The sequence below is a fragment of the Dendrobates tinctorius genome, unplaced genomic scaffold (assembly GCF_039654945.1).
Source record: "Dendrobates tinctorius isolate UK_male_01 unplaced genomic scaffold, ASM3965494v1 ptg000039l, whole genome shotgun sequence".
Classification (NCBI taxonomy): Eukaryota; Metazoa; Chordata; class Amphibia; order Anura; family Dendrobatidae; genus Dendrobates; species Dendrobates tinctorius.
In genome coordinates, this window is record NW_027361707.1 from 25,499,738 (window position 1) to 25,571,826 (window position 72,089).

At 42.3% G+C, this 72,089-nt stretch overlaps 1 protein-coding gene across 1 annotated transcript; it reads right to left on the reverse strand.

Moving 5' to 3' along the window:
* Positions 1-46,312: 46,312 nt before the first annotated feature.
* On the reverse strand, positions 46,313-48,726 carry ADRA2C (adrenoceptor alpha 2C). The gene has a single exon (XM_073574561.1). It carries the CDS (start codon positions 48,188-48,190, stop codon positions 46,802-46,804), a length of 1,389 nt encoding a protein of 462 aa, XP_073430662.1. The 5' UTR covers positions 48,191-48,726; the 3' UTR covers positions 46,313-46,801.
* Positions 48,727-72,089: the final 23,363 nt, after the last annotated feature.

Genomic DNA, 72,089 nt, shown 5'->3' on the forward strand with positions numbered 1-72,089 from the left:
CTGAGCTACAGACCCTGATGCCCTGGTTGATCGTGGACTGTTGTCCAGAGTCCGATGTCCGCGTACCATCTGCACGTTCCATGCCTGGACCTCGGCGTGCCATTGCACGCACCCTGTTTCACGAACTCTGTGTGTTCACGTTTGCTCCTGTTGCACCCTGAAGAGTTCCACAAGTCTTGGACCTCGGCGTGCTCTTGCACGCACCTTGTCTTATGTTCTGTGTGTTCACGTTTTGCACCTGTTGTACCTGAAGTCTTCCTTAATGAAGTTTCTTTGAATTAATGACTCGTCTTGCCTTGTCTTGTTTCCCTGAGCCGGCCGTCTGGGCCAGCTGCCGTGGTGGCTCACCCCCTTGGTCTTGCCCCTGACACTCCCTGTATAGGGGGTGGTTCTCACTAGGTCAGCTCGCCCTAGGTGGGTGGGTGCCACGGCCCAGAGGGTCCACTCTTTCTAAGAAGAACGACTCAGCGTAAGCTGACACTTCGTCACACTATTGTTCCATTACCACAGCTGCTAGCGTCCGACATCGCGCTTGCGCCATAGCAGTGTCATCCAGCGGCAGTATCCACGCCGTGCTGCTTTAGCAGCTCTTTGAGCGTTCGCGGCTGCGACGCTACATTCTCTGATAACAACGGTAGGTCTAGAAGGATTTAGTACCGCCATCTTGGACTACTCCTGTGACCTTTTACCGTCCTGTGTGTATTTTACCTGAAGCCTGTGTCACAAACAGGTTCAGTGTTTTGTGCTTTTTGTTACGGTACCTCTGGGTGTGAACAGAGCCCGTCCTGCACACTCTGGGTGAAGTTTAACCCGTGTGCATAATCGCCATATTGTCTCTGCCACCATCTAGCAGCAGTTATATCACCTACTGCACGGTGGACCCCGAGCGGCGAACGCACTTTATTTATATTTTTATTTAGTGCGCTCCGCCGTTCCTAACATATAGTGAGATTCAAAATCTCATCAATCCTATAGACACCCTACACCTTGTCATACACCATCCAATTTCAGTCTGTTACATTGAGGTGTAATATCTACTGGGCCTGAGACAATAGTTCTGCGTCCTCAAATCTATAGTGAGATTCAAAATCTCACCAATCCTATAGAGACCCTCCACCTTGTCATTCACCATCCAATTTCAGCCTGTTACATTGAGGTTTTATTTCTATTGGGCTAGAGATAATAGTTCTGTGTCCTCAAATCTATAGTGTTACATTGAGGTGTAATCTCTACTGGGCCTGAGACAATAGTTCTGCGTCCTCAAGTCTATAGTGAGATTCAAATTCACACCAATCCTATAGACACCCTCATCCGTCGCTCAAAAGCCCCTGACACTCCCTGTAGGGTGGGTGGGTGCCACTGCCCAGAGGGTCCACTCTTTCTAAGAAGAACGACTCAGCGTAAGCTGACACTTCGTCACACTATTGTTCCATTACCACAGCTGCTAGTGTCCGACATCGCGCTTGCGCCATAGCAGTGTCATCCAGCGGTAGTATCCACGCCGTGCTGCTTTAGCTCCACTCCACTCCAACCATTTTGGGCAGGAGGATGTTTCTCAGGGGGCAAGAGAAAATGTTGGCGTTCCAAGGTCAGGTATAGTGTTTGTGCGTGACTGTAGGGATGTGGATTTGCCAGAAACTGCTCCTCCACCCACCACGGGCAGTGCATCATTGACACCTGGAACATTGGTCCACATGTGTGATTATGCCTTGCGGATCCTAAAAAGGGACCCCCGTATTGCCAAAATGATGAGGGATGACGACTACTGGCTGGCCAGTATACTCAATCCACGCTACAAAGGCAAATTACACAACATCATGCCACAGGAGAACCTAGAGATAATATTGGCAAACAAACAAGCAACTCTGGTAAACTGTTTGCTTGAGGCTTTCCCAGCACACAGCAGCAGTGCTGGTTCTCCCACGAGCCGTAGTGGGCACAATGGAAGAGGTGTTCATGGTGCACACAGCAGAAGTGGCGTTGGAGACAGGGGTTTAATGACCATGTTTTGGAATGATTTCTCAAGTACCGCTCACATGACTGCTAATACTGCATCAATTAAAATTGACAGGAGGCAGCAGTTGTCAACTATGGTTACTTTTCCTCCAATATCGATGTTCTCCCTCACAGGTCATTCCCCTTTGACTATTGGGCCTCTAAACTGGACGCCTGGCCTGAATTGGCACAATTGGCTCGCTTGCCCTGCTGCTAGTGTGTTATCTGAAAGAGTCTTCAGTGCTGCTGGATCAATCCTGACTGAAAAAAGACCCATCTGTCGCCCCAAAATGTTGATGATCTAACCTTCATTAAAATGAACCATGCGTGGGTTTCAAAGGATTTTGTCCCACCTTCCCGTGATGACACATAGGTTACCAGGAAAGTGCCTCAGTTTTTTCCTCCTTTTCCTCGGACTTGCCCAATTACGCCCTTTGCAGCAGCTGAATGTCCAGCCAACACATCAACATATGCCAATTTTTAAACCTCCGTAACTGGGGTGTCCAACCCTCCCCCAATGGCTGAGTTAAAGACCTGGCGCACCCGGGCAAGTGCCGTTGCTCTGAACAGGTAGATGGGCCCACTGATGGCCGACGGCAATGGCACAAGGCCCCTCATAGTACAATACAGTGTCTCAGACGGTGGGAGGGCCCACTCGCTGTCAGACACACCAGCGTACTATGAGGGGCCCTGTGCCAGTACCATCAACCATGATTGTCCCCCCCCGGCTTGGTCATGGCCTCATCACTTGCAAGTTGCAATAGTTACCTCTCCCTGCTCCACCGCTGTGCAGTCTGGGCAGTTAAATCCTTCACAGGGACGGCCACTAGAAATTTGGTGTATTGATCAATGATGGTTAAGATGTAGCTATGGCCTGTCCTGCTGGCCTCTACCTTCAGATGATCAATGGCTACCTTTTGAATGGGACGTCAACTTACAAGCGGATGCAGTTGTGGTTTATGATCACCTTTCACAGTTGTGATAGTCACAGACGTGTGGCATTCCTGCCACCATTTTTCAATGTCTCCTCTCATGCCAATCCAATAGAATCTCCTACGGCATGTGGCTTCTGTCTTTTGCACTTCAAAATGACCAGACACATCATGATAGGCAGTGAGGACCATGGGTACATGTCTCCCTGTGATCACAATTTGATAGAGACGAGGAACGGTGATGTGATCCACGCTATTGCGATAAAGCAATCCTTTCTTCACAAAGAACCTTTTTCGCTTTCTCCACAGACACAGTAATTGAGGGTCTGCATCGCCTCTGCAACATCTACCGGGAGGTTTTCCCGCGATGAGTAATTCCAAAATTTCTGCTAACACTCGACTTTGCGTCTATTCTTGTATCCATGTAGTTTCCAGTAGCGGAGATTCTGGACTGTCTTACTGAGATTGAAATATATACAAAGATTTAAAAGTACCACAACACTGTATACTGGTGTACACTATGAATACATTTCCCTTTTTCTACTTTTTTAATTCTGGTGTAATACATAGTGAGCCTGTGAGTGTCTGTGTCTGACTCCAGAAGTATAGACGGAAGTTTAACCCTAGACTGGACACACCTAGTATGTGCTGATACAGTACCTTGTTTCAAAAATTTGTATTACGGTATCATCTGTAGGATAGCCAACTGTGGTGGGGGGACCCTCTTCTTGCCGCAGACAAACACGAGACTGAGACAGAGTTTGTATTGAACAGGTCCGTTTTTAGTGCCCATCCTTCTGTCGACAACAGCAATTCACCACAGCCGTTTCACATTTCTCTGTACACAGGCCCTGGTACCCTCACTTCCTTTGTAACTATAATCGTGGTGACCTCTGTGGCTCTTCCACTGTGGCTGGCCTAGGCCCAACCACCACAGTGCTGCACCAGTCTGAGCACGCAGTCCGTATGATAGCCCCAGGCTGTCTTCATCTGCGGCTACCGTCCTCTGGGCCACCCCCCCCGTGACCGCCTCAACTGTCAGTCTTCTCTGGAGCCTTTCCACTGTCTCTATTTCCTCAGCAGAACTTCTTCTTTTCTGTGCTCCCTTCGCTGACTGACTCTTCCAGAACCTTCCCTCAACCTTCTAAACTTCCACTTCTGGTAACTCCGCCCACCATCACCTAACAGTTTCTCTGACCAATGGCAGTTATTCAGTCTCACTCCTACACTCCCCACTGCCCTCCAATGGGCAAGCTAAAACACTGCACCCTTTCTCTTTATCTTAGCGGTTTCACACCTACACTGAGCTACACCTCTGCTTCTCACTACAGGCTGGTTTGTCTGTCAGTCTGGGTCGCCCTCACACCCAGGGCTGTGGGGTACTCGGTACCGGGCCGGTATCTCACAGGGAAGTGTCACAGTAGCGGTGACCCAGTCTGTGGCCCTGGGTGCCCATTGTAAATGTTCAGTGTGAATGTGTAAGTTGTGACGCCACCTGTGGTGTTCGGCAATGTAGATGTTAAGCCAACGCTGCAGGGAGTTCCTCTGGGACAGATGGTGTGGTGCAGCAGTGATGGTATAGCTCTCCACAAGCAGGGCTGTAGTCGTAGGGCAGAGTGGATGTAGCGACACTTAGATGGTGTAGTGTCGTGCGCAAGGGATGTAGCAGTGTTGGGCAGGTTGACGCAGGAATAAGTGGAGTACACCAGGGCATGTAGTTCCAAAGCTCTATTATGATCAGAACCCTGCACTGATGACTCCGTGCTTGCAGGTTTCGACCGTTCAGAAGAGGAGGCAATAGAGCTGGTAGCTGTTTCAGCAATGTACGCCAAAACCTGTTCCTGATGCTCTGGCTTTAAAAGTGGTTTTCCTACTCCAAGAAAAGGCAACCTTACAGGCCTTCTTGGGCCAGAGGATGATGCAGGCTCAACACCTCCTGCCTTAGGCTAGTTTCACACTAGCGTTTTGGAGCGCAGCGACGGCCTGCGCACGGCCGCCGTTAAGCCCCGCCCCTGCCGCGCCCCGCCGGTAGCTCCGCCCACCGGCACATGACGCTGCATGCGCCCTGCGTCCCCTATCTTTATCACAGGGGGCGCAGGCCGTGCGCAGTATGCGTTTGGCGGCGCATGCGCCTTTTTGACGGTGCGCCGACGCAACCAAACTGCAGCAGGTTGCGTTTGGCGCAGGTCGGCGCACCGTCAAAAGGACGCATGTGCCACCAAATGCATACTGTGCACGGCCTGCGCCCCCTGTGATAAAGATAGGGGACGCAGGGCGCATGCAGCGTCATGCGCCGGTGGGCGGAGCTACCGGCGGGGGGGGCTTAGCGGCGGCCGTGCGCAGGCCGTCGCTGCGCTCCAAAACGCTAGTGTGAAACTAGCCTTAGCTGCTTTTGTGCTTTTGCCAGAACCAGCCGATGCACCACTACCACCATCAGTACCAGCTGCGCCCCCCTGCCCACGTCCGTGGCCTCTTCCACCATAATTCCTCATGTTTGGGAAAATGTACCAAAAATACCAGCAGAGAGATGGTACTGTATGAGGAGCGTCCAGCTGTGTAAGGTGTATTAAACAAATTAAATCAATGTATATATTATGTTAGTCACAGACGTTCTCACAGTATGTATTGGACCGTAATCCAACAAGCAGATATACGGAACGGTATCAGAAGTGTACAGCTGTATACAATTCTTGTGCAACTAACAATCTCCGTATATGTATTTACGGAGTGTCTCACACACACACGCTGACTAGGTATAAAAGTGACTGTAATGCGAACGGCAGATATACAATACTGTTGGAGAATCGGACAGCTCTCCACAATGTGTGTATGTAAAATTGTCAAGCTCTGTGTATTTGTATACGGACTGACACACGCTGTCTCTGTCTAGTTTTGACCATGATCAAACAGCAGATATACAAAACTGTTTAAAAAATGGACAGGACTCAAAGGTGTAGGTCTGGAAAAACAGACAAACTCCTCGGCTTTTTTTTCCAGAGTCACACACAGGTAGCTTCTATTTGTCCGTGCTAGAAGACGGTACACGGTAATGTGTGAGGAGCGTACAACGCTGTACGGTGTGTGTATGTAAAATTTTCAAGCTCCGTATATTTGTATACGGACTGACACACGCAGTCTCTGTCTAGTTTTGACCTTCATCAAACAGCAGATATACGAAACTGTTTGAAAAACGGACACGACTCTATGGTGTAGGTCTGGAAAAATGGACAAACTCCTTGGATTTTTCTTCCAGAGTCACACCCAGATACCTTCTATTTGTCCGTGATACCAGCCGATACACGGTAGTGTGTGAGGAGCATACACCGCTAGACGGTGTGTGAAAAAATGAACACTCAGTAACTTACCAGGACAAAATAATAAAATTTGGAATGCTTTGAAAAAAGCAGTTTGAACAGCAGTGTGCACACAGCAATGCAGCTATCAGGTAGCCTTAAAAGGCAGCCTAATCACCAACAGAGCTGCTGCACACAACAAAAATCCTCCCCTTTCACTGCACACTAACTTTACAGTGAAAAGTGCTATCAGCAGAAGCAATTTTTTTGTTCTTCTTCCCTGCCTAACGCTCTCCCTGTTCAGAATCAGCAGCGGCACCTCTCCCTATTCTAAGATCGGCAGAAGTAAGATGGCGGTCGGCGGGCACAGCCTTTTATACCCACTGTGACGCCACACAATGTCAGCCAATCACTTCAATGCTCTTCTCTAAGATAGTGGTGGCCGCTGCGCATGTCATCGCGTTGCCCACAGTGTGCGTCCTCCATCATTGGGTGAGAAAAGGCACTGAAAGCATCATTTGAAACGCGACTTTGGCGCGCTGATCGGCGACCTCATGGCCGACCTCACGCTAGGGACGGGTTTCGATCGGCGAAACCCCACTTTGGCAAAAGTCGGCGATTTTTGAATCTGACCGACCTGTTTCGCTCAACTCTAGTGCAGAGTGCACATTAATGAGAAAAATATGAACTTTTTTGAATTTACCAAATGGCGGCAATGAAACAAAAAGTGAAAAATTTAAAGGGGTCTGAATGCTGTCCATACCCACTGTATATATCTTACCGTTACAATAATAGGAATTCATATTGAAAGCACAGTTGCCATGTTAGTGGACGCAGGCTATGTAATTAATCACCAGAGTACAATTTGTTATTAGATGACCAGCAAATATACTGGATAAAGTCTTTGATACGAAAAAATACGATTTTTCTGAAACGTAAGACTCAATCTGAGCAAATAAAATTACGAGTACTCTAGTGCCTAATCTATAATTCTGTTTTGCGTCCCAGCAGTCATGTCTGCGGTGTGTTACTCTGGTTTCTATAGCAACTATGAAATCTTTATGAAGAAATACAGCAGACATATTGAGCAGATTTCCTGCACGGGGAAAGTATTGACAAGAATGATGTCCTATCTCAGGGTTAAGTTCTCTGCTATGCCGATGTCTGTATGATTAGATATTTAGAGAAACAGGATTATCTTGTGTTTATTGCTAATCATTAGAAAGACTTCTCCCTGTCATGTCACTTAAATAGTCTTCAAATCCATGTACGTTATCCACTACTAGACTGTTCTGGAGTAGAACAAAACAGTAAAAATCGTCTAGTAAGGAATTAATTTCATACGTTGTAATTTACAGCAAACAAGGAAAAATAAAAAGTCATTGTGGCAGACTTATCAAAACTGTAAAATAGGCCTTGTTGCCCATAGCAACCAATTACAGTGCAGCTTTCATTTTTCCAGAGCAATTTACAAAATGTAAACTGAGCTCTCATTGGTTGTTATGGGCAACATGGACAGGGTTTTTTTTTTTTTTTATAAATATGAAGCTTTGTGTTTTTTTGAGAGGAGTAGGTGTTACTATTCATGGGGGTGTATCCAGAAAGATGCATTAATCCCTTCCCAACATTTTGTTGCCTGAACCCGATCCTTAAGCGGTGGATGGCGGCTAGCTTCCATCGCTGCAGTTCAGCCTCTTAAATGACAACATATTGGTGTCTGATACCCCTTTCATGCTAATTCGGTGCCCAGTGGTACCCCACCTTCCATAACACTTTTGCAGAATGCAGATGGGCTGCTATGTCAGACAGGGGCATGCTGAAGTTGCTGCCATCTTTGTGCACCTGCAAAGCCCAGCCATATAGGGGATCATTGATGGGAACCTATTAATAGGAAAAAAACGCTATTATCCTACAGATATGAGGGTTAAAAGCGTCGATAACCTGGTGCCCACACTTAGCCGAATGCTGCAAGGATAAAATGAACTTTATTCCCCCGGCAGTGTTCCAGTTTCAGTCACGCTATGAGAATACAGAGCGGCAGCTGTAACTGCGCCACCGGCCCTGACTGACACTGGCTTTGCATTGGGGCCGGCTGTCAGTCAGGGCCGGGGCGCGGTAACAGCCGCTGCTCTCTATACTCAGAGCAAAGACTGAACCCGCGCCGGCGCTTCCCCGTGACTGATACCGGAACCCTGCAGGGGGAAAATAAAGTTAATTCGGCTAAGTGCTGGCACCGTGCAGATTAGTAGCACTATTAACCTGCAGAATTAAGGCAATATCTGCAAGTTAGTAGTGTTTTTTCTGGTGACAGATGGCTTTTCAATTCACTTTATACAGTAAAACTTACGGATTGCAGTATATAGTGCAAGCAATCAACTGTTGATTCAGGTCCCCTAAAAATATTTGATTCAACTCCTCAAATGTCCGATCTATCAAAACATAAAATTATTTTACCGAGTAAATTCTGCAAAGACAGAAAGAAAAGGAGGGGGAATGAAATGCCAGAATTGCTGTGTTTTTGGTCTTTGCTGCTTCGGTAAGAAATGCAATAAAAAGCGATCAAAGCCTTGTATGTTCCCAAAAATGGTAACGATAAAAACGTCAGTTCATCATCATGCAAAAGGACCTCTCACACAGCTCTGTTGCTGTTAAAGTAAAACACTTGAAGGTCTCAGAAAATGGTGGCTCAAACCAAATTATTTCTTTTCACAAATCTCTCATTTTTGCTCACTAGTAAAATAAAAAAGAAGCTATAAGGCTACGTTCCCACCATGAGCTTTTGGTGAGTTTTTGACACTGCAAAATTTCTGCACCATACGGTATCTGCACCTATTATTTAAACTAGGTTGCTTACATTTTACTATGCGTTTTTTAAGTTGCATTTTTTGTCTTTTTGGTGTGTCATGCTTTAAATAAAGCTGCTTTGTTTTTGATACTTCTTGTTGTTTGGCTTTAACAAAACTTTATGTTTAAGTGCAGACTACAGGCATTTTTTAACCCCTTTCTGTCATGTGACGTACTATCCCGTCCATGTGCCCTGGGACTTAATACCCAGGGACGGGATAGTACGTCACAGCGATCAGCAGCGCCCACGTGGTGAGCGCCGCTGATCTCGGCCGGGTGTCAGCTGATTATCACAGCTGACACCCGACACAATGTGTCATGGGCGGTCACGGACCACCGTGACACGTTAACTCCTTGCACATTGCGATCAAACACGATCGCGGTGTACTGGGGGTTAAAGGGAAGCATCGACAGGGAGGGGGCTCTGTTATGAATGGGTCACCGAGGAGAAAAAAACAAAACAAGCTAAGTCACAGAAAACCAGAGAGGTTGCTAACTATGCAGATTGCAGATCCCTGATCCTACCATACATCTAGCAGCAGCCATGGAGCGTACCTACGATGTTCCTAGACGCTTCGTCACAGCCGGAGGACTAAATAAGCCTGAAGCCTGAAAAGGGGAAAAGTAACTGCCCCAGAGCAGACCCCAAAGGAATAGATAGCCCCCACACATGTATTGATGGTGAAACAAGATGAAGGCACAAACACAGGCAGGAAAATAGGCTGAGCAAACGATGGGGCCCAAACTAACTAGAGAGGAAAGGAAAGGAAAGACTGTCTGCAACCTGCAAAAAACCCTACAAAAATAATGTTCAACACTTGTGATAGCAAAATTAACCCTGAAGTCACTAGACTTCTCCCACTATATCAGCACTCTGAAATATTCTGAGACAGAGCAAAAAGAGACCAAACCAGTAAGGGACAAAAAGCAAATTGGCAAAATACTGATAAATAAGAGTGGAAATTCAGCACAACCCCCAGCCGGGGCTGGCTGACCACACCAAAAAACTGAATAGACCAACAAAATCAAGTGTGAACATTAGCAGAAAAACTTAGCTTTAGATGACAGGAACAGAGCTGAAAACCAAGAGCTGACAAGCCTGAAGGAATCACCAGCAACTGAATAGGGCGTCGGCTGTCTTAAATCCAATCTGAGACTCCCGAGGTCCAATTGTCATCCTCATTCTCAGGTGGCAGATCTCCACCGATCAAATCAGCCTAACTTCCTCCTGTTACCACCAGAGGGAGTCTGGAAGGAGAACTCACAACTGGTGAACCAGAGAATGAACTCACAACAGGTATCAGTGTACTCAGGACAAATTGGACAACAACTTTTGTGGTCCAATTTCTCCTGTTACCCTTGGGAAAATAAAAAAATTGGGGACTAAATGATCTTGTTTTTGGAAAAAATACGATTTTTTTATTTTCTTGCCCGGGCATTATAAACTTCTGTGAAGCCCTTTGGGGTTCAAAGTGCTCACCACACATCTAGATAAGTTCCATGGGGGTCTAGTTTCCAAAATCATGTCATTTGTCGTGGGTTTCCACTGTTTAGGTACATTAGGAGCTCTCCAAAGGCAATATGACACCCGCAGAGCATTCCATCAAAGTCTGCATTCCAAATCTTCACTACTTCCCTTCCGAGCCCTGACGTGTGCCTATACAGTAGTTTTCTCCCACATATGGGGTATCATTGTACTCAGGACAAATTGGACAACAACTTTTGGGGTCCATTTTCTCCTGTTACCCTTGGGAAAATAAAAAAAATGGGGACTAAAAGATCATGTTTGTTGAAAAAATACGATTTTTTATTTTCATGCCCGGTCGTTATAAACTTCTGTGAAGCACTGGGGGGTTCAAAGTGCTCACCATACATCTAGAAAAGTTCCTTGGGGGGTCTAGTTTCCAAATTAGTGTCATTTTTGGGGGGTTTTCACTGTTTTGGTACAACAGGGGCTTTCCAAACGCAACATGGTGTCCGATCTCAATTCCAGCCAAAAAAGTCAAATGGCGCTGCTTCCCTTCCGAGCTCTGCCATGCACCCAAATAGTGGTTTACCCCCACATGTGGGGGGGTATCAGCGTACTCAGGACAAAATGCACAATAACTTTTAGGGTCCTGTTACCCTTGGAAAATTAAGAATTGAGGGTGAAAAGATCATTTTTGTGGAAAAAATATGATTTTTTTAATTGTACGGCTGTACGTTATAAACTTCTGTGAAGCCCTTGTGGGTTCAAAGTTCTCACCACATATCTAGATAAGTTCCTTGGGGGGGTCTAGTTTCCAAAATGGGGTCATTTGTGGGAGGTTTCCACTGTCTAGGTACATCAGGGGCTCTCCAAACGTGACATGGCGTCCAATCTGAATTCCAGCCAATTTTGCATTGAAAAAGTCAAACGCCGCTCCTTCCCTTCTGAGCTCTGCCATGCGCCAAAACAGTGGTTCCCCCCCCACATATCAGGTATCAGCGTACTCAGGACAAACCGCACAATAACTTTTGCAGTCCAATTTCTCCTGTTACCCTTGGTAAAATAAAAAAATTGAACCTGAAGTTTTTTTTTGTGAAAAAAAGTTAAATGTTCAGTTTTTTTAAATATTCAAAAAATTCCTGTGAAGCACCTGAAGGCTTAATAAACTTCTTGAGTGTGGTTTTGAGCACCTTAAGGGGTGCAGTTTTTAGTATGGTGTCACTTTTGGGTATTTTCATATAGACCCCTCAAAGTGGCTTCAAATGTGATGTGGTCCGTAAAAATAATATGGTGTTGCAAAAATGAGAAATCGCTGGTCAACTTTTAACCCTTATAACTTCCTAATAAAAACAAATTTTGGTTCCAAAATTGTGCTGATGTAAAGTAAACATGTGGGAAATGTTACTTATTAAGTTTTTTGTGTGCCGTATCTCTGTGATTTAAGGGCATAAAAATTCAAAGTTGGAAAATTGCAAAATTTTCAAAATTTTTGCCAAATTTCTGTTTTTTTCACAAATAAACGCAAGTTATATGAATGAAATTTTACCACTAACATGAAGTACAATATGTCACAAGAAAACAGTGTCAGAATCACCAGGATCCATGGAAGCGTTTCAGAGTTATTACCTCATAAAGGGACAGTGGTCAGAATTGTAAAAATTGGCCCGGTCATGAACCTGCAAACCACCCTTGGGGGTTAAGGTGTTAAGCATTTCCACCTAAGAAACATAGTAAAACAGCACATGTGCGTTTTTTACCTGTGGATTCTCCATATCTAATGCACGTCTATAGGAAACTCTGCACATAAAACTCAGCATACCGACAAGAGAGAGGTCTAAGGGGTAAGGTTTCTCCTTTACCCCTTAGACCTCAGTCCAGAGCCTCTCACCTAGCCGAATCAGTTCTCATACTTTGCACTGACGAGAGCCAATAGCTCGAAACACTGTGTCTGCATATTGAGATTCTGATTTGGCTTTTATCCTAAGTCATATTACAAGACTCGTTAAAGGGTTGATTGTGACTTGGAGGATCGCTACTACCAACAGGTGGTGCTATAGAGTTCAAGCCCTCATTTTCTCTGAAGAGGCAATTTGCATACGACAAGAGAGAGAAATTGACATGCTGTGAATTTGAAACACACACCGCCGGTTATTTTATGCTGAGTAGAAAAGAAGCACAGTGGGCATGAGATTTCTATAAATCTCATCCACTTTGCTAGAACTGTAAGACATTGCATTTTGGACACAGAAAAAAAATTCAGCTTCAAAAACGCAACAAAAGCTCATTGTCAGAACATAGCCTAAAGGTTTGGTATCACCGTAATGACCTGATGAATGAATGCCATAATCATCTAACCTGAAGACCTCAAGAATCATGTAGACAGTTCATCACAATGAATGCCATAAAAATAAACCCCCCCAAAAAAAACAAAGGCAAACTTAAGGTTTATTTTCACAATGCCACCTCACTTTGAATTCTTTATATGGTAAAATTAATGGTGCCAAAATTACAACTTGACCTGCAATAAACAAGATCTTTTTCAGCTATGTCAATGGAAAAATGGAAAAGTTGTGGCCATTGGAAGAAGGTTAGGAATAAATTAAAGCACAAAAATTGGCTGCAGTGGTATCTGACTAATGGCCAATACATAGTATAACGATTAGGACCCTCATTAATCAGTAGTTCGCACATCAGTGGTCTAATCCAAGGATAGAACCTCAACTCAATATGTATTCCCGAAAAACCAATGAACAGGAATTGCTTTGTGACTGACTGAGAGGTGATAAATGGCCAGGTCAACCTTGGTCACTCTCATTACAAGGACGGCTCTAGGCAATTCTCAAACCACCGAGTTGGCTGAGAAAAAAGTACTTTATTATTTGTATAATTATTTTATAATGTCTATACAGAGGTTAATGTAGAAAGCAAATATTCAGTGCACTATATCTACTATATCATATGTAGCATGTTTTCCCTATGGAAGATGCGCTGTGCAAAATGTATAGGAGCAGTGGTTGGCCAAAGAAACTTAGTGCACCTGAAGAAAGACAAATCACGATTACTTCCCTTCGAAATCAGAAGATATCCAGCAGAGTCATCAGTACCGGCAGTAATCAGTGAGCAGTCAAGCTCCAGTGCTGAGAAATACAGGCAGATAACTATTCATCATGTAATAGCATCAAGGAGGCAACTTATTAGCTCTAACTTTGTTCTGGAGCAGAAAAACAACCCTTAATATGCACCCAATGTCATTAAGAACTATCCACAGTGTAATGATGACCAAGAAGTCCTCGAAAAGATGATATGGCCCACATTGAGCTCTGATCTCAACATCATTGAATCTATTTGGCTTTGTATGAGGAGGCAGAAGCATTTTCATAAGCTTACATCCAGAGAAGATCTGTGGTTAGTTCTACAAGACGTTTAGAACAACTTCTCTGCTGAGGTCCTTCAAAAACTGTGTGCAAATGTACCTAGAAAAATTCATGCTTTGATGCTGTTTTAAAGGCAAAAGGGTGGTGATAACAAATATTAAGTTGATTTATGATTCTCTTTTGTTTATTAATAGAGATGAGCAAGCACTAAAATGCTCAGATGCTTGTTACTTGAATTGGGCAATTTGTAATGGTCAGGTGCTCATTTTGAGTAGCGAGTATAATAGGAGTCAATGGGAAATCTGAGCATTTTTCCAGCAGACCCTACAAGCATGTCTGGGGTGGCAGTTAAAATGTTGAAATGGATGGAAAAAGTGCTGAATGGAAAGAAAACACCATGGGGAAGACCCTTGGAAGCATCTCTGACTCCCAGATCACTGCTGAGAACAATGGTGTCACAGTTTTACTCCACTTTAAGGACTGACTTTGAAACATTCAAAATTGCTGAGAAATTGAAGTTCACAGGAAAAAAAATGTTAAAAGCCAATTTTTTTTCTAGTATACTGACTTATATAAAAGGATTTCAAAAATATATAATTTAAGTAAACCAAAATTGATTTAAAAAAAATGGAAATTTCAGTGTGATTTATGAAGGAAGCAAGAAATGACAAAAATTAGGGACTCAGACACCCTGTATTCGACATTAAAGAAGGCCTCATAAACATTCTGTTCAAATAGCCATGTAGTGGTACTACTAGACTCATAAAGGCTAAACAGTAAGTACAAAGCCTGACAATAATTACAAGCAAGGTCACCCATATACCCTTGAAGGCACCTAGCAGGAATGCCTCATAAAAAAAAAGTTAAGAAAGTGTAGCTGTGGTATTTCTATACTCATAAAGCCTTTGCACAAGTTGAAAATCCAGGAAAAAAAATATGAGGAGGTTCATCCATTAATCCCTAGACCCTAGAAGGCAACAACTGGCAGGCCTCATTCAAATATTAAATATTAAAAACAATTTATGTGCTGCTGTCATCTGGTGGGATAGAAAAGTCGGTTCTAATCCAGGCTTTGTTTATTGTTATCAGAGTGAGCCTGTTAGCACTTTCTGTTAACAGGCGAAAGCGCCTGGCTGTTACTACCCTCCATGGTGACACTAAAAGCCACTCAGACAAAATGCCATCAGCAGGGCAGCACAACACCTCCTAGCCATATAAAGCTCATGCCAGGTGTAAGACCCAATATCTGAAGGTCGCAGAGGAATTTGGGAGTACGCTGGTTTGACAGCCAGGTATTGCTTGACTATTTTTAAAAACTTTTCCCTCCTTGTCAAAAATATCCAGTTATAAGGCTCTAGATGCTGGGCAGGTGTCATGAAATTGTCCCAAACCTTTCACAGTGTGCCCCTGCTGCTTCTGCTGTGTATCTCCCTTGCCTCTCCTCCTTGGTTGGGCAAGGAAGCTTTCCCCCTGCTGTTAGCATTGTCTGAGGGGAATTTTCTCAACATTTTTTCCACATTAGCCTTCCAGTATAGCATCATTTTACAGGAACTCTCTGTTTCAGGAAGAAGAAATGCAAAGTTCTGCTTGTAGTATGCTAGTATGCAACTACCAGGGTGTGCAACCAGTACTCTTTTTGGCCAAGATAAATGTAACTCAAAGGCCACGAGAAAAGCATTGGTACATAAGGTCTGCTATGTATGCCAAGGTCACTAGAGCCTACACTTCCCTGTCTTCACCATAATGACTTTCCATCTCCTCCTCCATCTCTTTCTCTTCATTCTCCTCCTTAACCCATCCATGTAGAGAGAGATGGGACAAAGCTTACCTCTTTTGCGCTATCAGACAGCTCCTGTTCCTCCTTTTCTTCCTTAATGTTATGCAATCTACAATGAGCAGATGAGATGAAGCTGGGTAGTATCTCCCTGTCTCATGTCTTCCTCCATCTCCACCCAGTCCGTATGAAAAGCTTCATGTTTAATTGTGAGTAGTGACTGTTTAAGTAGCCACAAAAGCAGGAACATTTCTCTAATGATGGTTTCATCACCGCTCACCATCTTTGTGAAGTCCTTAAAGTCTTGGAGAACCACATAAATGTCAGACTCTTTAGCTGTTATGTGTGGAGACTCAGCAGAATACAGACGAGCGTGTTGCATCTTGTATTCCACAACTGGCCTCTGCTGCTCACAAAGCCTTACCAGCATCACATTCACTTAAATAGGACCTGCCTGCAAAAGTTAAGCGGACCAAAAGATACTCAAAAGCTACTCATCATGCAGCGATCCAAAGAAATTCTGGAACAAATGAGAAACAAAGTAAACGAGATCCATCAATCTGGAAAAGGTTATAGTCATTTCTAAAGCTTTGGGACACCAGTGAACCAGAGTGAGAGCAATTATCCAAGAATGTCGAAAAGCATGAAACAGTGGTGAAGCTTCCAAAGAGTGACCGGCCGACCAAAATTGCCTCAAGAGAGCAGCGACGACTCATCCAAGAGGCCACAAAAACATCTAAAAGAACTGCAGGCCTCACTTGGCTCAGTTAAGGTCAGTGTTCATGACTCCACCATAAGAAAGAGACTGGGTAACAATGGCCTGCATGGCAGACTTTCAAGATGAAAATCACTACCGAGCAATAAGAACAAAAAGGCTCAACTCAGTTTTGCCAGAAAACATCTTGATGATCCGCAAGACTATTGGGAGAATACTCTGTGAACTGATGAGACAAAAGATGAACTTTTTGGAAGGTGTATGTGGATCACCACCAGGGCTGTGGGATTACTCTGTACCAGGCCGGTGTCTTAAAGGGATAGGTCACGGTGGTGGTGACCCGGTCTGTGGCCCTGGGTGTCCATGTAAAATAGGTGGAATGAAGCTGACTAAAGTTTGTAGTTAGATAAGTTGTGATGCCACCTGTGGTACTCGGCAATGAAGGTGTTAAGCTGTCGCTGCAGTGCAGATCCTCTGGGACAGATGGTGTGATGCAGCAAAGATGGAATAGCTCTCCACAGGCAGAGCTGTAGTCCCAGGACAGTAGTAATAGGTGTTGAGGTAGATGGTGTAGTGTTAGGCACAGAGATGTAGCAGTGCTGAGTGGGTTGGTGCAGGAAGAAAGCTATGACACAGCTGAGTGCAGTTCCAATTCTTTTACTCACGTTTCTGGCACAGACAGGTGCCTGCTTCAGTGCCGCAGCCTCCAGGTCAGGGGCTCAGCCAACTCCCAGGCAGACGGAATACACCCTTCCAGCACTCCCTTTCGTGTGCCTTTTCTGAACATCTCCTTTCTAGCGCTAATCTGAAGTACTTGTAGTTCTGAATTACACTCAAGTTCCTCCTTCTTGATGTTCCTTAGAACTCCACTCATATGACAGGCAGCTGTAGCCTGCTTCGGGGACTCCATACAATCATGTCCCGGCTCACACACGTTGCTCCTGTGTCTTCGAGTCTTAGGTGGGAATAAAGTGGTCACAACGTCTATTCCTCCGGTTTCTGCTGTAGGATCATTAGTATCACACACAGCCTCGGATACCAGCGCCCGGCCTTGGCACATTAAACTTAGGAAAGGGCCCTGCACTAGACCTATTCCCCAGTCTCTCTCCATCTCACATTCCGTTCTTATCTATCTTCCTTCTGAACAACTGATCCTTTTTCTTCCTCTTTCCTTGACAACAGCTCCAGCTCATAGGCAGCTGCTGCAAACATGTCCTCTCTCCATCCCCCTCCTGGGATTCGCACTGCAGGGAGGTCCTGTCTCCGCTTCCCCCTGCAGGGAACTTCTGACCTAACTTCCTGTCAGCTTTCCCCTCTAGTGTAATCTAAGCTCCACCCACCACCCAGCACCCTTCATGAACCAAAGCAGCTGCCATAAGCAGCTGCCATAAAGGGTGCTCTGCTGTTCTAAGGTGTCTGTGCTGGATGTAGGTGCTGGAATCTGGTCAGGTGTTACCATCTTACCTGGGTAGTGGGATACTACACCTCAGGAGGAGGTGTAGAACCTCTGTGGTGACTGAACCCTCAGGGGCGCCATATATGTCCCATTACATCAGGTGTAGAAGTAACACAGAATCTCAGAAAAGGAGGATCATACCAACATAAAAATATGGTGATGGCTGTGTGATGGTCTGAGGCTGCTTTTTTGCTTCAGGCCATGGAAGACTTGCTGTGGTAAATGGAACCATGAATTCTGCTGTCTACCCAAAAATCCTGAAGGAATATCTGGCCATCTGTTTGTAACATACTTGTGTTCTGCAGCAGGACAATGATCCAAAACACACTAGCAAGTCCACCTCTGAATGGATTAAGAAATTTAAAATTAAGACTTTGGAGTGGCCTAGTCAAAGTACTGACTTTAATTTGATTGAGATACTGTGGAAAGAACTTAAAAAGGTGGTTCATGCTCGCAAACTCTCCAGTGTGGCTAAATTAGAATTCTGCAAAGATTTGTGGGTCAAAATTACTCCAGAGCATTGGAAAAGACACATTGCCAGTTATCGCAAATGCTTGATTTCAGTTATTATGTTTAGAGGGTAACTACTTTTTCACACAGGGCCCTATAGGTTGTGTTATCTGTGTCTAATATTTAAATTTGTTTGGTGATCTGAAACATTTAAAAGGAATAATAAATCAACGTAATGTAGCGTAATATGCTGTTATAACCAAGTTTTGATTGCATTTGAAACATATTTTGTGGGTTATAGGAGTTTAAAGAAGGTACTGGGGGCTGACAACTTGCTTTCACAGTAGCAGCAGATCACTTTCAGTATCATAATACGGCACCCCATGGTCATAGGGGATAATAGACGGACTCCGACCCTATCTATTGTAAGACAACTGTCACTGCTGTGACCTGGGCATGCCTCTGTGGGCTACACAATTCATAGTAGTGGGAGTGTTCTGCTGCCATTTTCATGGAGCCATCGGATCTGCTAACATTAGCAGTAATGCTTCCAGCAGAACAGAACCTAGAATGACAGGAGTAAAATGCAGGAGAAAAGCACAGGCAGCGTATCAGAGACTGCAAAGACATCAAGGAGGAACAGAGTACCATCAGCATTATCAGAGAAGGAACTGTCGGCAGAAGCTGTGATTCATCAGTAAGATAAGATAAAGAGCTGCAGGTCTGCAGAGAATGGCCAGGTATTGTTGAGGGGGATGAGAGAATCATGTAATATGGGTGAGAGACACATATGAAGGCTGATGGGAGAGAGACAGTAACTGCTGGTGATAGCAGATCACAGGGCAGTCTCCCACAAAATGGCACTGCCCTGTAAAGCTACTCTTCATTCTGCCCCAGGGATACTAGAACACCCAAAAGGGGAGGGAAATGCTGACGTCAGCAGTTACTGCCCCAATTTTCCAGCTAGCAGTAAAGCTGGTAAGTCTTACTATAGCTTCTTGAGGTCTAAAATGGAAAATGCTCCCCCTAGTGGAAATCTCTATATATAAAAACGAGTGTGTGTGTGTATCAAGCCCCACCCCTCATTATGATGTCATAATGGTTGCCATGGCGACGCTGATGTCATAATATGTTGCAATGGCGAAGATGATGTCACCATGGTTGCCATGGTGACGATGATGTCAAAATAGGTTGCTATGGTGATGGTTATGTCATAACGGTTGCCATGGTACTGATGATGATGTTATGATAGGTTGCCATGGTGAAGATGAAGTCATAATGGGTATATGTGGACTGGACTATGGGATGGAGGATAATCATTATAATTTTCTACAACTAACCACAGTTAGTTACCATGCCCGGGCAACGCCGGGCTCTTCAGCTAGTTATATATATTTGTAAAAAAAATATATATATAATATTTTTCATATAGAAATGTTTGCAAACAGTGCAAACATTGCATTAATACATTTTAATTACTATTTTAAGCTTAATTTCACAAAAAAAACAAACTACAAGAAAACTAGTGACACCTTCCCTTTAAGTGTGACAAACATGCAAAAGAATAGGAAATCAGGAAGGAGACAAACACTTTTTCATACAACGGTAGATGAGCAATTGAATACAGAAACATTTTTGAACTTTTTTTGAAGTGTTATAAACCACTGAAATGTACCCCAGAGGACATATTACTCTATGGATGAGTAATTGAATCCAGGTACATTTTTTAACACTTTTTTGGGGGGAATCTTACAAACTACCATTATGTACCCCATAGCACAGAATACTCTATGGATGACTAATTTCATACTGAAAAATTTTGAACCTTTTTTGTAGTGTTATATGTCACAGAAATATACCTCAGAACACGTAATTCTGTATGGATGAGTAAGTGCATACAGACACATTTTTCAGTGCTTTTTTGGAGTGTTATATGCTACAAAAATGTACCCCAGAGCACGGAGCACTCTATGGATGAGTAAGTGTATACAGAAAATATTTTGATCGCTTTTTTTGGAGTGTCATATGCCACAATTAACCAAAAAAAGAAAAAAAGATTGTGCAGGGGATGCAATATATCGCAAGAATCATTTAAACAATAAAATTTAACTTTCTAAATGATTATTGTGGTATATTTCATGCCCATCACAATCTTGTTTTTTTTGGTTATTTTATTATTTTTGAGCCACATAGGGAAGTGCTATACCTTTACCTTAATATATGTTGTATGCCATAAAAATGTAACCCAGAGCACGAAATATTCTATGGATGAGCAAACACAGTGAATGCACAAACATTTTTGGAGGGTTATATACCACCGAACTGCAGCATAAAGAAAGTTTACGCTATGGATGAATAATTGAATCCAGATTAGAGTTGAGCGAAACGGGTCGGTCAAATTCAAAAATAGCCGACTTTAGCTAAAGTCGGGTTTCGCCGATCGAAACCCGGCCATAGCGTGAGGTCGGCCATGAGGTCGCCAATCAGAGCGCCAAAGTCGCGTTTCAACTAATGCTTCCAGCACCTTTTCTCAGCCAATGATGGAGGACGCACACTGTGGGCAACGCGATGACATGGGCAGCGGCCACCACCATCTTAGAGAAGGGCATTGAAGTGATTGGCTGACTTTGTGTGGCGTCACAGTGGCTATAAAAGGCTGTGACCGCCGACCGCCATCTTACTTCTGCCGATCTTAGAATAGGGAGAGGTGCTGCTGCTGATTCTGAACAGGGAGAGCGTTAGGCAGGGAAGAAGAAAAAAAACTGCTTCTTCTGATAGCGCTTTTCACTGTACAGTTAGTGTGCAGTGAAAGGGGAGGATTTTTATTGTGTGCAGCAGCGCTGGTGGTGATTAGGCTGCCTTTTAACGCTACCTACTAGCTGCATTGCTGTGTGCACACTGCTGTTCAAACTGCTTTTTTCAAAGCACTCCAACTTTTATTATTTTGTCCTGGTGAGTTACTGAGCGTTCATTTTTTCACACACCGTATAGCGGTGTACGCTCCTCACACACAACCGTGTACCGGCTAGTATCACGGACAAATAGAAGCTATCTGGGTGTGACTCTGGAAGAACAAGCCAAGGAGTTTTTCCATTTTTCCAGACCTACACCTTAGAGAGCTCTCCGTTTTTCAAACAGTTTTGTATATCTGCTGTTTGATACGGTAAAAACTAGACAGAGAAAGCGTGTGTCAGTCCGTATACAAATAGACGGAGATTGACAGTTTTCCATACAGACACCGTATAGTGGTGTACGCTCCTCACACACTACCGTGTACTGCCTTGTAGCATGGACAAATAGAAGCCATCTGTGTGTGACTCTGGAAAAAAAAGCCGAGGAGTTTTTCCGTTTTTCCAGACCTACACCTTAGAGTGCTGTCCGCTTTTCAAACAGTTTTGTATATCTGCTGTTTGATGACGGACAAAACTAGACAGAGAAAGTGTGTGTCAGTCCGTATACAAATATACGGAGATTGACAATTTTCCATACAGACACCGTATAGCGGTGTACGCTCCTCACACACTACCTTGTACCAGCGGCTGGTATCACTGACAAATAGAAGCTATCTGTTTTTGACTCTGGAAAAAAAAGCCGAGGAGTTTTTCCATCCTTCCAGACCTACACCTTAGAGTGCTCTCCGCTTTTCAAACAGTTTCGTATATCTGCTGTTTGATGACGGTCAAAACTAGGCTGAGAAAGCGTGTGTCAGTCTATATACAAATAGATGGAGATTGACAATTTTCCATACAGACACCGTAGAGTGGTGTACGCTCCTCACACACTACCGTGTACCGCCTTGTATCATGGAAAAATATAAGCTACTGTTTCTCTGTGTGACTCTGGAAAAAAAAGCAGAGGAGTTTTTCCATTTTTCCAGACCTACACCTTAGAGTGCCGTCCGCTTTTCAAAGAGTTTCGTATATCTGCTGTTTGATAACGGTCAAAACTAGACAGAGACAGCATGTGTCAGTCCCTATGCAAATAGATGGAGATTGACAATTTTCCATACAGACATCATATAGCGGTGCATACACCTCACACACTACTGTGTACCGCCTTGTAACATGGACAAATAGAAGCTATCTGTGTGTGACTCTGGAATAAAAAGCCGAGGTATTTTTCCGTTTTTCAACACCTACACCTTAGAGTGCTGTCCGCTTTTCAAACTGTTTTGTATATCTGCTGTTTGATGACGGTCAAAACTAGACAGAGAAAGTGTCTGTCAGTCCCTATACAAATAGACGGAGATTGATAATTTTCCATACACACCGTATAGAGCTGTCTAATTCTCAAACAGTATTGTATATCTGCCATTCGCATTACAGTCACATCTATACAGATTCAGCGTGTGTGTGACACTCCGTAAATACATATACGGAGATTCTTAGTTACACAAAAAATGTATACAGCTGTACACTTCTGATACAGTTCCCTATATCTGTTTGTTGGATTACGGTCCAATACATACTGTGGGAGTGTCTGTGACAAAATATATACGTAGGTTTAATTTTTAATACAGCTTAATACACAGCTGGACGCTCCTCATACAGTACCATCTCTCTGCTGGTATTTTTGGTACATTTTCCCAAACATGAGGAAGTATGGTGGAAGAGGCCGTGGATGTGGGCAGGGGGGCCCAGCTGGTACTGATGGTGGTGGTGCGTAGGCTGGTTCTGGCAAAAGCACAATAGCAGCTAAGGCAGGATGTGTTGAGCCTGCGTCATCGTCTGGCCCAAGAAGGCCTGTAAGGTTGCCTTTTCTTGGAGTAGGAAAACCGCTTTTAAAGTCGGAGCATCAGGAACAGGTTTTGTCGTACATTGCCGAAACAGCCACCAACTCTATTGCCTCCTCTTCCGAACGTTCGAAACCTGCAAGCACGGAGTCGTCAGTGCAGGGTTCTGGTCAGGAAAAACACCTTTCCTTGTGTCCTTCACACCCACCAAAAGTTAAGGATGCGGCATCGCACATTTCAGATTACTCTGTGGAGCTCTTTTCACATACCATGCCTGGGTTAACCAGTCAAATCCAAAATTTCCCAGTCCAAGATTAATCTGACATGGAGTGTACTGATGCACTGCCACTGCTAGATGATTCTGCTGGTACATCGACCCACAGCACTACATTGCCCTCACAGTCTATTGAGCCAGAATCTGACCCTGATGAAACTCAGGTGCCCCTTCCCGCATACTATACCACCTTACACGGTGACACAGAGGAAGGTAAAGAGGAAGGTGCAGATGACTTTGAAGAGGAGGTGATGGATGACCCAGTTCCTGACCCGGATTGGTATCCATTGGGGGAGGAGGGTGGCGCTGGCAATAGTTCAGATAAGATGAAGGATCCACAGCAGGCATTGACATCGCAGCAGCGGTTATCTGCCAGGCCCATAGCTGTCCAAAAATGTGGAACAAAAACTAAAAGTTGCGGGACAGCTTGGCCAGACGGTCAACTTAGCACAGAGTGCAAGGCCAGAAAATGTATACCATAGTAGGAAGAGTGCAGTGTGGCACTTCTTTGTCCAAAATCCTACTGATGAGGCAAAGGTTACATGTAAGAAGTGCGGAAGGACCTTTAGCCGAGGTAAACAACTCAGAAATTTGAATACCAGTTGCATGCTTAGACATTTAATCAACATGCACTTGCAAGCGTGGACGGACTACAAAACATCAGGTAGCACATATGCACCTGCTCCGACTGAAGGTAGCCAGCAACGCTCCCTCGCTTCCCCCACTGTAAGACCACTGCAACCGGTAAGCATACCACCAGCACTAAATGTGGAGGTGTCATCGCAAGGCCAAAGCACTCAGGGAATCACAATGAATCTAGGCCATCACCACCAATACCTTCACCAACCACCTCTCACTCCATCCGGCCACCGCTACTTCCCCCATATGCAGCTCTCCAGTCCAGCTCACCCTACCTGACACTCTGAGCAGGACAAGAAAGTACTCATCCTCTCATCCTCGTACACTTTGTTTGAACGTCTACATTGCCAAACTAATCTAATTAGAGATAATGCCCTACCGTTTGGTTGAAAGTGAAGCTTTCCGCGACCTCATGGCCTACGCTGTCCCACGCTATGACCTACCCAGTTAGCACTTCTTTTCTCGAAAAGCCATCCCTGCCCTTCACCGGCATGTGAAAGACTGCATTGTCCATGCACTATAACATTCAGTGAGTGGAAAGGTGCACCTCACAACAGATGCATGGACCAGTAGGCATGGCCAGGGCCGTTACGTGTCCATCACTGCGCACTGGGTTAATGTGGTGGATGCAGGCTCCACTGGGGACAGCGGAGATGGAACAGTGCTGCCTAGCCCACGGTATAGGAAACAGTTGGCTGTAGGCTTTCGATCCTCCTCATCCTCCTCTTATCAGTGAAAGCTCGTCCACAGAGTGCAGTCGCACGAGCACTCCATCCACAGCTGACAGTGTTGCACATGAGGTGTCCCACTATCGAACAGCAAGTGGTAAGCGTTAGCAGGCTGTGTTGAAGATGATGTCTTTGGGCGACAACAGATACACCGCCGAGGTAATGGCCGACTACTTCCAGCAACAAACTGAGTCATAGCTGGGCAGTCTACATCTTGAGGCAGGCAAGGTAGTCAGTGATAACGGCCATAATTTTGTGGCAGCCATAGCCCGTGCAAAACTCACACACATACCTTGCCTGGCTCACACTTTGAACCTGGTGGTGCAGTGCTTCCTTAATAATTATCCTGAGTTAACATCCCTGCTCCACAAGGTGAGAAGACTGTGCTTGCACATCCGTCGCTCAAACGTCCACTCCACTCGTATGCAGAAGCTGCAGCGATTGCTCCACCTCCCCAAGCCCCTAATCATAGTCATTGCAACAAGGTGGAACTCCACCCTGCACATGGTTGAGAGGCTGTGCGAACAGAGGCAGGCTGTAATGCATTTGTGGGAGGATACACTGGCAGGCAGTTTGAGGGAAGACATAGAATTGACGGGTGTGCAGTGGTCAAAGCTGAATGACCTCTGAAAAGTCCTTCAGTGTTTTGAGGAATGCACACGGCTGATAAGCGCAGACGACGCCATCATAGGCATGAGCATCCCACTTATGCGTCTGCTCATGCAAACCTTGACGCACATTAAGGATCAAATGTCTGCAGCGGAGGAGGAGGAGGGAAGCCTTGATGACAGTCAGCCATTGTCTGGTCAGGGAACTGTCCTGGACGAGGTGGAGGAAGAAGAGGAAGAGGAGGAGGAGGAGGGGGATGATTATTCTGGGCAGGAGGATGCTTCTCAGGGGGCAAAAGAAAATGTTGGCATTCCAAGGTCAGGTTCAGTGTTTGTACGTGACTGTAGGGATGTGGATTTGCCAGAAAGTGCTCCTCCACCCACCACTGGCAGTGCATCATTGACACCTGTAACATTGGCCTACATGTGAGATTAAGCCTTGCGGATCCTAAAAAGGGACCCCCGCATTGCTAAAATGATGAGGGATGACGACTACTGGCTGACCAGCATCCTCGATCCACGCTACAAAGGCAAATTACACAACATCATGCCACAGGAGAACCTAGAGATAATATTGACTAACAAACAAGCAACTCTGGTAAACCGTTTGTTTGAGGTTTTCCCAGCACACAGCATCGGTGCTGGTTCTCCCACGAGCCGTAGTGGGCACAATGGAAGAGGTGTTCGTGGTGCGCACAGTCGAAGTGGTGTTGGAGACAGGAGTTTAATGACCATGTTGTGGAATGATTTCTCAAGTACCGCTCACATGACTGCTAATACTGCATCGATTAAAAGTGACAGGAGACAGCAGTTGTCAACTATGGTTATAAACTACTTCTTCTCCCTTATCGATGTTCTCCCTCACAGGTCATTCGCCTTTGACTATTGGGCCTCTAAACTGGACGCCTGGCCTGAATTGGCACAATATGCCTTACAGGAGCTCGCTTGCCCTGCTCCTAGTGTATTATCTGAAAGAGTCTTCAGTGCTGCTGGATCAATCCTGACAGAAAAAATTACCTGTCTGTCGACCCAAAATGTTGTTGATCTAACCTTCATTAAAATGAACCATGCATGGGTTTCAAAGGATTTTGTCCCACCCCCCCTGATGACACATAGGTTGCCAGAAAACTGCCTTGCTTTTGTCCTCCTCTTCCTCAGACTTGCCCAATTCCACCCTTTGCAGCAGCTGAATGTCCAGCCAACACATCAACATATGCAATTTTGTAAACCTCCCTAAGTGGGCTGCCCACCCTCCCCAATGGCTGGGGTCAACACCTGGCGCACCTGGGCAAGTGCTGTTGCTCTGAACAGGTGGATGGACCCACAGATGGCCGATGGAACTGGCACAGGGCCCCTCATAGTACAATACAGTGTCTCTCTTGTTGGGGGGCCCACTCGCCGTCAGACACACCAGCGTACTATGAGGGGCCCTGTGCCAGTAACGTCGACCGCGAGTGTGCCCCCCTGCTTGGTCATGGCCACAGCACTTGCAAGTTGCAATACTTACCTCTCCCTGCTCTACCGCTGTGTAGTCTGGGCAGTTAAATCCTTCACAGGGACGGCCACTAGAAATTTGGTGTATTGATCGATGATGGTTAAGATGTAGCTATGGCCTGTCCTGCTGGCCTCTACCTTCAGATGATCAATGGCTACCATTTGTAATGGACGTCAACTTACAAGTGGATGCAGTGGTGCTTTATGATCACCTTTCACAGTTGTGATAGTCATAGTCGTATGACATTTCTGCCACCATTTTTCAATGTCTCCTTTCATGCCAATCCAATAGAAACGCCTACTGTCTTTGGCTTCTGTCTTTTGCACTCCAAAATGACTAGACACATCATGATAGGCAGTGAGGACCATGTCTACATCTCTCCCTGTGATCACAATTTGATGGAGATGAGTAACGGTGATGTGATCCGCGCTACTGCGATAAAGCAATCCTTTCTCCAGAGACACAGTAATTGAGGGTCTGCATCGCCTCTGCAACATCTACCGGGAGGTTTTCCCGCAATGAGTAATTCCCAATTTTCTGCTAACAGTCAACTTTCTGTCTGCACTTGTATCCATGTAGTTTCCAGTAGTGGAGAGTCTGGACTGGCTTACTGAGATTGAAATATATACAAAGATTTAAAAGTACCACAACACTGTATACTGTTGTACGCTTCGACTACCTTTCCCTTTTTCTTCTTGTTAAATTCTCGTGTAATACATACTGAGCCTGTGAGTGTCTGTGTCTGACTCCGGAAGTATAGACGGAAATTTACAATTACCCCTAGACTGGATACACCTGGTATGTGCTGATACAGTATCTTTGTTCAAAATTTTGTATTACGGTATCATCCATAGTGAGTGAGCGTGTGTGGTTTACGCCTTCTATATATACGGTGAATCGGAGATACCAATTTCTACCCTATACTTGATACAGCTTGTATGTTGTTATACAGTACCTTTGTTCGACATTTAGTATTACAGTCAAATCCATACTAAGTAAGCGTCTGAGACTGACTACGGGACTATGTATACGGAGATTTTAATTGTACCCTATAATATATATACTTGCTATCTTGTTATCCAGTACCTTTTTTCCAACATTTTTTATTATGGTCAAACCCAGACTGAGTGACTGTCTGAGGGTGACTCCGGAAATGTACACCGAGATTTCAAATTTGGCCAACACTGTATACAGCTGTATTGTTGTGTTACATTACCCATTTACAGCTTTTCATATTCTTGCGTAATCCATACTGGGCCTGAGAGCATTTGTGTCTGCCTCCTGAAATGTATACGAAGAGTCAGAATGTTTACACTATACTATATATACCTTGTATCTGGTGATACTGTACCCTTTTTCACCTTTTTATTTTATTGGGTAATCCATATTGAGCCTGTGAGCGTCTGTGTATGACTCATGAAATATATACGGAGATTTACTGTTATCCCTGGACTGTATAGAGCTGTACGCTTCTGATACAGTACTATATATCTGCTGGTATTTTGGGTCAATTTTCTAAAACATGAGGAATTATGGTGGAAGAGTACGCAGACGTGGGCGTGGGGGGCCACCTGGTACTGATGGTGGTGGTGGTGCATCTGCTGGTAGTGCCAAAAACACAATAGCAGCTAAGGCAGGAGGTGTTGAGCCTGCATCAAGGTGTAGCTCTGGAAGGCCTGTAAGGCTCCGTTTTCTGGGAGTAGATAGACTGCTTTTAATACAAGAGCATCAGGAACTGTTTTTGGCTTACATTGCTGAAACAGCCTCCAGCTCTATCGCCTCCTCTTCTGAAGTTTAAAAAAATGCAAGCACTGAGTCGTAAGTGCAGGCTTCTGGTCAGGAGCAACCACTTTCCTTGTGTCCTTCACCCACACCAAAAGTGAAGGATGCTGCAGCACACACTTCAGATTTCTCCATGGAGCTCTTTTCACATACCATGCCTGGGTTAATTAAAAATGGGGCCCATCATATACTGGAGCATTCTAAATGGGGGACATCTGACACTGGAGCATCATCCGTGAGGCCCATCATATACTGGAGCATTCTAAATGGGGCAGATCAGACACTGGAGCAGCATCTATGGGGCACATGATACACTGGAGCATTAGAAATGGGGCCCATTATATATGGAGCATTATTAGGGCCCATAAGACACTGGAGCATCATCCATGAGGCCCATCATACACTGGAGCATCATCCATGAGGCCCATCATATACTGGAGCATTGTAATTGGGGCAGATCAGACACTGGAGCAGCATCTATGGGGCACATGATACACTGGAGCATTAGAAATGGAGCCCATAATATATGGAGCATTATTAGGGCCCATCATACACTGCAGCATCATCCATGAGGCCCATCATATACTGGAGCATTATGTGGAGCTCATCATATACTGTATGGAACATTATATGTGACCAATTATTCTGTATGGAGAAATATATGGGGCTCATTATTCTGTATGGCGCACAATGTGGTGGCCATAATACTGTATGGAGTAATATACTGTCCTTTTTTTGAGCTATTGTACAATTTAAAATAGATCAGTCATGTTATGTAAGCAGTGAAGTATTTGTCATTGTACTATACCTATATTTCTGTGCCACATCGGAGCATCATGAGTTGTGGTATGTGTTAAAGGGGCGCACTGACACTCTTTGGCCCAGGCCACACGAAAACCTGGAGCCAGCCCTACTCCCACCACAACTTTAGCAAAATAACCCCCAGTTTTCAATGCGTAACTATTATTATTAAGTAATATAATAAAAACCGCAGTGGCGCTCAAGTATATATAGGGACTCCAGCAGAAAAAGTGGAAAGACACTAGTCACCATAGATGTCAAAGGGAAAGTCTGTATAGATAAATGAATTACTACTGCGCTTAGAGTCACTGGTATCTATTGTCTTACTCAAATGGATTATTACTTATTATTAAGTAAATTAAGATTGACAAGCTTCAGTAATAAAAATTGATGTTTTTGTAATTGAAAAGGGCACTGTAGGTGTGTTTATTGTCCTCCACTCGACTTTGCTTCCCCATTGACTTGCATTGGGTTTGGTGCTTCAGTCGGCCTCCGACTTTTCCCTATAGTCGGCCAATTTCATTCAACCCGACTTTTGAGAAAGTCGGGTTTCATGAAACCCGACTCGACCCTAAAAGAGGCAAAGTCGCTCATCTCTAATCCAGATACATTTTTGAACGCTTTTTTAGAGTTCACACATAATGTACCCCAGAGCATGGAATACTCTATGGATGAGTAATTGAATACTGAAAAATTTTTTAATGATTTTTTGGAGTGTAATATCCCACCAAAATGTAACAGAAACACGTAATACTCTATGGATGAGTAAGTGAATACAGAAGAAAATTTAAATACTTTTTTGAAGTGTTATGTGCCACAGGAATGTACCTCTGAGCATGGCATACTCTATGGATGAAAAAGTGAATACAGACAAATTTTATAATGTTTTTCTGGAGTGTTATATGCCACAAGAAATGTTCCCCAGAACACAGAATACTCTATGCATGAGTAAGTGAATATGGAAAAACATTTCAATGCTTTTTTGGAACACTATATGCAACAGAAATATACCACAGAGCATGGAATACTCTATGGATAAGTAAGTAAATACCGAAATGTTTTTGAAATGGATTTTTGAGTTTTATATGCCACAGAAATGTACCCCAGAGCACAAAATATTCTATGAGTAAGTAAGGGAATACAGAATATTTTTTCAAAGCTTGTTTGGAGTGTTATATGCCACATAAATGTACCCTAGATCACAGAATACTCTATGGGTGAGTAACTGAATTCAGAAAAATGTTTTAACACTTTTTTGGACAGTTATATAAGACCAAAATGTACCACAAAACACGCAATACTCTAGGGATCACATTATAGTCAATATTTTCACACAAAAAAAGAATGTGGTCAACTACCCCAGGTATATATTTAGTAACAGATTGCAAAGCCCTGCCTACAGTCTGTGTTCAGCCACTCTCTCTGCTCCTGCAACTCTCACTTCCTCCCTATGCTAAATGGAGAATATGTCTGATGCAAACATCAAGCACAAGATTTTCCTTAAGAAGGACTGTTAGAATTATGATTCAGCTTCAACACCAATATCAACACTACAGGACTCTGATTCGATAAACTGTGCACACACATGCCTGGATAAGCACTCTCTCCTTTCTAGAACAACTATCACAGAGCTGTGCAATGGCATATCAGTGTGCCGAGCCTAGCGGCTCCTTTCCTTTTGTAACCCCTGATGATGCCACACAGCCAGCCAATCACAGTAATGTCACTACAAAGATGGTAGATCTCTGTGTGTCTTTTTATTACTTTTGACTATGGGGTTATTATTGGGGGTTTCTTGTATATGCCTTTCCATTACTAACCTGTGGGCTTGATGTAAGCTGACATTACAAAGCCGACATGCTGATATTAACAGGCTGTGAAGGGGCCATGGATATTTGCCCCCTCCCATTCTAAAAACATCAGCGCATCCATTAGATCCATCAAATCTGGTGCTTAGCCTCTGCTCTTCCCATTTGCCCTGGTGCAGTGGCAAATGGGGTAATAGTTTTGGGGTTCATGTCAGCTGTTTTATGTCTGCTGACATCAAGCCCAGGGGTTAATAACAGACACCCCCATTACTAACCCCATTGTGAAAATTAAATAAAGACACACGCAGAAAAATTACTTTGATTACAAAACACAAAAAATGTCCTTTAATTGAAATAAATCTTCCCTTCCTTCTTTTACCCATTTACTAATGTAACATTAAAAATAATAAAAGTCCATATTACTCACCTGTCCGAAGACAATCCATTTGTCCCATGAAGAGGCCAACTCTGCTTCATCTGGATTGCATAGCTGAGTGATGGCATGATGCGACCTCTCGGCCGTGAATCCAAGAGCTGAGCCTGAACACACAGCTTCAGTGATCGGTGGTGACAAAATTGAGGTTACCACCAGTCACAAGCAGAAGTTCTCAGGCTTAGCTCAGTGTGTGCTGAATTCGTGGTTGCGCGGTCGCATCATGCCATCTCTCAGCTATCCAGGTGAAAAAGTGTTGGCTTCTTCATGGGACAAAGGATTATAATCGGACAGGTGAGGAATATGGTGCTTTAGTATTATTAATTTTACAATAATAACTAGGTAAAAGAGGGTGGGGAGTGTTTATTTCAAATAAATGAGTTTTTCTTAGTGTTTATTTAAATAAAAGGACTTTTGAGTGTGTTTTTATTTTTGACTAAGGGGTTAATAATGGGGTTGTTTAATAAACACCTTTCCATTATTTTCCATTACTAACCCCTGGGCTTGATGTCAGCTGCCATTACAAAGCTGACATAAACCCCACAAATATTACTTCACTTCAGACCGCACCAGGAAAAGTGGGAAGAGCTGGACAAAGTGCCAGAATTGGCGCAACTAATAGATGCACCCTTTCTGGGGTTGCTGTGGGCGGCTATTTTTAGGCTGGGGATGGCCAATAACTATGGCCCCTTCCCACTCTGAGAATACCAGCCCCAGCTGTCTTCTTTAGCTTGGCTGGTTGTCAAAAGCAGGGGGACCGCACGCAATCTTTTAAAATTATTTTTTAAATAATATAAAAAACCTTGAGGGACCCCTCTATTTTTTATAACCTGCCAATATAAAGATGACAGCTGGGCGCACGAAATGCACGTCATTTTTTTGTACACAGTGTGCCCCAGCTAATCACAGACATGCCAATACTTGCCATGGCTGTGATTGAGCTGGAAGTGCTTGTTTGGGCTACCGAACTCCAACAGTTTTACTTCCTGGATATGTCCATGTTCGCGGTCCGTGCACGAACACTAGGTGTTTGGTAATTACCTCAATCCTTACCGTTCGGATTCACTCATCTCTAATCACAAGATCCCTTTGGCAAAAGTCATATTGGCCTTCTCTGCCCCTACCCGAATATTTTAGCTTTTGTGCCTCTAACGGTACTTGCTGTTTTCCATAAAGGGTTATTCCCAACAATAAAAGTAACACCTATTCTTTAGAGATCAGTGTGGCCTGACTACTGTCCTACTGATCCTTGTAATGGAACTCAGAATCGCTCTATCAGAAAAGAGCACTGGATATTCAAAAGCACATCACTTCATTAATTCTCTATGGGACTGCTAGCTGTAGAAAAAATACCAAGAATGGTGCTCTGAAATTCTCCATTACAATAGAACAGTGTCCACCTGTGGACTCCAGTACTCAATTCATTCCCTATTGGACTGCTGGAGGTAGCTGACAACTGAGAGAATGAATGGGGAACATGCTGCTCCATTCCTACAGGACATTCCAATGGGTTATTCCAATGGGATATTTTGACAGGGATTTATTCTGATGGGACATTTAGAAATTGAACCAGCTACCAGACCTTTGGATAGGTGATAGCTTTTAGGATTGACCTTTAACACTGCTTCTGTGGCTGTCATAAATACTGTTTAAAATTACTGCAGTGCCTGGCATCTCCTCTGTGTAAAGCATGGGTGGAGAATCTCGGGCCCGTGGTCCATTGAAGGTTCTCAATGACCTTTCCTCATCCCCCAGGTAGAATCCCACAGTGCATGGGCCAAAAGCTGTGTTTTGACTAGCATGTACAGTTTTGTTTCTTGTACTGAGAGCACGTATATGCAGGGTTCACTACTCAACTCTGAGGAGCGTGCAATAAAAGATTCTGTCCTGACAAAAGAGCATCAGGTCGTGCTTTGTGGGTGGAGTTAGCACATGATTTGTATGGCCCCTGGAGGATGGTAAAAATATCTAAATGACCCGTGGCAAAAAAAGGCTCCCCACTCCTGGTCTGGAGGTATCTGGCTCAACAAGCTCGGTTCCACACTGTAGAATTCAATTGAATGAAATATCATGTAATGCCCAGGGTTGTGTATCTTTTTTTGTGTTGCACTACCTAGCCTACTGGCTACCTGACCGTCACAAGGTTTGTCTCCATTGGAGATAACCTAATAAAGATTATATATAACTCTATATTTTATAGCATGCCCAGTTTAATTTCAGTTAATGATCAGCATGAGTCATTATGGCTAAATAACAAGATAGCACTACTGAGTGCTTAGTCACGAAAACATTCAGATGTTTGTTTTATGAACCCTGGAGTTAATATATAATATTGTAGCAAATAAATGAAACGCAACGTTGCCAAATATGATTCCTCCCACATGCAAGTGTAGTCATCGCCCTCAATGTCATTTTATTTGGAACATTATTTTGTATGTAAAAAGTCATCAGAATGCTAATAACATGGCTACTGAATGTGCAATATCAGTTTAATGAGTAATTTTTGGGGTAAATTAGTTTTCTTGCCCTGGGTTCTGGACTTCATCCCTTTATCACCATTTTGTTTGTGTAATCTAAACAGGACTCCACTTAATTTATGTTGACTTATAGTGGTCATGTCTATGGTTTTCTTATACAGTTTTCTTATATAGCAGTCATTTTGTGCTGTTAGACTTACACACCTGTCCCAGGTCTGGAGTTTGCTCCCCTAGTCATGGTCTGCTCCCCTAGTCATGGTCTGCTCAACTCTGTTGTGATTCGTGTTGACCTTTGCAAGTGACTCGGCATGCTCCCATGTTGCAAACATTTGCCAAATTGAAAACTCCTGGATAAACTTTATTCTGGGCGGGGACATGAAGTGAGATGCCCCCCAAAAAGTGACATTTGTGAAAAGTTGCATTTTATGAATCTGACTAAAAAATTTGGATAAGTAAAGGTGTTGAGGTAAAATAAAAAATACAAACAGAAAAACTACTTGAAAAGTGGCTCAAAATGTGTACAGAATAAGGCACAAACACTAAAGCCACTCAAAATGAGCAAATTACAAAAGAAAGTGTGGAAACAGCAATTAATCATGAGAAATCATGAGAAGTTTCTTACTGTGAACTGCGGTGAACTTGGTGACCTCAGTGCTGCACCATGAGACTTTTTCTCATGGTGCTAGCGGTGATCTCACTGAGGTCACCACAGTTCATCAGCCCAGCTGAGAATGCAGTGTCAGTGACCTGTGGTAACTTCATTGACATCACCACTAGTCACTGATGCTGCCCTCGCAGCAGTTCATTCCCCTGTGGTATTCAGCCTGGACAGTCGCATCTTGGCACCATCCAGGTTGAAAACCACTTATCGTAGACATGGATTATGGCGTGGGACAGTATATCAGACAATTGAGAGATATGGGTTTTTTTTCTGTTTTTTTTACCGGAGACAATGGCTTCATTGGAAAATGATTAATACTTTTTTTTTATTTTTAACTAAAACAGTAAAATGGTGTGTATTTTTATTTTGAATAAAGGACTTTATTCACAATATATCTAGGGGTTAGCAATGGATAGGCATCTTACATAACCTCTCCATAACTAACCACTGGGCTTGATGTCACCTGACAATACAAAGGTGACATCAACCCCATAAATGTTACCCCACTTGCCATCGCCACAGTGCAAGTGGGAAAAGCAGAGCAAAGTGTGAGAATTGACGTATCTACAGTAATAGATGCACCTTTTCTGTGGCAGCTACGGGCTACTATTTTAAGGCTGAGTAGCAAATATCTGTGACGCCTTCCCGGGCTGATAATACCAGCAACAAGCTGTCTGGTTTAGCTTGGCTGGTTGTCAAAAATAGGGGGCATTTAGCATATAATAGATGCATTAGAAAATGACTACCAGCAGACCTATGACCCATTTAATGCCAATAAAACGAAGGAACATAATATTGATAACATGATCAATGCATCTCTTATAAAGTAAAGAAGTACAAACCAAATAAGTAAAGGAGCACAGAAAGTATAGATATATGAATAGTGAGATGAACAAATAATGACAATACCCAAATCAATAAATGTAAGGCATAAAAAGGTACTTTGATCCAAGCAACAGAAAGGTGAAAGGCTTACAAACCATTCAATGAGGTGAATCACATTATGAAAAGAATATGGCAGGAATGGAGCCTAATGCCAGCAAGATGGCTAAGAGAGGAGCTATATGCGCATGTCTTTATCCTGGTCTTTTCAGCAGACCATTGCTTATAGCTCTGTGTCACATTTCTATCTAGATTCCTGTCATCAGACTACTAGGTATTTGCATGTGTTTAGTATTTGGTGGTTTACAAACCAGAGGTGTTCATTTATCTGTGATTAGGTGCTCTGTTGCCTATTTTTCATTTTTTCGCTAGCACATTGGAGGAGGTTAAGTTTATGTCCATGGATCTTATGAGGTGTTACAAATGGCCAATTTTTGGCCTTTTTAACTGTTTTTAATTAATTTTTGTCCTTACTGTGTGTCTTTTTGCATAATTAAAAATTAAATGTTTTTCTATGGGATATTGTGGTCTTCAATTTTGGGGTTGATCATGACCTTTTATATACTCTACTTTCTTCATGTCTCATGTTTACGTTCATTTGTGTGTGGTCAGCGATCCCCTTTAACATTTAGTAGTGCCCTCAAGTTTTCATTTTACAAATGGGGGACCACATGCTATTTTTTAAAATTATTTATTTAAATAATTGAAAAAATGTATGGAGACCTCTGTATTCTTGATAACCAACCTTGCTAAAGCTGACAGCTGAGGGTTGCAGCCTGAAGCTGTCAGTTTTGACTGGCTGGTTATCAAAAGTACAGGGGAATCCATGCTAATTTTTTTTTATTTATTTAGAGCACAGATGCTGGCTGATGAATACTCCCATCAGCTACCGTCTGCTTTCGCTGTTATTAGAGGCAGCAGGCGTAGGCTGATGAGAGCAGTAGTCCCATCAGTCCGATACCGGAGACCAGAGGTAAACTTTTTCCCTCTGATCACAACTGTGGGCTCACACTGTTATTTGACAGCGTGGGAACCATGGCTGTCTGACCGTAGGTAATGATTTTACCGCTGATCAGAAGCAGTGTTCGCCATGCTGTTATGCACATGACAGCGCAACAAACACCCTGTGTTCAGGGGCCATACTCAAACAGTAACACGGACTTCCTAGTGAAATCCATGTTTGGTGTCTGTGCTCGAACAGTAAATGTTTCGTAAGGATGCCGAATTTTACTGTTCGGGTTCGCTCATCTCTGTTCATAAGAACCATAGACATGAGACATGGTGGCTATCTGCTCCTTTTAAATCCTTTGGTAAGATCAGGGGACTTATGTACCCATTTTGATGCTTGGTTGGGTCCCCACAAATCTAAGAATTAACACATATGCAGTGGAAAAGTGACCGTTTATAGAGACTGGAGTATCCCTTTAAAGGAAACATGTCATTCAATCCATACTGCTAAAACCATAGGCAAAATGAATCCGAGACTGATTACACGCTTGCAGAGAAGGTTTTACGCTGAAATGCTCCAGAGTAATCATAGTTTAAAGAGTCAGATGGGGACGGTAGGGAGAGATGAGACTAGTCTGGCACCGCTTCAGCAGACTTCACTCCTCACCTCTCCTGATTATTGACAGGCAGGTACGGACTGGGGTTGAAATTCAGCACTGGCATTTGAAATCACACAGGCCCATGTTTTCCACGACCCCATGAACCAGATGGGATATATTACTAATATTACCCTGGATTGAAGAAAGCAAAATTTACTACAAGACCAATATTTCTAATGACTCCCGTGGCCTGCTGGGGTAAGGGACTATGTGTTCCGTCAGAACTCTTAATAGTATGAGTGTCTTGAGAAAACAGATTCTGTTAACAATGTAGCAGACAAGGCAGCCCACGACCAGTCAGGCCCTTCTGGCATTTGCCAGATGGCCAGTACGGCCCTGTTGACACGTCTCTTCCCATGTACTTACATGGGAAAGACCTGTCAATTACCTAGAGTGGAGCAAAGAGAAACCAATATAATGTCAGACTACTTTCTTCTTCACCAGCTGGCTCTTCAAACTATGTTTTCAAACTTAACTTGGTGCAGTCCTGCAATCTGATTCATGCTGCTTGTGGATGGGCAGTTTGGCTCATCTGACAGAGTCCCTTTAAATAGAATCAGGTCAAAACTGGCCAGCTGTTGCTTTTGTTTTATTCCTTCTGTTCCCCTGAGTAATCACTTTAAGCCATACCTCCTTTGCAAAAACGTTAAAAATTATTACTAAATAACAAGACCTGTATCTCTAGAACCGTATGGCAGATTTTAAAAATTAAGACATCATAACACTAAGGGGGGCAGCGGGAATAAAATAAGATCCTGTCAACTTGTGACTTGATGAGAGATTCCCTTTAAGGGTACGTCTCCACGTATCGTCTTCCTAGCGCTTTGGACGGAGCGGAAAACCCACGCCCAAAGCCCCACCCCCTTCTGAACTCATGGAGATTCCGGATGCGCTTATTGAATACATCTGGAATCACTGCAGGTTAGCCATAGCGTAGGGAGTTTACCTTGCGGAGACTGAGCGTCTCCGCAAGATAAACCGACATGCTGCGGTCTAATAAGAAGCGCCGCATGTACGATTATGCGGGTGTGTCACCAGTGTAATCGGACGCATAGTGGAGACGGGATTTCATAAAATCCCCTCCACTATGCTGGAACATATGGCCGCTGCGGATTAAACGCTGCGGCAGGATGCAGTGTTCAATCCGCAGCAATTCCTGAATGTTTCCGGACCATGGAAACACAGCCGAAGACAACACAAGGGCTTATATGTACTGATGCACACTAGTAAGTACTGGTGATTACGGCTAGTCTTCATGTATTAATTAATCTTACCTTCTAGCCAAGTTGTTGCTTAGTCTCCTTTACCATATCTGTCCACTTCTGCAAAATTCTTAAAGAATATTTAGTGAGCCTGACTTATAGGTAATCTGTGATGCACTATTGAGACAGTTAATGAGAATTTGTTGGCAGGTTAATTTAATGAAAATGTATATTTCCTTCTTTTATTTTAAGTGTTTTTCTGACGCAAAACTTTAATTAGAAATAGCTGTCTAGTAATGAGAGGAATAGACTTTCATTATCCTCTGTGTTATGTGCTGGAGTTTTTCAGGTTTATCCAGTTCATTTTCACTCCCATTAACCACAGACAAGAATACAGAAGTTTATTATGTGCTAGATACAGTAAGTGTTACACTTGTCTCCAGTACAGAGACAGATCTTTTGTTACCTTGTTATGTAACCATTTATAAGACAAGTACATGACTTTCTTTCTTTCTTTCTTTCCAGTAAGGACACTGGAAAACTAAATGGATAATTTTTATTGAGTGGAACATACTGGGAAGTATCTGTATATGCCTTGTTACTGTACGCCCAGTGTCTAAAAGGGTTATTACATCTGCTGGGCTCCCATGTACTATCCCCCAAGTTAAAAAAAATGGGATTGTTGACCTTCTAAATATGTTGTTCGAAAGGGAACCTGTCAGCAGGATTTCACCCTTAAAACTATTTATATGCCCATGTATCTCTTTCAAAGACAAGTCTAGCAATACCTTTACATGGCTAGTCTGTTCCTCCATTATTGAAAAATTAGCATTTGAATGGCTATGCAAATGAGGCTGAAGAGCTATTTGTAGATAAGAAGCTTCTGTCACTCCAGCTCTATTCCCCTCCCAAATCCACTTTCCTTTTGCTTCACTGATGGCCTCTGTGCTGTGTGACCTCAGGAAAAAGGCATCATCAGTCAAGCAGGAGGAGATGGAATAGAAAATGGTAACTTGGGTCCCCTGTTCTTCCTTAAAAATAAGACAGCGGCCACGAGGCTGATGGTCATCATTGTGCATTTATGGTACTAATCATACAAAGATAGCCAAACCCAAAGCTGCAGTTCGATGTTCATTAGTGTCATAGAGATGATAAATGGTGATTAGCTGCTCCTTTTAAATCCTTCTGACTATGGGAGGAACAGGGGGTAAAAGGAGACTTGAGCACTCATTTTGATGCTTGGTGGGGTCCCCACCAATTTAAGACTTCGCACTTCTGCAATGGAAAAGTGATAGTTTACAAAGATTGGAGTATCTCTCTAAAGGGAACATGTAGAGTGGACTTGGCAAGTGAGGACAAGCCTGTAAAATTTCCTGTGTATCTCTGTTGTACATTTTTCTTATCCAAAAGTTTTGTGATTGATCAGACATTACTAAAGATACAGGATTATCACACATATATTGTAAAATTATATTTTTAAATAGGAATTAAAAGCTCCCATGTCAACTCACCTCTCATATAGTCTCTAATAATATCTCCGATTTTGTGAAAGAAGAAAACTTCTGTTATTTCTGCACAGAATCAAATCATATAGTTCATTTCACCTTGATTTCCCATTGTGTAGCCCCATGTCACACCCATAGTGGTACAGACCGATGACGAACCATAGTTGGTGGTAAGATCTGGATGCTGGGGACCTTGTTAAGAATAGCCAAGGATAAAGCAATGAAGTAACCACTGAAGCTTAGCACAAATGTATTGTCCAAAAATACAGTATTTATCTCTACTTTTGTGGTGGAACACGAGTTCTATGACATATTGCACTTGCCACTGGCGGCCATAGACAGAGGAAAGCCCCTGTGCAAAAGCAATATATGGGCCCTTTGCAGTCCACAAGCTCATCATAATGCAAAATTCCTCCTGCTTTGGAGGTGGAAATAGGCCACGTTACCTCTTGGGTGATCTGTGCAACTGCATCAATGATATGTCCGCTCCTGGTGCTTGCACTATTCACTTATACAAGTCCCCATACGATACACCTATGAACATAAAATGGGGATATTTTCCCACAGCTCAACAACAGAGTAGTCTGGTCACATAAAACCAAAATCAACCAATTCACAAACTTTACTGGTAAATAGAAATGTATAAATTGGGATTTGTATGATGCAGTCATTCACTGGATAAGAAAATGTTCTGATATTTATGTAAGTTACCAGACAACTATTGCAAATCTCTGTATGTGGAGATATGTGATCAGTCTGTTTGCATGTAGCATTAGACGTGTTATTATTAACATATAGTATCCAAAATCAACTCTTTGATGTCTAGCTCTTTTATTTCATATTCAGAAAATAACATTGCAACAAGAAATAGGTTTAGCCAAAATTATCTCCATGACTGTAACTCCTCAATGGTCTCGTTGTATCTACACTACTACGGGAGATCACCCATAATTTATGTTTTACCCTACTTTTGTAGGGGTGTAATGAGTGGGTAAGCAGAGTGGGCTGTCTCCTAGGCACCTCCGATGGAAAAGTGTAAATTATGCATAACTCCTCCTAGAAAGATGGATGTGAGGGATGGAGCTAATCGATTTATTACACATAAAGTAGGAAAACCGACCAGCTCTGCATCGAGAATTTCACATTGTGGAAGGGATGGGAATGAAAAGAAATGTGGATTTTGTGTTGTATTACAAGAAAAAATTGATTAAGAATGGTTAAGAGTGGAGAAAGGGGAATAACTTAATAACTTGAATGATTGTCCATTCAATACCTAATGAATACATTTTTGTGTTTGGAGAACCGGGGATTATGAGACTGACCAGTTTGCATCAGAACCTCAAAATTTCTAAAAATGGTACCCTGGTCATTTGAATGAGGATGCCACTATACAGTAATTGCTCCAGTGTGCCCCAGTCTGCTGCTATGGATCCAACATAAACTGAGACTTTTATTGGCATATGTCATCATGAATGCTTTGTTTTCCCCTTAAAAGTGTTGTCCACTACTAGTACAACCCCGTCTTGATATAAATAATATAGCTTAAAATCACCTACCTTGCCGACGCTGTTTCGTTGCTCCGGGGCTCTCATGCATTTGTTGTGACACTTGATGCCAGCGCCCAATCAGCCCTGGTGTCACTGTCCCCAACTTTGGACAAATCAAACATGAAGAGGAAGTCCGGGCTGCAGCTGATCTCCAACTTCCTCTCCATACTCAATTCGACATGAGGTGGTAACAGTGACACCAGATCTGACTGGGCTCCGGCGTCACATGTTGCAACAATAGCAGTGAGAGCACCGAAGATGGAGTGCAGACACTGTAGGAATGGAGCCGGCACAGAAGGTGAGTATGAGCTTAACTATTTTATGGGGGCCAAGTAAGGGGTATGACAAGGAGCTGTCAAAGTAGTGGACAACTTCTTGAAGCTTTTATATACCCAGATGCAAAACGTGAAACTCTGGGGATCTAATGAAAAATTTGTAACAAGACCCTCAGCCTACCATATCACATTTACAATGCTGATGTAGATGAGTTGCCTTTGGACTCCCTTATGTGCCAGGACCAGGGTGTCACAGCTACCACCGCTCTCCCTGCTCTTCCTGCACTTATGCTCCTGTGAATAACATTTTATTATGGTGCTAATTTACCATTAGAAACATTTGCCACATTTGACATTGTATTCCCTAGCCCTGATTACTAACCCTTCAATTCCACAGTTTTTTTTTTTTACCATGTTCACTAAATGCTAAAACTGACCTGCCATTATGATTCTCCAGGTCATTACGAATTCACAGACACCAAACATGTACAGGTTATTTTTTATTTAAGTGATGAAAAAAAATTCAAGATTTATTAAAAAAATGTAAAAAAATTTTTTGATCGCCTTTCACTGCATTTTATTTTAATGTAGCAGAACAAAAAAAAATGGAATTCTGGCATTTTGATTTTTTTCTTCGTTTTGCCGTTTAGTGATCGGGTTATTTTTTTTTTTATATTGATATAGCAAGCGTTTCTGAATGCGGCAACACCAAATATGTGTATATTTGAATTTTTTATCGTTTTATTTTGAATGGGGCGAAAAGGGCATGATTTGAACCTTCATTTTTTTTATTTTTTTAATATTTTTAAAAACTTTTTTTTAACTTTTTGTATGGTTCAATAGATTCCACGGAAGGCTAGAAGCTGCAGTACTTTAATCGCCTCTGGTACACATAGGTAATGCTCGCTTGCTATGAGCACTGACCACAGGGTTGCACTCAATAGCAATCTGGCAATGACAACCACAGAGGTCTGCTGCATCGGTGACCGGCGATCATGTGACAGGTTAAACTAGTGACGCGCTTCCTGTAAGCACAAGTTAAATGCCGTTGTCAGAGATTGACAGTGGCATTTAACTAGTTAACAGCCGTGGGTTGATCGCGATTCAACCCTCGGCTTTTGCTGGCACATGTCAGCTGTATAGATCAGCAGCTGTCATGTGCCCGGAAAGGTGCGGATTCCGGCACTGAGGGTAAGTCCGAAATGGGCGTATTATTATAGCACATGTTGGAAATGGGTTAAGGAAAGTCTCATAATATGTATTTCCCCAAGTAAGTGGTTATGCAGTGGATATATATCTACACACCTCTGTTAAAAGTTTTTGTCACGTAAAAAAACAGCCAAAAAAATCATTTCAGAACTTTTTCCACATTTAATGTCACCCATAATCTGTATAAATTCATTGGGAAACAACCTGATATCAATTTGAGAGGACAAAATGAAGATACTAAAACTAAAATAATGTGTTTGCATACGTGTGAACACCATCTTATAATTGGTAGTAGGGAATGCAGTTGTGTTTAGAATTAGCCAATCACATTTAAACTCATGTTACATGGTATTCAGTACACAGCTGCCATGATTTACAATGGTTCTGATTAACCCCATATAAGGTCTGTCAGTTCGAATAGGATTTTCCTGACATTTTCTTAGTTGCATTTTACAGCAAAAACCATGATCCGTAAACAGCTCACAACACAGTAAGAGTATCTCGTTGCTGAAAGTTATCAGTCAGAAGAAAGCTACAGCAAAATTTCCAAGCTATTAGATATACCACGGAACATTAAAGATGATATCAAGAAGTGGCTTAATTTAGGCACAACAGTAACATTAACTAGAACTGGACGTTCCTCGAACATTGACGAGACAAGAAGAAAATTTGTCCAGAAGGCTTCCAGTAGGCCAACAGCAAGATTAATGGAGCTATTGGAATGTATGGCAAGTACTGGTTGTGAATTGCAAGTGATAACATCTCCATACTCTTCATGGGTCTGACCTGTGGTTCAGGATGGCAAGATAGAAGCTGTTTCTTACAAAGTAAAACATCCAAGACCAGCTATGCTTTGCCTAAACTTACATCACGTTTGCCAGAAGTATGTGGAAAAATGTGATAAAATCTGATGAGAACCAGGCTGAACTTTTTGTCAATAATTACAAAATGTATAGTTGGCTCAAAGCCAACACTGTGCATCACCAAAAGAAAAGATCAACATACCCACAGTGAAGCATGGTGGAGGCAGCATTATCTTTTAGGGTTGTATTTTGGCAGCTGGAACTGGGGCTTTAATCAAGGTGAGGGAGCTAAGAACAGTTCCATATATCAGTCAAGTATCAGTTTTGCAACAAAACTTTCTGTTAAAAAGCTGAAAATGAAGTGGAATTTCACCTTTCAATATGACAATAACACTAATCGTACCTCCAAATCAACAAAAGAATGGCTTCACCAGACAAATATCAAAGTTTTGGATTGGCCTAGGCCTGAATGTATTTAAAAATCTGTGGATGTCCGGAAGAGGGCGCTGTATACAGGAGTTGGCCTCCAAATATAACAGTTTTGGAACTACTGCGAGGAAGAGGGGGCAACGATTGTCAATTCTAGATGTAGTCTCCTGCCCCAAGTGACTGAATGTTGTCATAATAACTAAAAGTATTAGTTTAAGGCTGCATTATATTAGTTCTTTATTTATCGTTTTTTCTTTAATTGAATTGAATAGATTATAGGTCACATTAAGGGTGGATGAAGTTCTGAAATGATTTTTTTTGGTATGACTTTTTTTTTTAAATATGGTATGATAACAGGGATGTGTAGACGTAATATGTATCCACTGTATGTAAAGCACCTTACACCTTCTGTACAGTCTCCTAATCTAATCTCAATGTGAAAAATGAACAAAATGCTGCTTAACATCCAAAAATTATAGCAGCTACTTAGCAATGAAGAGAAAAGTGCTGCACAAAGAACCTGGTTGATGCTCCACATGCCCCCAACAGCGTGTTATGCCGCCTGAACAAGCATGAAGTCATTAATGGGAAAGATGGATAATACTCACCAGTTGTTCTTTCACGGGACCCACTAATCCCGGACTAAAACCACAATTCTGAATTCACAGCTCAAAACTGGAATATTCCAAACCATTGTTACAGCACATGTCACCCAAAGCCACATAATCTGCAGATACTTTAAATACCACCAAGGATCTAACAAATCGGAAACTTCCCATTAATTCTGCCAGAAATCTGGACCTGTTCTGAATGAATGGAATTACATCTACTGCTGCCTAATACAAGTGATTGCATATTCCTGACACATACCCGACTGCTGAGACCACCAACAATTATCCGACCTAAAGGAGCAACACCCTGCAGGGGAAAAGATGGCAGAACAGCCAAGGGTCTGATATACCTTTATTTTCAGGATCAGCAGGGGTCCCAGAGATCAGATCCCCTTCAGTCATGCAATGATGGGATTTTTGAGCAATCCCTTAATAAGAAAACCCCTTTAATATTTTTGCAGTGCAAAATATCCTCAGCTCTCCTACATCTGTATGTAGAAAAAAAAGAATCCACTTGGACAAAATTCTGCACTTTCCATTAAACGGATGACCGCCAAAAATTAGCTGTGGTTCTGTACCCCCTTTACCCCCCCCCACCTAAAATTTCTCAAATTGAACAGACACATTAAATTCTTGTGGCAAAAAAATCATATTTTGTAATATCAAGGAACAAAAAAAATAAATAAATATTAGAAATAATAATTATTATTAGAAATAATAATAATAATAATAATAATAATAAATAAGTATTATCAGCTTGGTCATCTATTACAATATTATTATCATCATCATTGTAATCATTATAATTCCTGTAGTTGTATTATTATTAGTATTATTACTATCATCATTATTATTAGTATTATTCCTGTATAATTATCATGATCATTCATTTAATTATTATTACTATTCATTTATTTATTTATTTATTATTATTATTAATAATAATAATTATGATCATCAATTTAATTATTACTATTTACTTATCATTATTATTATTATTATTATTATTATCATCATCTGTGGATTTTTAGAGAATACTCAGCACAGTGTGACAACCCCTTTGTTTTTACCATTGATGGGTCATGCATTATTCACTTTTAGGGCTGCCCCTGAGGAGACACCATCTAGGATAAGCACTTTGCCCGAGGCAGCACCCCTCCCTCATAGTCCATCCATGCACTTTCCCTATATTAGATTTCAGTAGGTAGCCACAGGCAACAAAAATGCTAAGAACACCCCTGCATGCACCCCAGAACTACAATGCCCTTAGCATGTGCCATTTTTGCTAATAAAGTGATTGCCCCCTTATGAGCAGTTCATCATCCCAGCACTGGTGTGTAGAATGCCTCTATAGTCCACACCATGCCATTACCAGTAATGATGACTACTATGTAGACCTGCGCCTGTCTTTTCACACCCATCATTTAAGGTGGAAAGCTTTATTATTCAGGAGAGCATGAGGCTGTTCATTCTTCATTATTACCAAAAGATGAAGCCAACCAGTATACAAAATAAAGTTTTACTAGGAGCCCAGCAGTAGCAGCAAGACATGGTGAAATCAGCCCTTCACAACCAATATACAGTATATTTCCTGAGCTCTTTACCCCCTCCTCAAATTGATAAAAACAGAACACCGTTTTTCTTAGGAAATATATTTGTGTTTGCTTCAGAACAAATGTAAAATATACTGTAGCATAAGGTGCCTTAAAAAAAAAAAAAAAAAAAGAGACAATGGTGAAAAGCGTATGACACAGAACAGTTTGCTTGTCTGCCCTTGTTTGTAAGGTAGAAAATGTATTCAGATTGGAATATGAGACATATATATATTCATCACCATCATGAAGAGTAGCATGGCATCACAGGTCCATGACATCCTGCCTGTCACATCACTGTGGTCATTGAGAATGAGAAGTGTCTATTCCAATGGCTCCATCCCTATGGTGTGCTCTTAGCACCCTAAGGCATATTTGCAATGTCAATGCTGTTCCCATCTCAATGAGGGAATTTCTTCCTCCTGCTTAAACAGATAATTTTCTTGAAGGAACGTCTGAAATCCTGGTTGAATATTGTATATATGACAGGATTCAGGGAACTGTTACAGTATCCAATCCAAAAGAAAAACTTAAATAAAGTTTCAGGAATAGCACAGGCTTCCCTACAGATTCCATAGAGGCAATAGCTGAAGAAGAAAGGGAACCAGCATACAACAAAGACCCCCATGACCACAGCTAAGACAAAGGTGAACCTCTTCTCCCTGGCTTGGCTGAGCTTCCTCCTTGAGATGCTGCTCCTTTTCTTTTTCCTTGAGGAGAACATGTCCATGGATTTGTTGCTGGACCTGGAAAGGCGGCTGGACTGCTTTGAGAAGTTCCTCTTGTCCTTACTGGAGTCAGTGTTGTCCTCTCTACTGCTGCTTTTCCTTCTCTTGCTCTCAGACATGCTGCTCTCCTCAATGTCCAGCTCATCTAAATCTGTAGGCTTAGGAGGCATGGGTCTGGATGGGTAATGTCCATTCTCCTTCTCTATAGGAAATTTCACTGATGTCCCCTTGCTAAAGCCATTCTCTGCATGAGAGGAGCAGTCAGTGTTTGGCTTTTTTTCTGACAAAGTCCTGGTCCTCAGCTTGGCCACCTGGTAGATGCGAATGTAAACTAAGATCATTATCACACAGGGGGCAAAGAAGGATCCTATAGAAGAAGAGAGAATGTACCAAGTCTCATCATTCAGTTCACACTTCACATCCCAATAGGTCGAATTGAAATTTCTCATTGCTTCCACTCCAACTCTATCCATAGAGATCAAAGGTGGAAATGAGATGACAGCAGAAATCAACCATACAGTGACAATAATGCCTTTAATCCTCCTGGGGGTCCTTTTTAGGTTGTATTCAACAGCCTGGGTGACAGACCAGTACCTGTCCAAGCTTATAGCACATAGGTGGACTATAGAAGAGGTACAGAAGAGCACATCTAAAGCTAGGTAGATATCACACCATATATTCCCAAAGTACCAGTATCCCATTAATTCGTTAGCCAATGAAAAGGGCATGACCAGGGCAGCCACCAGGATGTCAGCCACAGCTAAGGATACCAAGAAGAGATTTTGGGGGGCTTTAAGAGCCCTGCTAGTTAACACAGCAATAACCACAAAGACATTCCCAACAATAGTAAAGATAATGAGGAACCCGACAATTGCTACCAAGCTCCAGATAGCAGTCACTGAATATTGCCCCTCACTCTCAGGTCCAGGAGATGGCATAAAAGTACTGTTGATGCCTTCAGTGGTGTTGTCTGTAACATCCATGCTGGTGTTCAGGTGGCATTCACATATCTCCATCAGCTCACCCTTGTGAGTCTCTTGCCAAGTAAATATCTCCCTCATCTCTGATCATTGTCCCATTTCTCCTTGGTGAAGGTAGTTTCCATGCATCTGGTAGAGCAGTTGTCCTCTTCTGGTATTACAAATGATGCCATGTTCCACACATGAAGCTGGTAGAGTTCATGCTCTCACTCTGGTCGTCTCTGTCTTATGTTGGACACAGTGATCCAGCAGGGGCAGTGTTCATAGTCATCTATGAGGAGGTGGAACTGGTAACAAGCGGCAGCTCAGAAAGCTCCTTCTAATGCATCCAAAGCATCTGCTCCCCTTAGATCAAGCTTGACTCCCAGATCCTCCTCAGCTCTGAGCTGTTTTCTCAGCATTTCTGCCAAATGCAAATCTGTTCCTCTCCAGTGTGTGACGGCAGAAACCCTGTGCTCTTTTGCTGCATGCTGCACCCTCTTATTGTATTTTTTTCCTTGGATTTTGGAAGCTTTAAAAGCACTTAGTAGAAGGTTCTTGGCAGCTACAAAGTGCACTGGGAGCATTGACTTAATTCCTGGTAAGTCTTGTTTCTTTCCTCCACATGAGATGTCACCTTTCAAATGCCAAGTGCCAAGGAGGTGCTTATGTTATGTCATGCTGTGCCCCCTTACAAGCTTTTCTTTTGTGTCTGTCTAATGCACCCTACCATTCCAAAAGCCCACATCAGCTGCATGGGGATTAACTCTTACAACAACTAGAAACCCCTTTCTCTACATAAGGGATTTATTATATAGGGTCAGCATGCACACAGTTATATGGCAATCTAACAACTTATGTGTCTCCTAATAAAATTTATTTTTTATTTTAATAACAGCTTTCCTATGCATTTCCATCTGCTGCAGTGCTATAAGCCATATATACCTTATCATGAGACTTGTAGTTCCACAAAAGGTTATTAAATCTCAGATTAATAATAGAAGGGAATGGGGCGTTTGTTATCATTTAACCTTTAAAATAATAATAATAATAATAATAATAATAATAATAATAATAATAATAATCTATTAAAATACTAGTAATGAAATGAATGCAGTTTGCAGTCAGTGCACATAGTGCTATTCTGTTTTTGTCTCTGCAAGTCATACCAGATACAGCCTCTAGAGGTCCCTCTTTCCCCATAGATAGGGAGGGAGGAGAGGTGCTACTTGAAGATTCCTTTTAAATGTTAATACAGCATCTTCTTTTACACATTAGCAATGTCTTCTGTCATTATTAACCTTTCCCTGTAACAGTTATTGTCAGTCACAAAGTCCTGAGACTGGAAAACTGCAGGAGATGTGTAATCCTTTAAGCCCCCATAGAAACAGGTCTTCTAGAGCAAGTTCCTATATAATCTAATAGTGAATGATTTTGTGCTTGACCTCATATAGGACCTGGTCTTATCATGGATGCAGGGAATGAATAATTTGTCTAATTCATTGATTCCCTTCTATTGCTTCTATTGTATCCAGCCTGAGCTTAGGCACAGTGTAATGGCATATTATTTGATTTCATCTTAAGCAGAGAAATCACCAGGAAAGCATTGCCTTGGGGCTACTGTATTCTTGGCGCTAGTCGATGTTTGGAGAACACTGTATAAATCACTTACAGTCTGGATCTCAGAGTATAAAAGCAATAGGATATGAACGGATGACACTCGGGTAGCATTTAAAGGGGTTGTCCTAACAATTTGTGCCTGCCTTTAAACATTTAAAATAATTTCTTATGCCTCTTGACATGTCAAAGTAACTCCTTTTGTCTCCTAAAGGCATCACCTTCTGAGGAAAAGACTGTTCAAACTTGGCGATCACCATCGAAGTCTCTTCTGACCATAACTTTCCTCTGCAGCGCCCACTACAGGTGGAGAGTAGTATTACAGGCGACTATTCTTTGAACCATATATAAAAATGGGTTGTAGACTTCACCATATCTGTCTGTGAGTTATGTCTGGCACTGAAGCTCCACTGCCTGGAAATGACTATACAACAAATAATCAGTGGAGAAGTGTGGCAATTAAGGATGAGAGAATAGATTCTGAAAAATTATTTTTTTTTTTTTTTTTTTTTTTTTTAGAACTTCCCAAAATTTACTGATTCTGGCAAATCTACAGATACTTGCATTGCCCCTCACATGTCCCTGACACAGCTGTCCACCTGTGCTCTGCTCCCAAAGCTTTAGCTCTGGTCTTCTCTTCACTCTTCATTGGCACTTCCTGCACATTCCCCTACTCGTTATGATACCCCCACCGCCACCCACACACAGTATGATGCCCCCAGTGTCCCCACACCTTATATGATACCTCCACAGTCCTCCATACTGTATAGTGCCTCCCAAAGTACATTCCTCCACAGAGTATGATTCCCCTACAGTGTCCCCATACATAACATGATGCCCTCAGTATCTTCCATACACAGTATGATGCCCCCCCAGTGTCCCCCACACCTTATATGATGCCTCCACAGTCCTCCATACTGTATAATGCCTCCCAAAGTATATTCCTCCACAGAGTATGATTGCCCGACAGTGTCCCCATACATAATATGATGCCCTCAGTATCTTCCATACACAGTATGATGCCCCCCCAGTGTCCCTCACACCTTATATGATGCCTCCACAGTCCTCCATACTGTATAATGCCTCCCAAAGTACATTCCTCCACAGAGTATGATTCCCCTACGGTGTCCCCATATGTAATATGATGCCCTCAGTATCTTCCGTACACAGTATGATGCCCCCAGTGTCCCCCACACCTTATATGATACCTCCACAGTCCTCCATACTGTATAATGCCTCCCAAAGTACATTCCTCCACAGAGTATGATTGCCCTACAGTGTCCCCATACATATCATGATGCCCTCAGTATCTTCCGCACACATTATGATGCCCCAGTGTACCCACACCTTATATGATGCCTTCACAGTTCTCCATACTGTATAATGCTTTCTATAGTACATTCCTCCACAGAGTATGATTCCCCTGCAGTGTCCCCATACACAATATGATTCCCCTAGTGTCATCACATACTATGATGCTCCCACAGTGTCCCCATACACACGTGATGACTCCAGTGTCTCCCACACACAGTATGATGCCCTCTCAGCCCTCCATACATAGCTTTATGAGCCCACAACCATCCACACACATTAGGATGCCCCTACACACTCTATGATGTTCCTACAGCTGCCCCGCAAACAATTTGATGCCCCTCATAAGCAAACCTGCATGGGAACTTTCAAATGATAAACCATGGAAAGTGTGTGTGTGTGTGTGTGTGTGTGTGTGTGGGGGGTGTTTATTTAATAAAGTTTTTTGTGTGTGTTTTCTTTTTACTTGCTGGGTTAGTAATGGGGGTGTCTGATAGAGACCTCTCCATTACTAACACCAGGGCTTGATGTCAGATGTGTTTCTTGGACAATTCACAGCTGACTTCAACCCCAAGTCCCATTACCCTGATTAGCAACGCACCAGGGCAATCAGAAAGAATCAAAGTGAAGCACTAGAATTGGCACATCTAATGTGATGCGCCACTTCTAGGGCGGCTGCCATTTGTTATTTTTAGGTTGGGAAAGACCTAATAACCAGGCACCTTCCCAGTCTGATAATATCAGCTCTCAGCTGTCTGCTTTATATTTGCTGGTTATAAAAAATGGAAGGTGGGGGGATTGCCACATCGTTTTTTTTTTCATCTATTTAATTATTTAATCATAAAGAGCCGTGCTGTCTAATAAGCTCCACAGGGTGCAAACTGTTCTTATGTCAGGGGGTTGTGCAATAATACATCTATATGTCTGTTGCTCTGTCTATATATGTATTTGTCTATGTGTCTGTATGTCTCTCTATATATGTTTGTATGTCTATTTGTCTGTCTATCTATATCTATTATCTATCATTATCTATTATCTATCTCTATGGATCCGACAGAATATAATAGACTCTCTTCTTCATTGGTTAAGGTAAAAATCCTTTATTGGTCCATCAATTCAAAGGGATATAGATATTAAAACTTTAAAAAGCAAAACTAGGGGAATGTATAGGATGCAAAAATTGTCTATGACACATATGTGAAACTATGTCCCACTGCCAAATCTGAACCGCAGGATAAGCAGTTTCGGCTCACAAAGTCGGGTGGATCACAGGCCCAGCATTGCACTTTCAGTTATATTGCATTATATACGCCCATGCAGTTGAAAGCAATGATGGGGAAGGGAGAGTCAGCTGACACTCCCTCACCTATAATTTCACCTCTGCGTCTGACACCTAGGCTCAGTGGGCGCGATGACATCATTACAATGCGCTTGCTATACTGAGAGGTTCTGAAGAAATGATGAAGAGACCTGTACAGTGGGGAAATGGGCAGAGGTGAGGATTTTTTTAAAATGCGGGGCCTATTATACAATATGGAGCACTATGTGAGCCTATTACTGTATGGAGCACTATTTGGAGCCATTATACTCTATGGAACATAATATGGGACCATTATACTGTATGAAGCAATATGTGGGGTCATTATACTCTATGGAGCACTATATGGGACCATTATACTGTATGGAGCAATATGTGGGGCCATTATACTCTATGGAACACTATATGGGACCATTATACTGTATGAAGCAATATGTGGGGTCATTATACTCTATGGAGCACTATATGGGACCATTATACTGTGTGAAGCAATATGTGGGGCCATTATACTGTATGGAGCACTATATGGGACCATTATACTGTGTGAAGCAATATGTGGGTCCATTATACTGTATGGAGCACTATATGGGACCATTATACTGTGTGAAGCAATATGTGGGGCCATTATACTGTATGGAACACTATATGGGACCATTATACTGTGTGAAGCAATATGTGGGGCCATTATACTGTATGGAGCACTATATGGGACCATTATATTGTGTGAAGCAATATGTGGGGCCATTATACTGTATGGAGCACTATATGGGACCATTATACTGTGTGAAGCAATATGTGGGGCCATTATACTGTATGGAGCACTATATGGGACCATTATACTGTGTGAAGCAATATGTGGGGCCATTATACTGTATGGAACACTATATGGGACCATTATACTGTGTGAAGAAATATGTGGGGCCATTATACTGTATGGAGAACTGTGTGTGGCCCATTATACTGTATATATTTAAATTAGGCTATTAGGCCATATGCTTTTTACTCCTCTTACATAAACATTATATTATTCCAATATTTTATTCTAAGATCTATTAATTAAAATGTACTTTGTTTGTGGGACAGCCCCTTTAAGTTTGTATCTATATGAAAAAGTTAATCGTTATATTTGATGATAAGGAAAAACTTATAAGTTAGACTTTTTTTTTTAATAAATATCAAGTTTTGGTCCATGCTTTTAATTTTGGCCCTCTGTGTATTTGAGTTTGACATCCCTGGTCTATAACATCACATGGTTAAAAACTGACTAGCTGAATCCTTCTAAGCTCTATGTAGAACAGGAGGTAGATTGTTCTTGTACTACTCATGAGTCATCACTGCAAATGCTCCTGGCAGGGGGAGGAGGCAGCAACTGGATCAGGAGTTGAAGAGGGAAATGACAAATGCAGGGAAAATAGACTCCCTGTTTTTACATACTGCAGAGAAAAGAGAAGAATTATCCAGATAGAAAGGCAAAATGAGCAATTGTAAGTACACAGTGCTGTATAATATCATGACTGCAATTTATTATAAGGAGGAAAACTTTGATTGGAGTGCTTTTTTAACCATTACCGGACTTTCCGTCATGGGACAAAAGCAGTTCAGTTGGTATAGCACGTCACTACGGGATTTTTAACACTTGAAGATTTTTGTTTTATTTTTCCTATTTCTGCACTCATGTACAACATTTATATATTCATCTTTTATCTTATATTAGTCAATGTCTAAGTTAATTGCTAAGTTAATATTTTAATTACTATTTAGGGATTTTCTTACAGAAAAATTTTCATTCAAATGTCATAATTTTCTCTTCAAATAATCATGAAAGCAAAATAACACCAAGAACAAGATTAGTTTTAATCATAGTTTTATAATTTCCTGATCAGGAAGCAGCTCACTCTTCTGTGGTGCCTTCAGTTTACTATCCACGCCCCAATATAATGTACCACCACATAACGACCAATTACCCCTACCATACTATGCCTGATTATCGTCAGTTTGTTGATCATATGGCATTGGCCAAATAATACTTGAATACAGTTACTTACATAAAAATGATATATAATGCCACCCACTAAAATGTACTGCACAATTAAAGTTCTACATAGTGCAAAAATAATAGTGCTGCTTAAAGTAAATACATTTGTAACTATGCCGCTTCACATCACCTGTCTTATCTATTGCATTTTTTCTGTGCTGTCTTGTGTATAAATATGTGACCCTTCAGATTTTGTATTAGTATAGCCTGATGAAGAGACCTGAGTAGTCTCGGAAGCTTGCAATGTGTTACCATCTTTTCAGTTAGCCATTAAAAGGTATCAACCATTGAGGACTCTCAATTCTGAATATTCTTACACTTGTAAAATAATACCCTAAAAAAGAGTGCTTAAAATCATGCCACAAAATAATGCTAAAATAATGCTAACATACAGGGTTAAAAAATAATATTGTCAAACAGTACTTAACAAAACCACAACACAATACTCAAATTATGCTCAACTAATACCACCAAACACTCAAAATATCTCCAGACATTGGTCAAATAGTACTTCAATAATACCAACATACTATAGTCAAATACTACCACCAATGTTCAACTAATACCACCAAACATTGGTCAAATAATACCACCACACAGTACTAAAATATTACCACCAAACAATGCTCAAAAAATACCTCCATGCACAATACAATGTTTAAATAATACCACCAAACAATGCTCAAAAATGTCTCCATGCATTGGTCAAATATTACCACTATGTAGTGCTCAAAATAATACCAGCATGCAGTGCTCAAAATATCACCATACGGTGCTCAAATAATACCAAAATACAAAATTCAAATAATAATACCTTACAGGGATCAAATAATACCATCATACAGTACTCAAATATTACCAAACAATGTTCAAAAAATACCACCATGCACAATACAATGCTCAAATAATACTACCAAACAACGTTAAAAAATATCTCCACACTTTGGTCAAGTAATACCACCATGCAGAGCTCAAAATAATACAACCATGCAGTGCTCAAAATAATAACACCATGCAGTGCTCAAATAGTACCAAAATACAACATTTAAATAATACTAACAGGGCTCAAATAATACTCAAAAAGTATCATTTCTCCTTGCGGAGAATGACATGCTAAGCTTGTCGAGATGAGGAGACTTAAAGCCGCAATGCTCCTCTGGGAAATATGCTAATTATGCAAATTGTCTCTTCAGAGAGAAGAAGAGGACTTGAACTCTAGTGCCACCTATTGGAATTAGCAATTATAAAAGTCCATGTTGACCCTTTAACGAGCCTTGTTACATGACTTAGGATAAAAGCCAAGCCAGAATCTCAATTTGCAGACACTGTGTTTCGGGGTACTGCCCCTCGTCAGTGCAAAGTGTGAGATCTGGTTTGGCTGTGAGAGAGGCGTCTGACCGATATCCAAGAAGTATCATTTCTCCTTGCGGAGAATGACATGCTAAGCATTGACTGTTAGGATTGCTACTTCCAATAGGTGGCACTAGTTCTAGTCCTCTCAAATAATACTATCATACAGTGCTCAAATAATATCATCATACAGTGCTCAAATAATATCATCATACAGTGCTAAAATAATACTTACATACAAAGCAAAATGAATATAATAAAACAGTGCTCAAATAAAATCATCAGTCAATGAGCAAAAAATATCAGTGCCATCATAAAGTGCCCAAAAAATACCAGAATACAGTACCTAATTAAATGCTCACTACATAAACAAATATAATAAAAGTGCTACATGATTATTATTTAGATTTGTGCTGGTCACAAGCTTGAGCTTCCAGGCCACCCCCGATCAGCAGGAGTGGCCAATGGAATACATTTGAACCTATAGAACATGCACACCGCCAGATGGAGCGTTATACACTGTAGGATCTGCTCTCCTTAGCTTCAAGTACTCTGCTATTTGTGCAGGACCCGTGGCTCTGCTCTTACTCATCTTTCTGGTTCATGAGTCGGGGGGTAAAGCTTCAGGGCATCAAAAATGAAATAGAGTTAGGCTAGGTTCACATTTGCGGATGGCAGAGCTGCAGAGGGCTGCGGACCTCCTCCAGTCAGCTCCGCCTACGTCTGCATGCGGCCTGCGTACCCCATCTTTAACATTGGGTACGCAGGCCATGCCGATGTATGCAGATGCCTCCGCATGCATCGTTTTGACGATGAGGCGACCGCATCAAATTGCAACATGTTGCAGCTCTGTCATCTTCAAATGTGAAGCCGGCCTTAGAGTATTTGATGGAAGTACTGCCATAACCACGGAATAGAAGAAAAACTACACCAAGACATGCACAGGAGGACAACTCAAGGATATTTCACAAATTAACTTTTTTACAAGGGAAAATTCTCATTAATATTTGTTTCCTTCCTCCTAAGATAAAAACACGACAAGTAGCTCATATTGAAGCTATCATAAGAGCTGCAGCACGAAACATCCGATTCCTAAACAATATGAAGAAAAGTGTCTGTTTGCAGGATGAAAATACTTGTTGGAGATGACTCCATCCCTGGAGTATAGAATGTCAGAAACTAACCGAAATATCTCAAAAATCAAATATTATCCTACTGAGAATTGTATTGTTCTACTCCTACTCATCTGTAGTTGGGACCAAGAAGTAGTTAAAGGAGTTTTCATGTTTGTTCTTCCAGAGCGCGCTGCTCCTCTATTTCCCAGATACTTGCTTGCTGAGGGGCAGCTTGCTCCTGATAATCACCAGCTTAGGCTGGAAGCATGGCTGAGAAGCTGGCTTGGACTGCAACTCTCTAATGCTGCTAGCTTAGGCTGCATTGTCTCTGCAGCATCGGAGAAGTAAAGGGGCTCTGAAACTGACTCAGAGCAGCGCTTACAAGCTGTATAGCAAACAGCTTGCAAGCACGCACACCTAGGCAATTGGATGTAATATATAATGTTCTTGATAACGGAGAGGATTTTTAATAATAAATAAGTTGCAAAGTTACCGGAACTTGTTTTTACAAGAACTTTACAGTTTTAGCCATTTATGAACAAGAGACGATGCCTTTAGGTTAAAGCAGCCATGTTATCGTTCATGGAGCTATAGCTTAGTCACACAGTCACCCCAGCCAGAAATGCATAGTCTCTGCAATCTCCTAAACCTGTCACTTCCCATTGTGGTTTCATCTTTAAAGACATACTGTATACTAAACACCAATAAGGTATGTCCTTTGTTAAGTTTCCTCTTGGCCCAACATACCCCAAGATGGGTGGAAGGAGATGGTCAAAGAAAGAAAGGAAACAAGTCTTTGCGATAATCCCAAGATGTTAAATTTAAACAATGATTTCTCCTAAGGAAATCGACTGCCCATGTACAAGTATTGCTGGATTTGTTTCGGGGTGTGAAATCCTGCTGACAGATTCCCTTTACCCCCTTTCTGACATCGGGCGTAATAGTACGCTAATGTCGGACTCCCACTTTTTGGTGCGGGCACCAGCGCTGAGCCCGCACCTTTCCGGGGACTTGACAGCTGACATGTGTCCGCAACAGCCACGATCCACCCGAAGCTGTTAACTAGTTAAATGCCGCTGTCAATCTCTGACAGTGGCATTTAACTCAAGCTTCCGGCAAGCGCGCCGGAAATTTGGTAATTTTTTTTTATGTCCCTTTCTGAACAGATCACTTTGGGTCTGGGTCCCAAGACCACCACCAATTTCTCAAAAGACATCTTAATTGAGGACATAGGAGTACTCAGCTCACACAGAGCGTAGTACGCATATAGAACGCAGTCATACACTTTCTACTGAATCCGTACTCCACTGTGTGTGCAGATTCAGGCAGGAGTTGTGCTCTCCTATGTGCTTCTAGGAGGTCTTTTGATCAGTTGGTGGGGGTCTCAGGATCCGGAGCTTCATTGATCTACTCAGAATTAAAAAAAAAAAAAGAAAAATAAATTGTACAATACTTTACAATTTTACTGTTTTTGTAACCTCAATACCGAAAGCCACACGTGCAATACAACTTTTCCTGTCATTCACCGCCTTGGTTAAGACCTCCACTATTAAACATGAATGGCTTATTCTGTGAAGATGCTTTTCTGAAAGAAATACAGTTCACATGATGCTGCGGTGATGGGGGGAAGTGAGACCCTCGTCCATCACAGTCAATGACATCACTAGCACTATACATTATGCAGATGCGTAGAAATCATCACAAAGTCAATTACAAAACTGTGATTTTGCAGAGGAGTAAGAGATTACCGCTCACCGCAGTACACCACATCACTGCTCGTACGCTGATCGGTGTCAGCAAAATAATTACGTCCTGTCAGAATTTTAATCTGCAATTACTGTATTCTGAGGGGTATTTGCGAAGTGTGAAACAATTCATCTGACCCTCGGCCTGTTTCAACAAAATGCCTACAGATGTAGCAGAGAGGAGTTTGTCATTAAGCTCTTTGAATTTCAATAATTCAGAACTCACTTCCTATGTATAATGTATAATCATGATATCACTAGGAGTTGCTATCTGTCAGATTAGTGAAGGAATCTAATTCAGATACTTGTTACAGTAACCAAGCAACTGGGAACGAGTTCCCCCGTATGAATGGAGCGAAGGTTGAGAATGTGTATTTGTACGCAATTAAAAGTCTATGGGACTGACAAAGATGGCCCCATACTCAGCACCAGAGATGGGCGAATTTAGGGAATTGAATTCTACTCGAACTTTTAAAAAATGTGCATTCTGGAGGATATGGATCTTTTTCATTCACTCCATACATATTCATCAAAATGGTGGCCACTATCTTGCTGAACGGTAAGGTTAAAAAGTAAAACAAATCTACTTACCTCACTACTCACTTTTCATGCTGCTACCCCTGCTACATGCCCGCTGTCCAGTCTTCCATCAAAAGTCCAGGCAGATACACATTCTTGGCCATGACTTTTGGCTGTGAGTAGGCCGTGGAGCTCACTGCGGATGCTTCTGACCCACTCTCTGCTGTAAGTCCCATCGGTCCAGGGATGTGACGTAACAGAAGCACGGAAGACCAGACAGCGGGCAAGTAGCAGTGGGGAAAGGTGAGTGGTGAGATTTGTTTATTTTTTTTCTTTTTAACCCTTTACAAGCCACTTGTCCCTCCATCTGCCCCCTGCCCTGTCATCCAAGCCTCTGCCGCATCGCATATCCAGCCTTCGGTTGAATCTAGGATATGCTCCGACAGCAACCAAGCCCTGGAGTTTACTACTCATGCTCATGGGCCTACTCATAGTCTGAAGCCCTGAACGAGAGTGAACAACCGGAGAGAAATATGACACAACTGAAGCGTGGAAAATTGGACAGTGAACGAAGAAGCAGCAAAGATGGCCGTAGAAGTGAATTGTGAGGGCAGTTTAGGAGTTTTTTAATATTTTTACATCTTACACTTATTTGGGGTCTGAGGTGCAGGCCGATGTGTGGTTTATTATTATTTTTGGGGTATGTCTGATTACGAATCTATTCTTTTCACTGCTATTTTAATTTACTGAGCATTATATTTCACCTAATGTCTATATATATATATCAGAATTGAATTGTAATTAACTTTGTGAATATATATATATATATATATATATACAGATCTGGAAAAAAATTGGGAGACCACTGCACAGTTTTATAAAAATCAGCTTCTCTCCACGTCTGACAGCCATTTCATTCCAATGTCACTAGAATTCCAACCAGAGTACACCTCATTCTACTTAATGTATTTCTGATTAGCTGATCACCTGTACCAAATCTTATTTAACGAAGGAAAGTATAAAAAAAACTCCTGCTGTGGTGTTCACAATCGTCTTGCAATAGGACAAGCTGGATGGCAAACAAGTGCTAGTAATATCCCAAAAGTAATAGGAGTGAAAAAATAACTTTTAACCATGCCAAAGGAGTTGTAAAGAAAAGTCTTGAGTGAGGAAAAGAGGGCTCAATTCTGGCTTTTTACTAGCAGAGAGATACAATGAGCATCATGTTGCCTCCATCCTTAAAATTTCTAAGACGGCAGTCCATTACAACAAGGTCAAGCAGCAGACATTGGGGACAACAAATCTACAGACCGGCAGAGGGCAAAAACGACTTTCCACTGACCAGGATGACAGTCATCCTATTCGAATGTCATTCAGCAACCGCAGGATGACATCAATTGACCTAAAAAAGGAATAGTAAATGGCAGCTGGGGTGAAGTGCACGGCAAGAACAGTTCGTAACAGCCTCCTAGAGGCAGGGCTCGAGTCATGTAAAGCTAGAAAAAATCCTTTCATCAATGAGAAGCAAAGGAGAGCCAGGCTGAAGTTTGCCAAAGACCATAAGGATTGAACCATAGAGGACTGGAGCAAGGTAATCTTCTCTAATGAGTCTAATTTTCAGCTTTGCTCAACACCTGGTCATCTAATGGTTAGACGGAGACCTGGAGGGGCGTATAAGCCACAGTGTCTTGCACCCACTGTGAAATTTGGTGGAGGATTGGTGATGATATGGGGATGCTTCAACAAGGCTGGAATTGGCAGGTTAATCTTTGCGAAGGACAAATGAATCAAGCCGCATGCAAGGTTATCCTGGAAAAACAGTTGATTTCTTCTGCTCAGGCAATGTTCCCCAACTCTGAGGACTGGTTTTTCCAGCAGGGCAATGCACCATACCACACAGCTAGGTCAAACAATGTGTGGATGAAGGACCACCACATCAAATCCCTGTGATGGCCAGCCCAATCTCCAGACCTGAACTCCACTGAAAACCTCTGAAATGTAATCAAGAGGAAGATGGATAGTCACAAGCCATCAAACAAAGAAGAACTGCTAAATTTTTGTACCAGGAATGGCATAAGGTCACTCAAAAGCAGTATGAAAGACTGGAGAAAAGCATGCCAAGACGCATGAAAGCTGTGATTAACCCCTTAACGACTGCCGATACACCTTTTAATGGCGGTAATTAAGGGTATTTAAACCACAGCGCCATTAATTTACGGCGCTGTGGAGTAAGTAAATAGCGCCCCCCAGTGTCAGATTTTTTCCGGGTTCTCGGCTGCCGGGGGTAGCCAAGACCCCACAGAACATGAATCGGATCAGTTTTTACCGACCCCGCTTTTGCGATCGCCATTATTAACCCTACTATGGCGATCGCAAAAAAAGAAAACAACGTAATTTTGCATTTAATTTCTCTTTCCTCTGATGTGATCGCACATCAGAGGAGAAATAGGGTCCCCGATCCCCCCTGTACTTCCCGGTGGTACTGGATTCCCTCCCGGTGGTCCTGTGTTCCTCCAGCATCCTCCGGTGGGCGCCGCCATCTTGGATCCGGAAGAAAATGGCAGGCGCATGAGCAGTGCGCCCGCCGTGAATCTGCTGACTGGCAGATCAATTCATTCATTTTGATCACTATGATAAACTATCATAGTGATCAAAATAAAAAAATAGTAAATAACCCCCCTGTTTATCACCCCCTTAGTTAGGCAAACATAATGAAATAAAGAAAATATATTTTTTTCATTTTTCCATTAGGGTTAGGGCTAGGGTCAGGGCTAGGGTTAGGATTAGGGCTAGGGTTAGGGCTAGGGTTAGGGCTAGGGCTAGGATTAGGGTTGGAATTAGGGTTAGGGTTGGAATTAGGGTTAGGACTAGGGTTAGGGCTAGGGTTAGGGCTAGAATTAGGGTTAGGGTTGGAATTAGGGTTAGGGTTGGAATTGGGGTTAGGGCTAGGGTTAGAATTAGGGTTAGGGTTAGAATTAGGGTTAGGGCGAATTAGGATTAGGGTTAGAATTAGGATTAGGGTTAGGGGTGTGTTGGGATGAGGGTTGGAGCAAGAATTGAGGGGTTTCCACTATTTACCAACTTTGGGGGTCTAATTTCTCCTGTTACCCTTTGGAAAATAAAAAAATTGGGGGGCTAAAAAAAAATCACTTTTGTGGAAAACAAAAAGACTTTTTTATTTTCACGGCTCTGCTTTATAAACTTCTGTGAAGCACTTGTTGGCTCAAAGTGCTCACTACACATATAGATAAACTCCTTGGGGGGTCTAGTTTCCAAAATGCGGTCACTTGTGGGGGGTTTATACTGTTTAGGCACATCAAGCGTTCTGCAAACGCAACATGACACCCGCAGACCATTCCATCAAAGTCTGCATTCGAAAATGGCACTCTTTCTCTTCCAAGCTCTCCCATGCGCCCAAACAGTGGTTCACCCCCACAAATGGGGTATCAGCGTACTCAGGACAAATTGCACAACAACATTTGTGGTCCAATTTCTCCTATTACCCTTAGGAAAATAAAAAATAACAGGCTAAAAGTCGTTCTTGAGGAAATAAAATGATTTTTAATTTTCACGGCTCTGCGTCTATAAACTTCTGTGAAGCACTTGGGGGTTCAAAGTGCTCACCACTTATCTAAATAAGCTTCTTCAGGAGTCTAGTTTCCAAAATGGGGTCACTTGTGGGGGTTCATACTGTTTAGGCACATCAGTGGCTCTGCAAACGCAACATGATGCCCGCAGACCATTCCATCAAAGTCTGGATTACAAAATGGCACTCCTTCCCTTCCGAGTGCTCCCATGTGCACAAACAGTGGTTCCCCCCCACATATGGGGTATCAGCATACTTAGGACAAATTGCACAACAACTTTTGTGGTCCAATTTCTCCTGTTATCCTTAGGAAAATAAAAAATAATGGGCTAAAATATCATTTTTGAGGAAAAAAATGATTTTTAATTTTCACGGCTCTGCGTCTATAAACTTCTGTGAAGCACTTGGGGGATCAAAGTGCTCACCAATTACAGTCATATGTTAAAGTTTGGGCACCCCTATTAATGTTAACCTTTTTTCTTTATAACAATTTTAGTTTTTGCAATAGCTATTTCAGTTTCATATATCTAATAACTGATGGACTCAGTTATATTTCTGGATTCAAATGAGGTTTATTGTACTAACAGAAAATGTGCAATCTGCATTTAAACAAAATTTGACTGGTGCAAAAGTATGGGCACCTCAACATAAAAGTGACATTAATATTTCGTAGATCCTCCTTTTGCAAAAATAACAGCCTCTAGTCGCTTCCTGTAGCTATTAATGAGTTCCTGGATCCTGGATGAAGGTATTTGTGACCATTCCTGTTTACAAAACAATTCCAGTTCAGTTAAGTTTGATGTTCGCCGAGCATGGACAGCCCACTTCAAATCATCCCACAGATATTCAATGATATTCAGGTCTGGGGACTGGGATGGCCATTCCAGAACATTGTAATTGTTCCTCTGCATGAATGCCTGAGTAGATTTGGAGCGGTGTTTTGGATCATTGTCTTGCTGAAATATCCATCCCCTGCGTAACTTCAACTTCGTCACTGATTCTTGCACATTATTGTCAAGAATCTGCTGATACTGAGTTGAATCCATGCGACCCTCAACTTTAACAAGATTCCCGGTGCCGGCATTGGCCACACAGCCCCAAAGCATGATGGAACCTCCACCAAATTTTACTGTGGGTAGCAAGTGTCTTTCTTGGAATGCTGTGTTTTTTAGCCTCCATGCATAACGCCTTTTTGTATCACCAAACAACTCAATCTTTGTTTCATCAGTCCACAGGACCTTCTTCCAAAATGTAACTGGCTTGTCCAAATGTGCTTTTGCATACCTCAGGCGACTCTGTTTGTGGCGTGCTTGCAGAAACGGCTTCTTTCGCATCACTCTCCCATACAGCTTCTCCTTGTGAAAAGTGCGCTGTAATGTTGACCAATGCACAGTGACACCATCTGCAGCAATGTGATGCTGCAGGTCTTTGGAGGTGGTCTGTGTATTGTCCTTGACTGTTCTCACAATTCTTCTCTGCCTTTCTGATATTTTTCTTGGCCTGCCACTTCTGGGCTTAACAAGAACTGTACCTGTGTTCTTTCATTTCCTTACTATGTTCCTCACAGTGGAAACTGACAGGTTAAATCTCTGAGACAACTTTTTGTATCCTTCCCCTGAAAAGCTATGTTGAATAATCTTTGTTTTCAGATCATTTGAGAGTTGTTTTGAGGAGCCCATGGTGCCAATCTTCATAGGAGAATCAAATAAGAGAACTACTTGCAAGTGGCCACCTTAAATACCTTTTCTCATGATTTGATACACCTGGCTATGAAGTTCAAAGCTCAATGAGGTTACAAAACTAATTTAGTGCTTCAGGAAGTCAGTAAAAAGTAGTTGGAGTGTTCAAATCAAGAAAATGATAAGGGTGCCCATACTTTTGCACCGGTCAAATTTTGTTTAAATGCAGATTACACATTTTCTGTTAGTACAACAAACCTCATTTGAATCCAGAAATATAACTGAGTCCATCAGTTATTAGATATATGAAACTGAAATAGCTATTGCAAAAACCAAAATTGTTATAAAGAAAAAAGGTTAACATTAATAGGGGTGCCCAAACTTTTACATATGACTGTACACATCACTGGGGCAGACACTGGGGTATGTACACATCACTGAGGCAGACATTGGGGTGTTTACATCACTGAGGCAGACACTGGGGTATATACAGATCACTGGGGCAGACAGTGGGGTATATACACATCACTGGGGCAGACACTGCGGAATATACCCAACACTGAGGCAGACTTTGGGGTATTTACATCACTGAGGCAGACACTGGGGTATATACATCACTGAGGCAGACACAGGGGTATATACACATCACTGGGGCAGACACTGGGGTATATACAGATCACTGGGGAAGACACTGGGGTATATACACATCACTGGGGCAGACACTGTGGTATATACACATCACTGGGGCAGACACTGGGGTATACACACATATCACTGGGGCAGACACTGGGGTATATACATCACTGGGGCAGACACTGGCATATTTACACATCACTGGGGCAGACAATGGGGTATATACATCACTGGGGCAGACACTGGGGTATATACACATCAATGGGGCAGACACTGGGGTATATACAGACACTGTGGTATATACACATCACTGGGGCAGACACTGGGGTATATACATCACTGGGGCAGACACTGGGGTATATACAGACACTGTGGTATATACACATCACTGGGGCAGACACTGGGGTATATACATCACTGGGGCAGACACTGGGGTATATACAACACTGGGGCACACACTGGGGTATATACACATCACTGGTGCAGACACTGGGGTATATACAGACACAGGTATGTTCAGACACTGGGGCAGACACTGAGGTATATTCAGACACTGGGGCAGAAACTGAGGTATATACACATCACTGGGGCAGACACTGGGGTATGTACAGACACTGGGGTATATACACATCACTGGGGCCGGGACTGTACATACAGTAACAGATGCTCCATGTCTGGACTCACCCAGATCCTGATGAGGGGAAGATGAAAGGCAGGAACGCAGAGCAGATTCCATAGACAATACAGGCACAGAGCAGACTCCATAGAGACAACGGGACAGAGCACAAACTCCGCCCACAGAAAAACTTCTTTGCCGGAGTCAGACATGTGACACAGCAGGGGTTACAGGGAGAGTCGGCACCACGTTATCTGACAGGGTTGCCGCTCTGCCGCCCCCTGTCTTCAGGAAGCACTGCCGCCTGAGGCAAATAGCTTAACTTGGCTCATGATAGGTGCGGCCCTGCAGGCACCCCCTGGCTTGGGTGGCACCCTGGGCAATCGCACCCCCCGTCCCCCCCCTAAAAACGGGTCACTCTGAATGCAATATTGCATCCGATCTCAATTCCAGCCAATTCTGCATTGAAAAAGTCAAACAATGCTCCCTCCTTTGCGAGCTCTGCCGTGCGCTTAAAAAGTGGTTTACCCCACATTTTGGGCATCAGCGTATTCAGGAGAAATTGCACAACAAATTTTTTGATTCATTTTCTCTTTTAACACTTGTGAAAATAAAAAAAATTGGTTCTGAAGTAAATTTTTGCAAAAAAAAGATAAATGTTAATTTTTTCCTTCCACATTGCTTTAGTTCCTGTGAAGCACGTAAAGGGTTAATAAACTTATTGAATGTGGTTTTGAGCACCTTGAGGGGGCCTAGTTTTTAGAATAGTGTCACTTTTGGGTATTTTCTGTCATGTACACCCCTCAAAATGACTTTAAATATGATGTGGTCCCTAAAAAAAATGGTTTTGTAAATTTTGTTGTGAAAATGAGAAATCACTAGTCAAATTTTAACCTTTATAACTTCCTAACAAAAAAAAATTTTGTTTCCAAAATTGTGCTGATGTAAAGTAGACATGTGGGAAATGTTATTTATTAAGAAATTTGTGTGATACATCTCTCTGATTTAAGGGCAAAAACATTTAAAGTTTTAAAATTGCAAAATTTTCAAAATTTTCACTATATTTCCATTTTTTTCATAAATAAACACAAGACATATCGAAGAAATTTTACCACTAACATGAAGTACAATATGTCGTAAAAAAACATTCTCAGAATTAGCGGGATCCATTAAAGCGTTCTAGAGTTATAACCTCATAAAGTGACAGTGGTCAGAATTGTAAAAATTGGCCTGGTCATTAAGCTGCAAACTGGCTTTGTCACTAAGGGGTTAAAGATCGTGGTTATTCCACAAAATATTGATTTCTGAACTCTTCCTGAGTTAAAACTTTAGTATTGTTGTTTTTAAATGATTATGAACTTGTTTTCTTAGCATTATTTGTGGTCTGCAAGCACTGCATTTTTTTGTTATTTTGACGATTCCTCAATTTCTGAAAAGAAAACACAAAATTTAGTGCTTGGAAATTCGATGACATGTTGTCAATAGTTTATAGAATAAAAGAGCAATTTTTCATTTTACTCAAAAATATACCTAAAAAGAGAAAAATCAGACAAACCGAAAATTTTGCCAGAGCTGTATATATATTGTGCCTGTACACACCGGTCATTACTCCTTGGTAGTATTCTGCCATCTGGTGGCTACCATTTGTTTTGTAATCTTGGCCTGGCTGCCGCACTTCATGTCCTCAGAACTCCCAACCCTTAACCTGGGAGACTTCAACATCCCCATTAACAGCCCCACTTTCACATCTGCATCCCAGCTTCTATCACTAACCACTTCTCTAGGCCTCTCACAGCTCTCAACCTCCGAGACACACAAAGATGGTAACACCCTTGACCTGGTCTTTGCTAGGCTCTGTTCAATCTCCTACCTAGATAACTCACCACTTCCCCTCTCTGACGACAACATTCTCTCCTTCAGGCTCACAAATCCTCAACCACCCCAGCACACTCCTACCTACCACACATTCAGAAAACTGCAAACCATTAACTCTTATACACTTTCAGACTTCCTACACTCATTACTGTCCTCAGTCAGTGAAAATAGATAATATCCATCAGGAAATCCTCTCCCAGCCACCAGGTGCTGTGACTCCCATTCCTCCCTGCATTTCCCCTTGCTCACTCTCCACACTTGATCCCATCACAGAAGAAGAAGTCTTCAGGCTCCTCTCTTCTTCTCCTCCGACTACATGCACTACTGACCCCATTCCCTCACATCTCCTCCAGTCTCTCTCTCCAGTTGTCACTACTCGCCTAACTACAGTCTCTCCCTCTCCTCGGGCATTTTCCCTTCCTCCTTAAAACACTCTATCATTACTGTATTGTTAAAGAAACAAGCTCTTGACCCATCCTGTACAAATAACTACAGACCAGTCTTAAATCTCCCCATCATCTCTAAACTCTTGGAGCACCTTGTCTATTCCCACCCTACCCGATCCTGTCCACCCCCTAAATTTGACAGAAACTGCACTCAAAGTGACCAATGACCTTATGGCAGCAAAATGTAGCAGTGACCACTCTCTGCTCATTCTTCTTGACCTTTCTGCAGCTTTCGACACAGTCTCCTACTCTCTAGACTCCAGTCACTAGGCATTAAGGACACTGCCCTCTCCTGGCTCTCTTCCTATCTTTATGACCGCTTCTTCAGTGTTTTGTTCGCTGGCTCCACTTCATCTCCTCTACCTCTCACTGTTGGGGTACCTCAGGGCTTAGTCCTTGGCCCCCTTCTCTTCTTTCTCTACATGGCCCCAATTGGACAGACCATCAGAAGTTTTGGGTTTCAGTACCATCTATATGCTGGTGACACACAACTATAAACGTCATCCCCTGACCTTACTCCCGCTATACTACAGAACGCCAGTGACTCTGTCTGCAGTCTCCAACATCATGTCCGCCCTCTATCTGAAACTCAGCCCCTCCAAAACTGAACTTCTTCTGCTACCGCCATCTACTAACCTCCCTAAATCTGATATTTCCCTCTCCATGGGTGGCACCATAATAACACCCCGGCAGCAGGCGTTCTGTCTGGGTGTTATGCTTGACACCAATCTCTCCTTCACCTCCCATATACAATTTCTTGCCCACTCTTGCCCCTTATACCTAAAGAACATTTCTAGAATCCTCCCTTTTCTCACCATGGAAACAACAAAAACCCTCACTGTCGCCTTGATCCACTCCTGCCTAGACTACTGCAGCGCTCTATTAATTGGCCTCCCCCTTACTCAACTTTCCCCTCTCCAGTCCATCCTTAATGCAGCAGCCAGGGTCATCCATCTGGCTAATCGATACTCAGACGTGTCCACTCTTCACCAGTCGTTACACTGGCTGTCCATTCATTATAGGATCCAATTCAAAGTACTTGTTCTCACCCACAAAGCTCTCCACAGTGAGGCACCACCTTACATCTCCTCCCTCATTTCTGTCTATCGGCCTAGCCGGTCACTGCGCTCTGCAAACGATTTTCGACTAACCTCTGCACTAATTCTTTCCCTCCACTCCTGACACCAAGACTTCTCCCGCGCTGCACCAATCTTTTGGAATGCTCTACCCCAAGAAATTAGGACCATCCACAACTTGCACAGTTTTAGGCGCTCCCTCAAAACACATTTGTTCAAAGCGGCCTATCACGTTCCCTAATCAAAGTCTTTTTATGTGTAAATGTGTGTAACCCATTCACTCTCCCTATCTATCCCCTACTCCCTCAAGATGGCTGGACCTTCATTGTAAATACAACATTGTAAATACACACCTGTACTTTTTATCTCCCCCACCTCATTGTACATTGTAAGCTCTCACAGGGTCGTCTTATTTTGCTTTAATTATTGTATTGTTAATATGTTACTTATGACTGTTGTGTTTGAAATTGTTAAACTGTAAAGCGCTGCGGAATATGTTGGCGCTATATAAAGATTATTATTTATTATTATTACTAATCTTATTTTCATTATTTTATATCTCTCATTGGCCTTCTTTTGCTTTCATAGTTCCTTGCTTTACTATTTACCTTTAAATTTTATTTTTATTGTGTAGTTGTGTATCTCAATAAAATATTTTTTTGTGTGTATATATGCATTTGTATGATTTTTTATTAAATTGGAGGAACACTTATATGATGTCTTATTTTGGGGGTTTGGAGAGATCCAAAAGCATAATAAGGGACATTAACTTGGTTTTATTTTTTTCCATAAATCAATAGTACACAGGCGAATAGGAAGCTTTGTAATATATTGCATTGAATTAGTAAAAGGTTCTTCCGTCTTCGCTTAGACTAATCAACCCTTCTCAAAATTATCAACTCATGGCTGAAAGTTGTTATGAACGCAACACACACTCACTGACAGGTTGCAGAAAAAGGGAAAACCTATTACAGGGAGATGTCAATGGGGATTCTATACAGACTAGAAAGCCCCTAGCCACACAACTCAGAAACATCACCTTGGACCTAGCAGCCTAAAAAGGCAATCGAGGGGTTTCTTGTATCCCCTGAGGAACCAGAGGAGAGGCCACAAGACAATGCCCACAGGAGGAGAGGAAAGTGTGCAGGAAGATACAAAACCCATGGTGGGAAAATTAAAGCACCTTCCTATATAGTAGAGAGGGAAAGCTAAGGAGAGCCAAAAGTGTATGGAACAATTATAACCTCCCAAAAATCTAGACGTGAAAGGAAAAGGAACTGGTAAGGAAAACAAGTAGACTCACTGCAGAAATTCAACTAGTATTTAGCATTCAAGGTAAACGTCTAACACAGTTAAATAATCATCAGTGGTGAAACAGACAGCTTACTAGAAAAAACCCTATTTAAAATATAACTTTTAATAAGTGTAATAATAAAACAAAAAGTCTTGATAACCCCTATATAGTGATGCTTCAGTACAAAAAATATGGCAAAGGGCTACAAAAAAGTAAAGAATACAATTTAAACCCTCTAGCCTATTGGTATTGCCAGTGTAATGTATATTTGGCTAATAACCACCTCTGCTTTTTGAACCCCTCTCCATAATCTTTGAAAATTCTTGGAGAACAGGAGAAGTGCCAGAAGACTGGAGAAGAGCAAATGTTGTTCCTATCTTCAAAAAGGGGAAGAAGGTGGACCCAGGCAACTATAGGCCGGTGAGTCTGACTTCTATACCAGGAAAGATCTTTGAACAAATTATTAAACAACATGTATGTCAATACCTGGATAAGAATGAAGTGATTAAACAGAGTCAGCATGGGTTTGTAACTAATAAGTCATGTCAGACTAACTTAATTTCCTTCTATGACGGTATCACTGATTGGGTGGATCAAGGAAATGCTGTAGATATAGTATATCTTGACTTCAGCAAAGCATTTGACAAAGTCTCTCATACAATCCTTATTGAAAAAATGACTAAGTATGGAATGGACAAGGCAACTGTTAGGTGGATTCATAACTGGCTTAGTGATCGGACCCAAAGAGTGGTCGTAAATGGCTGCACATCCAGTTGGAAGAATGTCTCAAGTGGGGTACCACAGGGCTCTGTCCTGGGCCCTGTATTGTTCAACATCTTTATCAACGATTTAGATGAAGGAATTGAGGGTAAACTGATTAAATTTGCTGATGACACAAAGCTAGGAGGGATAGCTAATACTAGAGAAGAGAGAGAGAGGATTCAAAAAGATTTAAATAAACTGGAGAAGTGGGCAGCAACTAACAGAATGGTTTTTAACAGGGAGAAATGCAAAGTACTACATCTGGGCAATAAAAATGAAAAAAGCACATATAGAATGGGAGGAATAGGGCTAAGTGACAGCACATGTGAAAAAGACTTGGGTATACTAATAGATCACAGACTGAATATGAGTCAACAGTGTGATGCAGCAGCAAAAAAGGCAAATGCAATTCTAGGATGTATTAACAGAAGCATACAGTCTAGATCACGTGAAGTCATTATTTCCCTCTACTCCTCTTTGGTCAGACCTCATCTGGAATATTGTGTCCAGTTTTGGGCACCACATTTTAAAAAAGACATCAACAAACTGGAGCAAGTTCAGAAAAGAGCGACCAGAATGGTGACCGGTCTGCAAACCCTGTCTTATGAGAAAAGGTTGCAGGATTTGGGAATGTTTAGTTTGCAAAAGAGAAGACTGAGAGGAGACTTAATAGCTGTCTACAAATATCTAAAGGGCTGTCACATTGTAGAAGGATCAACTTTATTCTCATTTGCACAAGGAAAGACTAGAAGCAATGGGATGAAACTGAATGGGAGGAGACACAGATTAGATATTAGAAAAAACTTTTTAACAGTTAGAGTGATCAATGAGTGGAACAGGCTGCCACGAGAAGTGGTGAGTTCTCCTTCAATGGAAGTCTTCAAACAGAGGCTGGACAGACATCTGACTGGGATGATTTAGCGAATCCTGCTTTGAGCAGGGGGTTGGACCAGATGGCCCAGGAGGTCCCTTCCAACTCTACGATTCTATGATTCTATGCTTAGGCCTCTTTCACACATCCAGT

What these genes read in the sequence shown, in the direction of transcription:
- ADRA2C (XM_073574561.1), bottom strand. Translation starts at nt 48,190, where the DNA reads ATGAGGGAGATATTTACTTGGCAAGAGACTCACAAGGGTGAGCTGATG.